Source organism: Sinohyriopsis cumingii, unplaced genomic scaffold (genome assembly GCF_028554795.1).
Source record: "Sinohyriopsis cumingii isolate HCF-2022 unplaced genomic scaffold, ASM2855479v2 utg001825l, whole genome shotgun sequence".
Lineage (NCBI taxonomy): Eukaryota > Metazoa > Mollusca > Bivalvia > Unionida > Unionidae > Sinohyriopsis > Sinohyriopsis cumingii.
The window spans coordinates 48867-120955 of NW_028316064.1; the positions used below are offsets into that span (position 1 = coordinate 48867).

General features: G+C 34.1%; 2 protein-coding genes, 1 long non-coding RNA gene and 1 pseudogene across 8 annotated transcripts; 2 read left to right on the forward strand and 2 right to left on the reverse strand.

Moving 5' to 3' along the window:
• Positions 1-2707: 2707 nt before the first annotated feature.
• LOC149771473 (uncharacterized) lies at positions 2708-9145 on the forward strand. 2 transcript variants are annotated; one of them, XR_016418271.1, is made up of 5 exons: positions 2708-2890; positions 4448-4538; positions 6248-6446; positions 8290-8328; positions 9025-9145. It is a non-coding gene; the product is annotated as an uncharacterized LOC149771473 (long non-coding RNA). The 2 variants fall into 2 exon arrangements; XR_016418272.1 differs by lacking the exon at positions 4448-4538.
• Positions 9080-13353, forward strand: LOC149771474 (uncharacterized; annotated as a pseudogene).
• A 70-nt stretch (positions 13354-13423) lies between these two features.
• LOC149771475 (uncharacterized) lies at positions 13424-16762 on the reverse strand. Its single transcript, XM_089948395.1, has 3 exons — positions 16714-16762; positions 13633-13992; positions 13424-13500 (listed from the first exon to the last, which is right to left on the reverse strand). The coding sequence occupies exons 1-3, from the start codon at positions 16760-16762 to the stop codon at positions 13424-13426; spliced, it is 486 nt and encodes a 161-aa protein (XP_089804521.1).
• Positions 16763-34379: 17617 nt separating this feature from the next.
• Positions 34380-47936, reverse strand: LOC149771476 (uncharacterized). Of its 5 annotated transcripts, none has more exons than XM_089948385.1 (7): positions 47872-47932; positions 46921-47065; positions 41835-41904; positions 40142-40375; positions 39445-39626; positions 36862-38177; positions 34380-35280 (listed from the first exon to the last, which is right to left on the reverse strand). In XM_089948385.1, exons 3-6 carry the CDS (start codon positions 41884-41886, stop codon positions 36879-36881), a joined length of 1767 nt encoding a protein of 588 aa, XP_089804511.1. In that variant the 5' UTR covers positions 41887-41904; positions 46921-47065; positions 47872-47932; the 3' UTR covers positions 34380-35280; positions 36862-36878. The 5 variants fall into 5 exon arrangements, with proteins under 5 accessions (XP_089804511.1, XP_089804510.1, XP_089804508.1 ...); XM_089948384.1 differs by having other exon boundaries at positions 34380-34919; positions 40142-40594; XM_089948382.1 differs by having other exon boundaries at positions 40142-40594.
• Positions 47937-72089: the final 24153 nt, after the last annotated feature.

A 72089-nucleotide genomic window follows, 5' to 3' on the forward strand; every position in this document is an offset into this window, starting at 1 on the left:
AACTGTAAACGACCCAAATGGATGGGATCCGACAGTCTTTCTACTTTCCACATTGGATGCAGAATGGTATAAGCATTTTGGAAGCCAGCAGCAGCCTGTGCATCTCCATCTGTTGTTGCATGTCTGATGAGAATCTCTTGCAGAACAAATTTTTGTCCCATTTCTCTTGCCATTTCATACTCTGAATGTGGTGCAACTGGTGACAGATTTGCTGTGCAGTCAACATGGCCTCCTGGACATTTCACATCAAAACCTTTTCCCTTCAGCCATGCTCCAGTCCAACACAGCTTGTTTTCTATTGTAGTTCCCACAATGTATCGCTTCTCTGTAACAGTTTCGCAGGCAATTCCAACAGCTTGTGATGAACTTTGACCAGGTTTCTTTTCATGTCCAAAGCTAATGGCATTGTATCTCGCATCAAAAGCAACATTTATTTGCTCAGGATGCTGAACACCACGCATAACATTAACTTGTCTGACTAGTTTCAGCTTCTCTGTCATGTCCATTTCATTCATCTCCACAGTTGCTTTGCCTACAAGGTTGGAGGCCCTTTGCATAGATGTTCTGCTAGGTGGCGGAATGTCAGTGGCTGCAAGCAAGTATCTAGCCCTGGTGTTGCCCATTGGTGTATCTTGTAATCCAGCTTGAAACATCATATTTACAGCAGCAGGATTTGGCCCAGGTTTATTTGTTTTTATCTCATCATACAACTTATACTCTGGTGACTTAAAGCTGCAGTTTTTACACATCATAGTATGCTTCCAAGCAAGTCCCCATTTTATTTCATTAGCAATTTGGAACTCTGGTCTACCACATATGTTGACTTGATTGCCATGGCGATGAATGATATCATTCCACATTTCAACATTTTTTTTCATACAGATCATACGTGTCCCATCATGCTCATTCAAATTTGTCTCTTTCAGGTCCAGTTTTGCTTTGGATGATGGTTGTAGAATGTTTGCAGTCCCAGGTGTGCCATTACAGTCTGGTGCCTGAACTGACTTGAGACCCCCATTTGTCGGCTTTGTCACTGCTGTGACAGAGAACTTGTCTGCATCCATTCTTCTTGTCACTGGAACAGATGCAGCACTGGAACTTGGTAGAGTATTATCAGTCAGATATGTGACTCCTTTGTTATGTGGAATATATCCAGGTTTAAAAAAAGTTGTCTTCCTCTTCTTGTACCCTTTCATGGTTTCAGTTACGATAACTGCATGTAAAATACAAGAATCATCCTCTCTCTCTCACTTATATAGTTAGGAGAAGGCATGCTAGCTTGGTTTCAGAGAACTTCACCAACTCTTCAATACTACTGGAAGCCTGACATCGGAAGACTCCTCCCCTTCATGGGTGAAAATGATGTCATGTACTTGGTTAGACCTAGCTTGCGTATTTAGATGCTACCAGATTTCAGGTGTTACCTTTCACTGACAAGCTTTGGTTTAATTGCTTCACACCTGATAAGGAAAACCATTGATGTTTATGACAAAGGATTGGAGAGACTTTGCCATAGAACAAAATTTGTCAACTTCAGGTTTTAAAATTTCATTAAAATTTAAGTTAAATTTAAATTTTCATATCAAAATATGTATGATTTTTTAAAATTGAATTTTCTAAGAAAGTTAAACAGTCTAGTTTAATTTCTAGTAATTTCCAGATTGGTGTTAGAACTAAAAACTAATTACAGTTTATTTGAAGTGTTTATCTTGATTAGCAAAATCACAATTAAACTTTAAGTTTTGTGCATTTTTGAAATTCGGCCATTTGGAATTGAGTTGTGTCTGTGTTACAGTGGTGTCAGCTAAAAGCCTGTATCTGTCCTATTCATGGATGAAAGTCCTTAAAACTTTGCAGCAGCATTTAAGAGACATTGATTTGATCATGGATGAAGTTTTATCCATGGAGGTGAAATTGTCTAACCCTGTCAGGAATCAGTTCACAATTAATACTTCCAGTTCAGTACCCACGAATGTAGTTCTAGTCTATTTTTAGAACATTTTTTCCTCTCTCATTTTGGTGGTGATAGAAGAGTTTTATTTATGCATTTTTGGTAGGGATTTAAAGGTAACTGTTTATTCTTCATAATATGAGCTCAGGGTGTTGTTGTATGTGTGTATTTCGGCGACAGTGCACAGTGAGTAATAAGGCCTTGGTGATGCTCCGGAAGTGAAATCTGTGTTCTGTTTACATGGTGATGTGTTGACAGTTCAGCATCTAAAAAAAGAGCAGGTCAACCTTTGACGAGAACTTCACCGTGAAGTCATCTTTGAAGGTAGTTTAGATTAGCATATGATTTGTATTGATTGTCACACAGTGGAAAGGTCAGTACTGAGAAACCAATGTAGATAACATATAGTAAAATTAATTGTGTCCTATGTCCAGTTGTCATCCAAGCCGTTTTTGAGATACTCTAGTTGCCTTGAACCCACGTGTCTACTGCTATGGGAGGCTAGCTCTTCTTCCTAGCCAACTATTGGTATTTCACTATCAACATACTGCAGAGCAACTATGGAAGGTGTACATGCCTGACATCAGTTTCAAGAACAACACAAGCCCAAAACACCTAGTTCACAAATTTATCCATATCTATAAATAGTAAACAATAATAGCTGAAAAAATCACACCATAGCCTTAAGTTAAGAAATTTGCCAGGAGACAATTTACGAAACTGGACCCTGCCACCTAAGTCAGGCGAACGCCTACGCCATGTTGTCACGTGATCAAAACAAATGGCCTCTCATGGAGAGAGATCTGTAATCTAACCGTGGCACATTTATTGCTTTAATATTCTTTTTGTTAGTGACACAATGCGAACTTTACTAATACTTTCGATTTGAACAATAGCAGTCGTTATCGTGTATTCAAGCTTAACCAGCAAATCGGCTACGTAGGTATTTTTACAAATATTTATACAATTAGGCGAAGACGAAGTATACGGATACACACAACGATATTTTGTTAATATTGCACGTTTCACACTAAGTCATCACAAAAATTCATTTTCCAATCGATTGCCTGATAAATTTTACGTCGAAATTGATATTAGGTTATGTACGACAGCTTTAATTTTTCCAAAGATTAAGACGAAAATATCTTCCTCATTTTACCAGGGATGAGGGTAACGATTGTTTTGCAAATATTGCGCATTTGACACTGCGTCATCCAGAATATTCTAGTTACAATGAATTCCTTGACCAGTGTTATATAAATATGTATATATCGTTTTCCATTACAGCCCAAATTATGTCAAACATTAGGATCGATATAACAACCCTCTTCTACGAAGGGGCGAAGGTGACGACCTTATGTCAAATGTTGCACATTTCAACTGCATCATGTACGGGATTTCATTTGCTAACGATTACATGCTAATTATTACGTCGGAATTGGTATAAGGTGATAGATGACATCCTTAATTGGCCAAAGGTTAATATCAAATCCCTTTAATAAGGGGGGGGGGGGCAAATGCATTTGCCAAAACATGAACAATTTAGACAGCATCATTTCAATGTTTAATTTGCAATAAATTCTTTGACCAATTTTACATTGATATTAATCTGTTGTTCTATGTAACAGCACAGGTTTTGCCAAAGATTAATCATGATTTAGCTAGGAGTTCCTCAAAGAGAGTAGTAATTTTGGTCGATTGATTCAGGGGCACTTTGTAAATAAAAAGGTACATGTTTTTGCAATAAAAGGACTTGATGCATCTTATTCAGTTTTGGATATCACCTTTTTAGGAAATTGAGATAAAACATCGTTTATGATTTTATGTTAGATTATATAAACATTAAAAATAAGAGGAGCCAATATAAAACAACACAGTTTAAAGGAATTGTTTAAGAATTGTGTTGAGAATCAGAGGGGAGACATTTAGAAGGGCATGGTGGGGGTAAAGGATTCCTCTGTTCATGTGTAGCTAGCACTTATTAAAACCAAAACACTAGCCTTCATTTATGAGGGTTTGCTGGAGGCTTGGATTGAGGTTGAGTATGGAATGAAACATCTCATTTTGACTGATTCATCCAAAATGTACCAAATTGGTAAAATCTTATTTACTCTGGTGTTATGTGTTTAGATGGGCATATTTTGTAAAACAAATCAAGCATTAAATTAAACTATACATACATGCCAAAGTTTATGATGAAATCTTCATGATATTAAGTTAAATAAATATCCTTTTGTTAAGGCAACTTAAATTTAATATTGTCTGTTTAATGACTGACAGTAAAACATGATATGTGAAGCATTTATCATAAAAAAGATGCTTTCAATAATACCTTTATTATATCTATATTTTTTTCACAATAGAAAATGGTTACAAAATTAATAATTAATTACTGTATCATTTGAAAATACACTGAATTGATTCTTGATACCTAGTGAGAATAAAAATAAAAAAAATGTTTCTTGAAATGTTCTAATTTGATTTTATGGAATGGAGTGTCATCCTAGTTTCCACAACTATTGTAAAAGAGAGGTCATCACCAACAGGAAAGACTCCTGTGCAGATAGAGAAGCGCAGACAATTAGAGGTATATTACACCAATTTATAGTTGCAGTTGGCAACATTCTGTTCTGATTCACTTTGCACAAATTTTGAATGTCTATCCTCATGGTTTGCATTCAAGACCTTGTTTAAGGAGATGCTCATTTTATGTTGATACTCAGTTTGCCTCAGATCTGTTACAAAAGCAAAACATATTCTCTTAAAACTATACTTGATTTATTTTGCATTTAACTCATCAGTAAGACAAGTAAATAAGTATTAATTAAAATCAATTGTTTATGATTATTTATGCATTTGAAAAGTACACATGGGAATATAAAAAGTATTTATTATTATAATGAAGTACTGTAATGAAAGATCATATAATCACTCTCTATATCTGAATTTTTACCATGCCATTATTATATGCATCAGACACAGTGTGACACTTACATTTACTGTATTGCAACACTGTATTGTATTTTATGACAAATGTGTGTTTTTACATTGAGATATAAAGACATATAAGCACACATTTCATTTGTACCGTCACCCATTCTGGACCAATATACTTAAATTGAATGTGTTCCATTAAATAGCTTCATTGAACAACCTTCATAGAATTAATTTGTCTGAAATCTGTGCCCTCATCGTTGCATTGTACTTATTAATTTTACAATGTTACAATTGCCCAAAGTAATATGCTTTGAGAGCAATGGAGATGTTGGTCAGGTTATTAGTCTGTCCATATTTTGGAATATAGGTGTAGAAAAATACTTTAATAAAATAATTTATTTACAGCATGTCGGGTAATTATGATAAATTTTGTGATTTGAAAATATTTTATTAATGGTCTTTGATTAGGAAATATAAGTTTTTATTGTCAGCTTGGTTTGGTTGTAAACTTCACACTTTGTCCAGGTCTTTTCTTTTAAAGGCCCATGACTTTCTAAATGCTAGAACTGGTGAATAGTCTTAGTTTAGTGTATCATAATGGGTGTGGCTTCATTTTCTTGAGTTGTGTTGCAAAAAGTCTGTGATTTCTTGCTAGATCATCAAGAATCCAAAAGTTGATAGGTCAGGCATTATTAGCCACATGCCATAGGAAGGCATTATTAGCCACTTGCCATAGGTCAGGCATTATTAGCCACTTGCCATAGGTCAGGCATTATTAGCCTTTTTCATTTCTTGTTGTCACTGATGTTGAAGCATAAGTGCCATAATAAGGATTGACATTTGGAGCTAATTAATTAATATTGTTGAGTAATTAAACTTTATTTGTGCATGCTAAGTCATTAAAGCCAAGGCCACACTATAACAAAATAATGGAATGTGGTCTTGGGTTCAAGTCTTGCTTGGCCAGTGTGGGTGAGGAAGCTTGCTAGTAGATTCCCATGGCTCAGTGGTTCTTCCCAGGGTTTTCCTGGGCTCTTCCTCCACCAGTTAAACTGAGAAATGGCAATATGTTCACAGCAAGAACAATAAATCAATCGCACCTAAGCAAACAATATGGCCATCTGAAAGTGTTTGTCTCCAATTTTTATGTAAATTTTGGCTCTGAAACTAGATTGATGTGTTTATTTTGAGTGAAAACATTTTGAAGAAAGTCCACTGACCTACTTAGCCTAATATTTTTGATTTGGTTGTAGCATGTATAGTCGTATAGCTTGTGGCTGTGTAATCCTTTTGTTTTTATATTGATTAGGTACAGTGTGTGTTTTAAAAGAATTTATATGAATTTTATTACATGTTCAGGAGCTTCATGCAGATCACAGCTGCCAGGGTGAAATGCTTGTTCCCTTCTGCATGTTTGACAACTGATGAAAGCACCACCACCATTAGTGACGTGTCAAACAGTTTAACAAAAAATGAAGCATCTACTCAGTATTTATCACATTTATACTTGTACAGTATCTACACAAACAGACCCAGTCTTACCAGTCTTGGACGTAAGGTATGAAACATGAGGTATAAATCTGTTTAAAAAGCATCACACGGTAATACAAATTTAGAGGTAGAGACAATGGAGAAGGTAGGTTTTTGAACAGGCATTTTAAGTTGAAATTAAATATAGATAAATATCATTGTGATATAATTCAAAATCTTTTATACTTAATGGCAGTCTGTAGATATAAAAATTGACAGGTACTGTAGTCAAAAAATCAGAAAAGACTGTTAAACTATAATCTTATTTTGTTTCAGCAGATAATATCTTACATGCATTGCTGCAGCCAATCAATTTGGAGAAATGGCTTTACATAAGCTCCTATACCTCAGTTGCAGTGTCCATTGACACAATCAAAAACCTAAACTCAATTACTTGTGGTAGCCAAAGTACCTCTAACTGAATACTCACTTATATAACTACACACAACATGTAGTCCTTCTACTTAATATTGTTCAAACAAACATGATATATGTATTATTTGATTTTTACATATATCTTTTTTATAGAAACTCACGAGAGTGGAGATATATTTATGTACGTGATAAATTCCCAACATAAAAAAATTAAGTGGAAACATTAGCTACCAAATTATCAGATACAAGAGTATCATCATTTGATGATGTAACTCTCTCTGATAGAGCAAAATTGCTGCATGCTGCTCTACATACTTCCACTGAAACAATTGCAGAGACTGTGTTAAATAGCGATTCACTCAGAAAAGCTGTAAAGATGTTATTCATTTGGGAAGGTGAACAAAAGGCATCTTCAAAATGTATAAGGGATGAAAGCAGCATCTTATATCCTAATCGTGACTTAACAACCTTTTCATGGAATGATATATGCACAGAATTTTTTTCTGAGTAACCCGATATTGGCTGAAGTATTACTAGCAGTAGCATTGCCATCAGGCAAACTTGGCTGAAGTATTACTAGCAGTAGCATTGCCAACAGGCAAACTTGGCTGAAGTATTACTAGCAGTAGCATTGCCATCAGGCAAACTTGGCTGAAGTATTACTAGCAGTAGCATTGCCATCAGGCAAACTTGGCATGATTCAGCCCATTAGGTCACTTCTGCCCAAGTTAGGACTTATATACTCAATACTTATGAGCAATACGTTTGTGGAATTATCACTTGTACGGAAGATAATAGCTATCACTATGAAAAATGAACAGACTCGTGAAAAGGTCTAAGTTATTTTCATTTGTTATGTATTGTTATAATTGCAATATTCCAGCAGTTTAACTTGTTGACATGAATGCATGGCATACTTTCTGACATTTCATGGTTCTAAACATTGTGTCCCCAAATTGTTTCAGTACTTGAACACTTTAATAGGAAGCTAGCACTCAGTATGTTATTTAGTCAAGTGATGCATCTCATAATTATTGTTTTTATTTTCAGAAGACATTATTGCTACTTGCATGTTTTATTCAGCTTTGATTCGTCTTTCTTTAAAGTCACATGATGCTTTTACTTTTAGACTAAAAACAGACATTGAATTCTCATCATTTTAAAATAATCACAGTCTAGAAGTCAGTAGTTTTGACCAGTATTGCCATTAAGTAGGGGAAGTTTTTTCCAATTGACACATTTGATTTTTATCATACATGATAAAATCTGGATAACACAATGATTGAGTTGGACACTTTTATTCACCTTATTTGTTACAAGATTGCTGCCCTCCTACCCAAATGTTTCTAACTGCATCTTGATATTTTGCATGTATATTTTCAAAATCTTGCATGTGAATTTGTTATATAGTTCTGAATGATTTTATTTTGTTTTTCAAAGTTGTTTTCATCTTTTATATGTTAATTATTTCTGGCCCTTTTCTTACCGTTTTTCAGATTTCTAAAGGAAAACACACCTAATGGAGGTCTTACAAGGTGACAAGAACAGCTTTAAAAAACTTTTATTCATCCATGTCATTAAGTTTCCAAGGAATGTACGAGCCATTTCCAGTTCTATTTACATGTTCTTTAGACTAAATAACAGGTACTAATTTGAAATATTATATGGATAAAAGATGAGTAAAATTTGAAACCCTTTTTAGCTGAATAGTAAGTGCATAAACATAATGCTTAGAAATGTAACCAGCATAACCAAGTTCCAGTAATTATCATTTAAACTTTAATGGATCAAACTATTTCATAAAGAACTTCAGTTTTCAATAAAATCGTATACAATTAATATTATATTTAAAAATACTGGTATACATTGTAAATGGCTGACATGATATGATCAAACTACAAATGTACATTGTGAATCAATATCATGATAGAACACTCATTTTCTACTAATGTTTATTTATAAGGTTTATTTTGGATGCATGGCTTGGCATTATAAGCTAATATAGCTTGTTGGCTGAGCATCTGTAGACACAGATTCAGGTCAATTTTATAAGCAGTCAACTATAACAGACAATGATATTTTATGTTTTAGTGGTCAAGTTCAGTATCTTATCTTTTACTGTCGATACAATGAGGCATATGAGACATTTTCTCTAGTATAAATAATAGAAGACATCATTATGATAATATGGTTCAAGTAGGTTTTATTGATTTCTTTCCTGTTCCCAACAGGTTGTTGATAGAGTGCAGTTTCTGGCTGTGTCCAGTAGCTATGAAGCTACCATAAGTTGAAAAATTAGGTGATTCATGTTTTAAGGAGCTTCAGTTAGCAGTCTGGGAAGGAAGAGTTTTCAGAATTGTTGGTGACAATTTAAATTTTACAACTGGGGTACAACACGAAGGGAAAATTATCATGGAGGGACAAAACATTAGTTTGCATCTGCTGCTATTGTGCAACACATGACATTTGCCAATCTACCAGACCAGCCACAGGGATCGGTTCAAGACCTAGCCTTGGATCAGCTGTCTCCTTCAGAGAAAGATCAGAGAAGGTTAAAATCCAACTAAACAACCCTGATTTTAAATGCAGCAGTGTATTATCTCCCCTTTCTGAAAAAAAATAAAGATTTTTATTGTAGTGAAATTGAAGGTGAATTTTCTGAGGAGCTTGCAAATAAATCAGTCATAGATCTACTTCTAGTTCTTCCTTACAATGAACAGCAGTATAGTGTCTGTAAGATAATGTAGTCCATACAATGAAAGGATAGATGAAATCTATGGATGCACAGATCATTCTACAGTGCATATAAGTGGTGATCAATTGACCAGGGAGAGATTTAGTGGTGCAAAAGGATTACATCAAAGTGCTTTTGATGCCACAGAGAGAGACTGAGAGATCTGTATCCAATTACTTTTGAACTCTGGTATTCAGCTATGAATTTCTTGACAATGGCTTATCAAAAGTTCTTTAATTTGGATAGTTTTGAAACTGGCTTTATGAATGGAGAGAGAATTTGTATAAGGCGGCATGATGTGAATGCTCACGTGAAGAATCATTATGATGTAGACAAAGATTTCTTTTTGTCATTTATTAAATCATACATTGTTGAGGCTCTGTGTGATTTCTTCAGACTCTGTGATCTAAACAGTACTCCAACCAAGAACATACCTCCAGACCTTATAACAGATATGTGGCTCCAGCAGACTATGGATCATTTTATTGAAATGTATGTCTTCTCAGGGCACAAGATTTACATGATTGTTGAAGAAACTGCCAAGGATTCACTAATCCCCATTCAAGTTAAAGTTAGCAATGAGGAAGTTAAAACTATATATGTTTTGAAGCAAGGAGAAACGACAGTTTTAAAGCCAATGGACACTAATCATGTGCAACAGTATGGCCATACTGTGTTACAGGTTGGTTTACTGTACATTGAGTTTTTGGATGTGACAGGGACAGGTTGCCTTAAATACATGATGTTGATGTTCAAGAGTCATAACAGCTGAAGCTTTAGAATCTTGTGCCTATTATGCAATCAGCAAGCATCTTACAGTTTGTGCACTGCATACCAAGTATGTATGGCCATTTTGTCAACATCAGGGGTAAGAAAGATATACCAGCAGATCTAGCAATGGAACACCTTGTAAAAAGGACAACAAAAAGAATGCTTAAGGGACTGGGCCCAATGAACAAAGACAAACCTTCTGTCCAGATCCAAAGCAGTAACAGTCATGGACAACATTGCTGATAATTTTGACAGTGTATCTGATGTAAAAGTGAGGGTAGGCTACTCAAACAGAGAAACTCTCATAATGATGAGTTGAAAATGATCTGCGAGAAGTGAAACCTTTTGTACCACATTCAGGCAGGTCTTTTAGTGCTCACAAAGGGACACAGGCACCAGCAGATTCAGTAAACAGACTTGAGTTTTGAGTCCTGGATTGATTATCACAAAGTTAGACTGGCATTTGAATCTGGAAAGTAACATTAAACTTCTAAAAACAGTCAGTAAACCTCCATCATGGAATTTTACAGAACCATCATCTATCACAACACTTTTGAATATCAGCCCATTTTAAATTAAACCTCAGTAGAATAAATGATAGGGTTGTCTGCCTTTATTCTCAGTAAATGACATAAATATGTGATAAATTGTGCATATTAAATGCTTAGTCATCTTACGATGATGCGAACATGTATAAATCAATTTTGTTAAAATTTGTGCAATAGTTATTGCCAACTGCTCTGATGGCCTAAGTGGTTACAGCATCCACCTCAGATGCAGAAGGTCATAGGTTCGAATCACAGACAAGTCATACAAAGACTTATAAAAATGGTCCCAGTAGCTGCCTCGCTTGGTGCTCAGCGTTAAGAAGTTAGTGTTAGGACTGGTGGGCTTGGTGTCAGTATAATGGACACGATAAATGTCTGTGGCATTTTGTCCCTGTGCTAGACATCACTATAAACTTACACACTGCAGACATCCTATTGGTATGACTGAACATTTTTTAAATGCTATGTTTAAAATCCATTCACACACACACAGTTATCGCCCCTTTTTTGTAATTACACCTGCAGGCATGCACTAGTACCACACTTGCTAATCATTGACAATCAGTAACATCAGAATAATCCCCCCCCCATGCATGTGTGAGATTTGGTGGCTTGTTTAAGTAAGCAATTTGTACGACATTTCTCTAGCTGTATTTCCAACTTTGGCAAAGGCAAGACATAGGCATCACAGATTTGTTCAATAGTGATTGTGTCTTCAAAAGGTAAGTTTAGGGCTTATCTTTTTTTCTCCTGCGATACTATTCCCAAATTCGGAAGCTATTAATGTCATATTTTGTCTGCACACAACCATAGTCTCCTTTTGCTCCTGATGCAAGTTTATGGTAATTTGAGAATGATGAATAATTTGTTATTATAGTCAGATCCCTAATTCAAGGTGATGGGGTGCGAGGCAATGTTCTTATTTTTCAATTATACTTTCACCTACACACATGCCCACCTTTATTTTGTCCTGTCGGCAAGGTTATAGTCAATAGAAAATTAAAATGGATTTGAATAAAAAAGGGTGACAGGACATACATTTGCTTGTGTGTATGATTTGCATTTTTAACCTAGCTTTAACAATTTTTCAGCATATTGCTACGATGTCCTTAGTGCATCATTTGATAGTGATTTCTAGCACAATGACACCATTATGCAGACATGTAGCATCATGTTCCACCCAGTATCATTATCCTGATACCAGGCAACCAGTACTAACACTTCTTAATGATGAGTGCCTAGTGAGACAGCTGTTAGTACCATGTTTATAAGTCTTTGGTATGACTCAGCCGGGGCTTGAACCCGTGACCTACTACATACAAGGTAGATGCTCTAACTGCTAGGCTACCAGAGCGATTGACATCTACTTACATCTACTTGCTTCATCTGAATAACGTTTGATTTCCTAAAGGTAACAAGTATTGCATTCAGTGAATCAGCAATGTACCTATAAATATTGTAATACTGAACAATTTAATGTATGTCCATAGGTATAATATCAAATGTTTCAGTTATGCGTTGAAGTAAGTAATCATTCAGGTGAAGTGCAATTTGTCCAGTTATATCAGCTTTCACATATTCCTTTAAAGCCATATGCACAAGGTATCTATTTGATTTTGTCCTGCAATCTGTTTCATACTTAATGCACTTCCAAATGCATCACTTTGACAAAGGTCACATCATATAAATTCAGCTGCCTCATATGGACAGTCAAAATAATTATTCAAAAATTGGCGTCTGCAGCCAGTTTCAAGTGTTAAATATCCTTTCATATCCTTCTCAAGAAGTTTTGAAGACAAGTCATTGTTTTTGAAAAAAATTATGGCTTCAGCTTTTAAGGCCATCCTTTCTGCTCAACCAACCTCTTGAACATACTTTGAAGTGAAATGAAAATATATATTCTTTATTCTACAAAGAGTCCATGGCTCTATCCTAGAATACAAGTATACAAATAAAACATTCTAAACAATGTATGGCTTTATATGTGATGTACCATGCATTATAAGCAGACTTTGCAAGCATATATATATATATATATATATATATATATATATATATATATATATATATATATATATATATATATATATATAATGAAACACATGAAAACCTAGTATAGGATTCATGCTTGAAAGACAAGTAATTTCCCATATCCTAAAGACAAGTTCAGGATATGGTGGAAGTCATTATAGCAATGAGTTTTCCTGCTTCATTTTCTTTATTAAAATTTATTGGGAAAAAATGTCCATTTTTATTAGACTTGATGAGAAGAGAAATATTTATACATATATGTATTTGAAATAAATATTGCATTCCTTCCAAGACTGCTAAAATCAACTAATTGAACTGGTAAATTAATTGAGGAAGAAGTTCATTTTCTATCACTGTTTTGTGCACAGACCTTTTCTTAAGGACCAACAGACTCCCAACTGTTAAATCTGAGGCAGTAGAAATATGCAGGTATGAAATTGTACATATTTTCAGATCTAATATACATATAACAAAGATAGATTTTATGGTGTGCATTATTATACCTTCCACTGAAAATGGGGATCCAGCATGCATCACTCTTTGCACCTACCTAAGGTCTGCCCCCATTCCAAGTGCAGTTGTTGCAAAAATGATTCTTATGTGATTGTTTTCACTTGAAAGACAGGCATGATATATTCATTTACTATGCTATATTTTGGAGAGTGGTATTGCACAACATTGCAATTTTCTTCCTTTGTTTTCTCCATTGATCAGTTGATCACCTAGAAGTAGCTTAGCGTGCTCAATAGCTTTACCACACCATACAAGTTTTGTGTTGACTATTGTGACAGGAAAGCATGACCCATTCTCCTTTGTTCTAATAAGGTCATCAAACAGTGATTTGAAAACACAGTCATAAGGTGAAGTTGGTGTTGTGTCACTTGAATATGGTCGTCGTCTTCTTAGCAGCAAACTGATGTTTTTTCTTAGAAGAGGTGTACAGTTAATTATGCTGCATCTGGAAAGTTTCAACTCTTTCTTGATAGAGTTGATGCTGCCTTTATTAATATTTGCTGTCATAGCATACATTGTACAAACTGGGAAAAGAGCCTGAAGATTTTTAATCTTCTTGTATGCAGGTCTAAATTCATCCTGCCACTGCAGAATGCATTGGCCTTGTCAGTAATCAAGCATACCTGTTGCTTTGTCCATTCAACCTCAAGTAGACATTCAAGAACATTTTTACCTTTTGGGTGTCCGACCATATATGAAAATTCACCTATGCATAAGGTACTGTGATCTTAAAACTGTTCAGTGACACATATCATATGCCCATCAAGTGTGGCACAAAGCTGATTAAGAGGTTCCAGTACTACAACTTTGCACTGTAGGTAGAAAGGATTCAGTTAAAAAATCAAAGTTTTTCCATATCCTGTGGGTAATACAACAACTAAGTCTTTGGATTCTATCAGGTTGTACAAAGCATCTATTTGTCTGGGCCTGAGCCCAGTAATTGGTGTCTGTGAAGCAAGACTTGTCTGGTTATATTTCATGACAGCTTGTTTGAGATTATACATCCGATCTAAGTGAGCCATCTACAAATAGGATGAAAATGAGAAAGCTTTGATAATTTAACACTGGCAAACAACCACTTTTATAAAGGTTGCTATATATCAATAAGTGTGCATGTCATTAAAATATTGTGATTTTTAATGTTAATAAAAACTACCTCAATTTATTTGAAGCAGGTTTGTTTTTGATGTTGTTTTTAATGTGTGTGTGTGTGGGCATATGTGTGTTGGAATATACCATTACTATCTGAATGATAAAGGATATTCAAGACCATACAAAGTGTTTTGTGTCATACAATTTAGTTGAAATCGGTTGATGTTGGAAAAATTTCTTTGAAAATGTTCATTCTTACTACATAACCCCATGTTTAGTTTTTCTTTCTATAGCACATCTTAAGTTGAAACCCTCTATGCTTCAAAAGGACTGCACATACAAGTATCTCATACATATACTTGATGAATACTTCACTGATTATCACTTATCCGAGTTTGAGTCATTTTCTGCTGATGCATATTAAATGTTGATGTTCTAGGGTTTAACACCATTTTTCAGCACATGATAGGCTATACATGGCGGCCAGTATAACTGGTGGAGGAAGAACCCTGGAAAACCCAGGGAAGAACCACCGACCCACGATAAGCTACTGGCAGGCTTTCCCATGTACCTACGCTAGCTGAGCCTTGGACTCGAACCCACGCAGACAGAGGTGAGATGGCAGTGATCTGGAACGGTGAGTGCTTTAGACCACTCGGCCACTCGGGGCCCCTCATATTAAATAATTATTATGAAAACTACATGCATCATGATAGGCTGGCATGTGTTTTCAGTACTAATACTGCACAAAGTGTATGTTGAATGTGTGTTTAAGTTGATGTTCATTATAACACAAGTATAATTGATACTACATATTGAACTCTTTTGAATCAGTTGATATGAATGTTACATAACTTATTTCTTATTAATGAACTCAATTGAGATTACATATACACACGCAAACCAATCATAAGACATCCTACCACTTTCATTATTTTTTTCTTATGTGTACACATGGGCATAAATTGAAATATGTATCACATTTGCATAGAACTATATGTATTCAGTTATCAGAACATGACAATGACAGATGACGAAAAGAAACTAAGAAACTCCAAGTTACTGCTGTCCATATTTAATCATACAAGGCTCAATGATTTCTTTAATGTACATGTCGGTGTATTTTATTTGTTTTTATTTATTAATCCTTGGGGGCCCAAAGTGGCCGAGTGGTCTAAAGTGCTCTATGTTATGGATCACTGCCATCTCACCTCTGTCTGCTTGGGTTCGAGTCTAGGATTTGGCCAATGTGGGTATGTGAGAAAGCTTCTCGTGGGTCGGTTGTTCTCCTGGGGTTTTCCCGGGTTCTTCCTCCACCATTAATACTGGCTGCCATGCATAACAACAACAAAAATCCTCTATCCTTCTTACTCAACATAATCATCAATGCATGCCTCAATCAATAATTTCTATTTCATTAATGCAAGCAGTAAGCCAGACATGATTCTATACGGATTAGTGGGGTGTATAGGACATATAATTATACCTGAATTATTCCATATCACAATTTCAACTTAATCATGCAGTCTGGAAAGTCACCATGCACAATGCAATGCCCTTGTTGATGGAACGAGGTTCCACAATCAGGTGATCAACATTCACACACAAACTATTGTTGCATAAATGGGATGCATCGAGCTCCTTTGGAATGTTCAGATTTCTCAAGTTTACCATTAAGGACAGTCTGTAGACCTGCTTTTTCTTCCATCTGTTTGACTCAGGGTCCCTCTATGACAACAGGCCATATAACCTATTGGATGTTACTTTTCCTGTCCATAGTATACAATTACTATTATGTCCTGGCTCTGCATTTTAAGATATTTTTGTTAAGAGGTTTTGGGGAAAAGATCCTCCATTGCAACTTGTACATGGTGTAGGAATACATTGCTTCTAAAAATAATGAGTGTCATCTCCAACATATACAGTTAATGTTAATTCTGGGGGAAAAAATAATTTTTAAATTAAAAATAAATTCATAAAATTTTGTTAAATTAAATTTTTAAAATATTGATTATATTGTTTTATGTTTATAACCAATATACACAAGATGTGAAAATGTTGTGTGTCTATCATTAATAATAAACATTTTATGCCAGTTTAAAGTTTGATCAATAGTGCCCTGACAGGACAGATTACAAATAATTTTCCTATATAGTATCTACAATTGTTTATCAATGAAGAACATTCCACTGTGTGGCAGTCAATACAAATCATATTTAAATCTAAAATACCTTCAAAGATGACTTCACAGTGACTTTCTTGTCCTAGGTACACCGGCATTTCTTTGAGAGGCTGGACTGTCAACAAAGCAACATACAATGGAACACAGATTTCACATCTGCATCATCACCAAGACCTTGTTACTCATTGTACACTGTGGCTGAAATACACAGAGACAACTACACCATAAGCTCATATTCTGAAGAATAAACAATTACCTTTATATCCATACTAAGAATGTCTAAATCTGACGTTTGTGTCACCACCAAAATGAGTGGAAAAAATGCTCTAAACATAGACTAGGACTATATTTGTGGGTACTGAACTGGAAGTACTAATTGTGACCTGATTCCAACTGCATATCCAAGGAAAACAATTAGAGCTAAGTTTAGAGTTAAGCCTACTACTTTCAACGGCGCTACTTGAAGGAAAGTGGAGTCATTAGGATATATGTGAGATGAAGTTCATTTATATTTCAATCATGTTTTGTAGTTTTCTTTTTTTATATTTAATAACTATGATATACATCAAAGAAAATGTTTCTCCTTCGATGATAACTCTGAGTCTTATTTCAGTCATTGGGAATAATATGTTAAAATTTCTTTCTGTGTCGCTACTAAAAAAACGTTGAGTCACTCAAATATATGTGAGATTCAGTTAATTGATTATTTTAATCATGTTATGTACTGTTAATTTTTTGTGTTTATGATAGACATCTTTGAAAATGTTTCTACTGAGATATTAATTATTATCATTGCCTCTGATACAAGTCATACATGTCATGTAGGCTTTAAGTAATGAATAACAGAATTTGATTTCATGTGCCTTTATATGGAGATTATTCAATTTATTTGGATCATCATACATCCATATACCTTTGAAAGGTCATTATTTACACACGCTGAGAAATACACAAAGCAAACATTAGTGTTAAAGGATGTGGATAGTTATAACTGGCGGCCAGTATAACTGGTGAAGAAGAACCCTGCAAAACCCTGGAAAGAATCACGGACCAACGAGAAGCTAATGGCAATCTTTCTCACGTAACCACGTTAGCTGAGCCTGAGACTCGAACCCACACAGACTGAGTTGAGGTGGCAGTGATTTGGAACAGTGAGTATTTTAGACTACTCAGCCACTCAGGGAAAGTGAGAACTACCATCTTATATGGAATCAGGTCACAATACTTCCAGTTCAGTACCCACGAATGTAGTTCTAGTCTATTTTTAGAACATTTTTCCCTTTCTCATTTTGGTGGTGATAGAAGTGTTTTATTTATGCTTTTCTTGTAGGGATATAAACGTAATTGTTTATTCTTGAGAATATGACCTCAGGGTGTTGTTGTCTGTGTGTATTTTGGCGACAGTGCACTGTGTGAGTGAGTAATAAGGCATTGGTGATGATTCGGAAGTGAAATCTGTGTTCTGTTTAGATGTTGCTCTGTTGACAGTCCAACATCTCAAAAAAGAGCAGGTCAACCTTTGACGAGAACTTCAACGTGAAGTCATCTTTGAAGGTATTTTAGATTAACATATGATTTGTATAGATTGTCACACAGTGGAAAGGTCAGTACTGAGAAACAAATGTAGAGAACATATTGTAAAAGTAATTGTGTTCTATGTCCTGTCAGGGCAGCATTGATTCAGCTTTAAATTACTATAAATATTCAGCGAAAATCTCATTAAATTCTGTGATAGCACATAATAGTGTTTGTAGAATATGGACAGGAAATATAACATCCAATGGATTATACAGCCTATTGTCATATAAGGATCCCATGACAAACACATGGAAAACAAAACATGTTCACAGACTGGCACTGATGGTGAAGTTAAGACGTCTGACTATACCAAAGGAGCTAGATGCATCCCATTTATGCCATAATAGTTTGTGTGTGAATGTGGATCATCTGATTCTAGAGCGTCATTTCGTTAACAATCATAGGCAGTATTGCAAAGGTTATGGTCATTGCATTGGCCATGGTGACTATCCAGACCGCATGATAAAGTTGAAATTGTAATATGGAATGAATTCAGATATCCTGATATATCCTTTACACCCACCCACATCCATATCAATTTATGTCTGGCATGGAAGGATAGATGGATGGATGTGTTGAGTACCAAGGAGAAAGGAAAGAGTATGGTCTTTATTTTAGTAGACCATGCTGGTATGACTGCTTTCTTAAATACATTGCTCCCTCCCTTCCTTCATTCCTTCATTCCTTCATTCATTCATTCAGCTTGTCTAGTAAGTTATGTCTTGTCATGTCATGTTATTTTAATTTTGAAAAAATCTTTTAATCTTTATTTATTTTGCCTTTTAATTTCTTTATTTGTGTCTTCATATTCAGCGAAAACTGTTTCGACCTTTCCATAGGTCTTGTCAGGTGGTAGTATGTAACACAACTGCACATAACATGCATTGTGTTACCAATGGATTTCCCCACTACAGTTTTCCCTTCTGTACAATGTGTTCTTCATGGTGTCTTTGAGCACTTTCATTTTGCACATGGAATTAAGATAACTTTTTCTGTCTGCATTGTCCATTGGCTCCTTCTAAACCTTTTCATAGGAGAGATCACCCTTGGTGTCTAGCAGTCCTTTGCAGTAGTCAGACTTCCTATTGCACTGCTGTGCCCTGTACCTCAGATTTGCCTGTATCATATTTCCTCATCTTGCTAGAATATGTTTCCTGGTTTGTGGATGCTTTTGATATAGCTGATGGTAAGTGCAGTCTTTATCCATTGTCTCCAGTGATCTCCGAGTCCTTGTTGAAAGTTTACCTTCCAAGTGTGTCACTTTTCTTTTCAGTGATGATCACAGGCTGTTATTGAGTCTATGTATTGTTGAATGCACTCTTGCCTCAAAGTCTCTGGAATGGTTCACATTTTTAGGTAATGAAACACTGATTGATCTGTTCACCACCTCACATTGCTGTGTGTTTGTGTTCAGTCACAGTCTTTCTACAACATCACAGGAGAGTTTCATTTTCAGAACTTCTAGCAGGATATTCTTATAATTTTCTGTCATGTTGAGATGAGTCACTTCATGAGGGCCCATGTATGCTGATCGGATCCACCAGCTGTTAGTACTTCCTCCCCCACAGACCTTTGAATAATTCCGGCATTTTGAGCAGTCCCCTGAATAACAGCACAGAGTGTCATCCAGTACTAGGGGACGTTGACATATAATTTTTGTAACATCACCAATAATGTCCTCCATCATTTGCTTGAAGATTAAACCGCAACATGCTTTAATGCATTGGCTGACAATTGTCTGTTTGAGCCTTTTTCCTTCTCTTGTTCTTATTCTTGGAAACATGGTTTCACTAAATATTTCAGAATTACACCGTTTGAACTGTAAATGACCCAAATGGACGGGATCCGACAGACTTTCTACTTTCCACATTGGAAGCAGAATGTCATAAGCATTTTGGAAGCCAGCAGCAGCCTGTGCATTTCCATCTGTTGTTGTATGTCTAATAAGAATCTCTTGCAGCACAAACTTGTTTCACATTTCTCTTGCCATTTCATACTCTGAATGTGGTGCAACTGGTGACCGATTTACTGTGCAGTCAACATGGCCTCCTGGACATTGCACATCAAAACCTTTCCCCTTCAGCCATGCTCCAGTCCAACACAGCTTGTTTTCTACTGTAGTCCCCACACAGTATTGCTTCTACGTAACAGTTTCGCAGGCAATTCTAACAGCTTGTGATGAACTTTGACCAGGTTTCGTTTCATGTCCAAAGCTAATGGCATTGTATCTTGCATCAAAAGCAATATTTATTTGCTCAGTATGCTGAACACCACGCATGACATTAACCTGACTAGTTTCAGCTTGTCTGTCATGTCCATTTCATTGAGCTCCACAGTTGCTTTGCCTACAAGGTTGGAGGCCCTTTGCATAGATGTTCTGCTAGGTGGCGGAATGTCAGTGGCTGCAAGCAAGTATCTAGCCCTGGTGTTGCCCATTGGCGTATCTTGTAGTCCAGCTTGAAACATCATATTTACAGCAGCAGGATTTGGCCCAGATTTATTTGTTTTTATCTCCTCATACAACTTATACTTTGGTGACTTAAAACTGCAGTTTTTACACATCATAGTATGCTTCCAAGCAAGTCCCCATGAACTGTGAGATCTTATCATGAATATAAACATAATTCAACTGGTGCAACCAAATAATTTATGCAGATAAAATTCCTGACAACACCAATTGTTTGAAAACTTATTTGGTTTCTGACGCTAAACATCGGAATATACGACGAGGAGTATGTGCAGTAACCTTTTCAGCATTTTTGTAACACATGCACATATGTATGATTTCATTGCAGTGGTGACTTTAGACTGAAAGATCAGGATATTATTTTTTATCTGCTAAGATAGAGAGTCTCTTAGCAATGATTTAATAGAACATCCTGATGATGAGGCTAAAATATTAAAATGATTTTTTTATTTAACTCAGATTCTAACGATAAATCATCATTTTGGATTGCCGTCTCGTTTAGGATTAATAAAGATGAAGGGCTATGTATGCACCATCAGTTGTAAAAATCATTCGGGACTGGTTCCACGATGATCGAATTTAACCGTTATATCCACTCCGGTTACATTTATCAAGACATGTGTCAAATCATCGTTGACCCAATTGAAACGAGAAATGTCATGACAATTTTTCAACAAAAAGAGCATTTGCTCGGGTAACAGTTATTGAAAGAAAACTATAAAGATGGTTTAACACATAAGGCGAGGGTACAACTAATTTAATTCTACATTGCCATAATGTTAGGCACCAATCTGGTAATGTTTTCGCCGCGTAAATATCGGTCGACAAGAGGCACAAAACCATCATCAATGTATGCATCTCCTGTCGGCAGGCCCGACGTCCCACTAACATTTTTGTTGCAAAATCGTTATCATGTGGTTCTTCAGGTATATGTAATGATAATCATAGACACAAATGCCAAAAATGGTAACTACCCCTCCCGACCGACGCTGATTCATTCGAAAAGAATTTCATCTGTTGTAAATAATGATGTTGATACTTTAAATGTGAAATATTCGTAAACAATTGTTCCCAGGTTGTGCATAAGTTCTACTGGGGACAAATATCAAAGACGTCGGTGTTCATTTATCAACATTGATATTCTACCCTCATGGACTTTGAGTTCCGGTGAAGATAAACATCAGTAATCCGGATTAGCATACCTTTGCGATGTGACGTTCAGACTTATAACATAAATCTTAATAAGGATGGGTAACACGTAGACAAGTTGCTAAATGTAAGAGGTCAGTTGCTTTCATATGTTTCCAAGTTTAATATTCATCTAACCTATCTCGATGAAGCTAATACGCGTTGACCAGATAAAGAAACGTTTCACAACACCGCCACAGCAGGGTATTCAGACACTGGAGCTGTATGCTTTATAGCATATGAACGTTTGCCAAGTCTTCTTATCTTTAGCAAAGATATATCAAGGAAAACATAATTCAAAACGTTTGTAGACTATAATGAACCATCCATAAAAATAGATTGGAAACTGCAAAAGTACCCTTTGAGAAAGCATTTAAATTCAACAACTCAGCGCTTTTTTCAGTACAGAAAACAAAGAAGATGCATAAAACGTCCAGATGTTCTGGAAAATGGGGAAAAATAACGTTTCAATGTTTTCGTTACTGTACTTGGTAAAGCAGAAGGCCACAAAATCTTCTTCTCACCCCAGAGGTATGTCAAACACAACCACAGCTTGAAGCTATAGTTCAAAAGCTGCACGCACGGATTCATAACTGTTTACGCGTAATTAGTACAATCAAGCAAGAGAAACATGTCATTCAGCATGAAACAGACAAGTGGAAAACATACTGTTTTAGTATTAAGTTGTAGAAACTCATCAAGGTCAAGTACTCTATGGAACTTTATGTTTGCCATGTAAATGTTTCTGCTATCTTTCATGTTCCGTTCTAAATAACGGTGGAAAATGTGACTATACGGTTGTGAACGACGGTGGGTTTTGCATCTTCGGACAGAAGATATTAATACTCAAAACCACTTTGTACTTTTCTCACGAAACGTTGAAACAACATCAGAAGAATAACAACAATGGCACAAGACATCGCTGGAGACGACGAAATAAAGTCTTATGATATTTTGCAAAAACATGCACTCTTGGTATAATCGCGTTGGCAACTTAGGTTTTCAATCTTCATATATGTACGAGATTTCATCCATGAATAAAGACTGAAAACCATAAAATAGAGTCATATTGGCCAAGTAGAATACTCATCAAAGGGAAAAATGTGAAGTATAGATAGCAGTAGCGATTCGAGATGTGTCAGACATTTTAGAAGCAGGGATAATTCAGGAAGGACATGCGTGATCATGAACGCAAACCCTGGATTTATAAGGAAGTTGAGGAAGTGATAAAACTGAAGATTATTAAACATAAGCAAAGGATAATCATTTACAGAAGCAAACACTTTATTTATACGTTCAATCCAATGTAGATAAGATATATGTTATGCACACATTTAGCAATATAATTCACATCAAGCTCAACACAATGTTTCGTAGCTAAAGTGGGCACACCTGACTTTACAAATTTCTTTTTAATAGGATGAATGGACATTAAAACTCAGCACAGTCTGTGATATATGTTTGTAAACAATTACCTGCACTTGGTTTTTTCCTATTGTGCATGGCATAGTTATATAGTGGAAAGCTCCCTATTAATAATGGTGAATCAAATAGGATTATCAATGCTGTTTTGTTTGAAGATGTATACACTGCAAATTCTACCTACCAAGTCCAGATGATAAATAAGAAACCGTGCACAGTGAATTCTCACAATAGTACCTTTTCATCAAATGGAATTTACCTTAATATATAGTCCATTCATACTTCTGAACGACAGGCCATGCATGATGCCATATTAAGAATTTTAAATGTACTCTATATGAATCCTTTTTACTGATCAATTATATAATTCTACATAATGAATAAAAGCTATTTCATCATTTGTATAATCTCCATCAGTATTATTATTTGAGGTAATCAGACTAATATGTAAATAAAAGCATGGGATTATGCAATTTAGCAAATACACGTCGCCCTGTGGGACAGTCAGCATTGGAGGGCGTAACATCACCAACCTCCGCTTTGCAGACGACATTGATGGGCTGGCAGGCAGTGAAGACGAGCTAGCCACCTTAGTGAAGAACCTGGATAAAACATCTTCCAGATTTGACATGGAGATAAGCGCTGAGAAGACAAAACTGATGACAAATAGTGGCAAACAAATCTCAGCCAAGATTAAAGTCAGAGGACATGAACTGGAAACAGTGAGCCAGTTCAAATACCTTGGTTCCATAATCACTGAAGAGGAATCATGAGCAGAAATTTTGTCAAGAGCAGCACAAACAATGGCAGCTTTGTCAAAGCTAAGACCCATCTGGAGAGACAAGAATATCTGTCTGAAAACTAAAATCAGACTATTGCGAGCTCTAGTCATCTCAGTCTTTTTGTACTCATGTGAGGCATGGACCCTGACAGCAGAATTACAACGAAGAATCCAGTCACTTGAAATGAGATGCTACAGAACCATCCTTGGCATCTCTTACATGGACCACATCACAAATGAAGAAGTGCGTTAACGCCATCAGGCGCGAAGTAGGCCCATATGAGGACCTCCTCACCACCTTCAAAAAGAGAAAGCTGAAATGGTATGGCCATATCACTAGAGCCAACAGTCTATCCACAACAGTCCTGCAGGGCAGCGTCCAGGGTGGCAGAAGGAGAGGTAGACAGAGAAAAAAGTGGACTGACAACATCACAGAATGGACCAGGAAAAGTTTTGCGGAGACACAGGCATTGGCACATGAGCGAGACAAGTGGAGGGAACTGGTCAGATGTTCAGCAGCACAGTGCCTCAACAACCACAATAGGTCATGAGACTGATGATGATGATGATGAAATACATGTCGAGTAAGATTTTCGGCTATTTCGCTCTTACGTTAGGCAACAATCTTATATTTTGTAGGATTTTTTTCCAAACTATTGGTCTAAAACATTCTACTGCGTTTCCCTTATATTTTGTCTTTACCCGTTTCATGTTTTCTCTATGAAAGTTTATTATATTGTTTTATCCTATTTCTCAGCAGTCACGATGACCAAAAGAGTGTCTGCTTACCACCGAGCACAAGAAGGTGAACTTACAAAATAGGGTGGAGCAAGCAGAGCATTCTACGACTCACATTCAGTGTTTAAAGAATTGTCATTCTCCTTCTTCTTCAAAACATTAATTTTAATTATTTTCTAATGATGCTTTAAATTCCCGAGTCAAATGGACGTTACCTAAGTAATTCAAGAAATAGAGAGATATTCTGTGTGATAGGTGTGTTGACTTTTAGTCCGCATTTTCACTAATACTTATGAACAAATCTTGATCTGAGGAAGTGAAAGAACGTTATATTTCACTATCAAATCCTTGAAAATAAAAAACTTTAACAAATTCGATTATTGAAAAAGAATATCTCTACATAATAACAAGCAAGAGATGAAATGCCAAAAATAAAAAAATGAGGACTTTGAGCTTGAAGTTTGATTTTACTTCGAGCTAATAAAAAAAGGATTTTTAAACGTACATTTTTTTTACTGTTCGTGATAAGATCATAATTACAAATCGTTTATTGAAGTATATGTAATAATAGCAGTGGCACTTGTATGTGCCAAATCAATCTGAAAAATTCATCAATTATCTTTCTGAACTTATTTCAACAAATGCCAACATCGACTGACATTATGCAACACTAATATTTTCAGTTCATTTTAATCTCAATATTAAACATGCATTTTTTATCATCTTACATTAGGGACCTAGTTTAGAATCTTTTAGGAACTGGATGTACACAAATTATTCTGTGTTCTGTGTATGACTATTTTCGTGGTGTATAATTTTTCGTGATATGCTTTGGTGCTACAGGCAACGAATTTGAAGACTAAATGAGCAGGTATCGCATTGTGGAACTAATCGAAACGTTTCCCTAATTCACGAACTCAAGTTCTGACAAATGTCTTTTTTTCTAGAGACCAAAAAACTTAACGAAGAATATTAGTAAGGTTACACAATAATAGAGTTTAATTAGTCGTTTTGAATGAGATAATATGGACTCTGATTTCGAGACGAATAGGTAATGATTTATTTTTCTAGACAAATAAATATGAGTTAAAACATAAAGCTAGACATCTAAGTGGACTAGCTCGTCACCTCAGACAATCAATGTAAATTATTACTTTTATTATTGCTTATAAAGATCCTTTTTTTTTATCTAATGCTAATGCTAATACCGCTTTAACTTCCCGAGTCCAGTAGACGTTTCATAAAGAAATTGAGAAATGGACACATATGCTGTATGATATAAGTTGACAAATCGACGTTTGAAAAGACCCTTTATTAGACAAACGCAGACCACATAGCCATTTTTCAGTGCACATGCCAACAATTATACCCATTAACGACAAAAACGCAGTGATAGATAAACAAGTCGATGAAACATTAATTGCAATTTTAAGGCAACATTTTACCATTGATGCATACTATATAAACAAATAAGCCACATACAGGCTTGCTTTATTCCGAATCGGTTCCAGCAGACCATTTAAAGATATAATATCATTATTCTATCAATACTTAACTTTAAAATTAACGTCAGCAACTCAACGACGATGATACACCCGTCCCATGACCTTACTCTACTAAACAACCTTGACTATTGAACTGACTATTGTATTATCAATGGTGACCCTGAGTAGCATGTGTCTGTAAGTGTTAAAGTCAAGGATGAAAATGATCAATGATAAAAATACTGGTCACTGACATATGTTTGTTTGTAGTGACCTCAACCTTGAAATAGAGGACACGACATACTATTTGACAAAATGTTGATTTAAGACATAAACAAAGCTAAAGTTTTCTTACATTATCTGCATCGGTTCGAATGGCATATTCAAATAGGGATCGAGATCAGTTAATTTTGCTTTTATTTGTCTTGGTATGTACAACGAGTACGTACGGACGAATGTACATACAAATGCATGCATGCATTTATCTATGTATGTATTTATGTATGTATCTATGTATGTCTGTATGTACGTATGTCCATAATAAGAAGAAAAGGGATATGTAAATAACTTCTCACTAATACATTTTCGAAACGTGCCATTTCAAATATTATATATATATATATATATATATATATATATATATATATATACACACACACCAACGAAATTTCTGAGTGTGTTTGACAAGAAGCCATCAAACCAATTTTAATAACAGTATTTTCAAATTGAAAAACAGAAAAAGGTAAACGTGTATTATGTTTCATGTGATCATTAAAACATGTTGCAGTTTATCCAGCAGTGAGATTCCTTTTCTAGGAAGGTTAAGAAGAGCACATGTTCCTTCTATCATTTGTCATGTTTTGGGTTTGTTTTGACTTTCATTTTGCATTATCATACAATCATGTTTATGTGTGTTGTATGTTTGTAACAGTGAATATCATACGTGTTTCACTATTTTAGTGTATATTATGACAAGGCTCAAATTAAACAAAAATTGTGGGGGATCGAGATCTAAACTAGAGATACAACGCAAACTATTATACGCTCCACCTAACTTACGACAGGATGCCTCTTTTCCTTGTATTTCTTGTTGTGGAATAAGATTGTTGTATACATTCAATACTTCACATAAAAATGGCTACCATACCTGATGGTTGGGCCCCGAGTTGTGGAGTGGTCTAAAGCGCTCTCCGTTACGGATCACTGCCAGCTCCCCTCTGTCTGCGTGGGTTCGAGTCTAGGATTCGGCCAATACGGGTATGTGAGAAAACTTACCAATAGCTTCTCGTGGGTCGTTGGTTCTTCCCGGGGTTTTCCCGGGTTCTTCCTCCACCATTAATACTGGCCGCCATGCATAACCTATCGTGTGCTGAAAAATGGCGTTAAACCCCATAACAACCAGTACTTGATGGTAGACTGACATCTCTTGTACAAACTTGAGGGTTCTTCATGCGAGTGTAGTTTTCTCAAAATTGGTCCAAACGATGATCGGTGATTGTTTAAAATAGTTTGGCAGTCTTATGTTTTCATCAATAACTACAATTATTCGATTGTGGATTGACATCATTGTATTAAGCTGAAATCCCTTTAATCTAATGTGGTTCCTGTCATATTGGGTCAAATTGAGTTGAGAGATGTTTGAAGAAGTGTTCTGTATATCTTATTCTAGAGTCTGTAACGGTGGTCATATTTAATAGCCGAACATCATCATTTGCACCAACACAATTGCTCTTTATGTTATCGTGGTTTAAGAAGACTTCGATGTGTGCTTCACATTGATTCAATGTCATTGATATTAGTCGTGTTCATCTTTGTGTCTGGATTACCTTACTCAGAGAACAGCAAAATATGATTTACTAACAAATATAATATCAAATAATCAAATAAATATAATTATCTTAAATCATTCTTGAAAAAAAGACCTCCAAATAACCAATCATTTTCATTGGCGTTGTGTCATAACTGTATATTTTATGTTTATAAAGGATAAAAATGTATTTCATATCGACTTTACTAAATTCGTGTTGCAAATAATAGTAGTACAGATTACATTTTATTTATTGGTTTTTGAGTAGATTTCTATAAATTGTTTTAATAGCAACAGTAGTTTCCGAAACATGACACAGATCTTGTCAATATTCAAGTAACTCTCTAAACTATGACTGTGATTTTGAAACAAAGTTGCTCTGAACTCTTTTAAAACCGATTAGTGCTTATCAAATGTGAATGGGAAAAATTTGAATTAGTGCTTATAAAATGTGTATGGGACAAATTTGAATTAGTGCTTATAAAATGTGTATGGGACAAATTTGAATTAGTGCTTATAAAATGTGTATGAGACAAATTTGAATTAGTGCTTATAAAATGTGTATGGGACAAATTTGGATTAGTGCTTATAAAATGTGTATGAGACAAATTTGGATTAGTGCTTATAAAATGTGTATGGGACAAATTTGGATTAGTGCTTATAAAATGTGTATGGCACAAATTTGAATTAGTGCTTATAAAATGTGTATGGCACAAATTTGAATTAGTGCTTATAAAATGTGTATGGCACAAATTTGGATTAGTGCTTATAAAATGTGTATGGGACAAATTTGAATTAGTGTTTATAAAATGTGTATGGGACAAATTTGAATTAGTGCTTATAAAATGTGTATGCATTTTTTTGAATTAGTGCTTATAAAATGTGTATGGCACAAATTTGAATTAGTGCTTATAAAATGTGTATGGGACAAATTTGAATTAGTGCTTATAAAATGTGTATGGGACAAATTTGGATTAGTGCTTATAAAATGTGTATGGGACAAATTTGGATTAGTGCTTATAAAATGTGTATGAGACAAATTTGGATTAGTGCTTATAAAATGTGTATGGGACAAATTTGGATTAGTGCTTATAAAATGTGTATGGCACAAATTTGAATTAGTGCTTATAAAATGTGTATGGCACAAATTTGAATTAGTGCTTATAAAATGTGTATGGCACAAATTTGAATTAGTGCTTATAAAATGTGTATGGGACAAATTTGAATTAGTGTTTATAAAATGTGTATGGGACAAATTTGAATTAGTGCTTATAAAATGTGTATGGGACAAATTTGAATTAGTGCTTATAAAATGTGTATGCACAAATTTGAATTAGTGCTTATAAAATGTGTATGGGACAAATTTGAATTAGTGCTTATAAAATGTGTATGGGACAAATTTGAATTAGTGCTTATAAAATTTGTATGAGACATGACAGTTGTATTTGCAATGTATGTGCATCTCTGGCACATAATAACAACATTTGTAATCATGTAATGGTATATAACACGTGGATGGATAGGTAAGGTAATTCTTTCTACGTGTGTATAAACACGTCTCAATCATTAAAGACAAACTTAATGCAAATAATACTGAAGTAACTATAAATAATTTGTAATAAATAAATGATCAAAGCAAATGCTACGCTTGGCTGCATTTACGTGACGTGCATATATTAAATCATCGATTTCATATGAATCCTGATCTAATCCTCCGCTTTAAGAGAGATAAAATGTTAGAGCGATCCAGTCGTATAGAACATAATTATTTATAATTTATTCAGCAATAAAGTATTGCACTCCTTATGACACCTTTTCTGGAGTGAATTTATTACATTCCAATGTAATGAAAGTATTTTTGACAAGATTCATCAAGATGGCAATATCCCTCTTCCGATCCCCCACTTATGTAAAAGACTCACATTAGAAGTACGTTGTGATGTAGTACTCTCCATTAAACTACATATAAAATATTATCTGGCAATTAACCTGAATACACAGGTATCGCATTTTATGAAAATAGAAAATATATTGAATGAGTACAAATCTAAGTAATACAAGATACTTCAAAAACAATGTCTGCTATATGTACCAGGTTTGATTGAAATATATTGCAGGATATGATAGTGAAAGAAGGTGCTCATGGGTAGAAAGACAGACAGACTGACCTGGCGATAATAATACCCATCTGCTAGTGTTCAATACTGAAAATACAACATATGTTAAGATGCTTCTTCGACTTCTCCCAAATTTGCAAAATGTCTGCTACAATGTCATGTCAAAGACTAATGTAGTATGGAAAGTTCAAATTTAAAAAAGAAATGAGAGCCATCATGAGTTCTGTTCCAGAACTGAACTTATGAACGGTGGATATATAATGAATGAAGAAAGCATAAAGCATACATCGAAATGGAGAATTCCAAAAAAGCAAATACCACAACTATGTCATTAGTCTAAGATATGTAACAATTTCGATGGAGATAACGTTAAATGACTTTAAAGTTTTCATGTAAATAAAAGATTAAATACTGGATAAAAGTATATACAAAATGTAAAAACATCAACGCTGTGAAAATTGATTAATTTTGATATATAAAGGGACCACTGGTCACATAGCGAAACATGAGTGCCAATTTTGATATAGATATCTTAAGTGGTTTTAGAATTTAATATCGAAAACAAAAGTCTGGATAATATATGTTTGGATGAACATTCAGATGGATGCAAACATTATTAATCCTACATAATTGCAATTAAGTAAGCGGTAAGTAATCAAACTAGTCACAACGTTGTAAGTATTCCTTTAAAGTAAGGTTTCATCATATTGATGGATACGTTTTGTGATCCTCTATTGTTAAAATCCAGGCATATCATTCAATGTTCCTTAAGCGACATCATTAGTGTTTGTCGAGTCAGATAACACTTTGGTAAAGTATATTCGTTTGAGTATAGTTTCACAGGCAGGCTTTGACAGCTAAATAACACTGTTTGATTTGATTTTTTGCTTTTCTTATTAGATTTTTATTCAATGTGTATTTTTATGTCGTATGCAGCTGATACCAAATATATTTCTTAAATGATCTTTCTTTAAAAGTCACTCAGTTTTTACTTTATCATAAATACAATTTCATTGCTTTGTTTGTTCGTATGTTAAGGTATAATTTGACCTTTATTTAATAAAATTCGTCAGCGTTATTAAACCTTTCCATTAACGTTGACGATGATCCCACTCAACTTTGAAAACGACAGTTAGCCATTCCTTTATATAAAAGGCAAGAAAGACGAGAAATTCTTGTAAAATTTAATGTAATGTCGTATAAATGTAAACGATCCAAGAGAAAGAATATAAAACGTTAATATGCCAGCTTTTAATTCCCTGTAAAACAATTACCAGTCAAAATAAGTTAAGAAACATTCGAGGCTTCTAACGAATAAAAGAGCCGCCACTCCTGTCCGAATATGTTTAGATACTTTCATCAGGAAATTAGTTTTTGTTTGAAGGATTTCATGGACTGGAACTAAATTTGGAATTAAACATTTTAGAAAGATTATGCTTTTGTTTAATTTGTTTTTTCAAAAAAAAGTTGAGATATTGCACATTTTGAAGTTGACGGTGTCTTAAATATATGTGTAATTATGTCTTATATGAGACAATATTTATACATAACACTTTCTTAAATTGTATTTTCCTCTTTGCATGCACAGTGCAATCGTAAATCGATTTCACTGAAATCTACCTGGAGAAGGGAATTCTCACTTATACGTCGAATTCGTTCCTCGATCTCATAATTTATATGAATCGAAGCCCTATTACCACCCGAATCCAGCCCTTCCTGAAGACGAAATTAGTCTTTCTGTCTATAATATATAGACAAAAGGCAATAACGCATGCTTATTACGTGCTGCCTACAGGTTGAGCCAGTTGAAGTCTTTGCTTGCGAACTAACAAAAATGGCTCATTTCGCCCCGCCCCAACCAAGTGGATATTTGTGCAATTTTTATGATATCCATTGAGGAATTTATTATATTTCAATTCATTAAGTGTTCAGACCAACTAGGCAATACGATCTGGAGTCATATATGCTGTGCTAGTGTCTGCATAGTGGATTATTAACAAGCGGCGTGAATATAATGTGTCTTTCACGTTACTCTTCTTAGAGTTTTTTCAGTGAGATGGTAGAAAAACACTATTGTCTATGTCGTGTTTAAAGAATATGAGTTAAGTGTGATTCTTAAGGAACGATTGGAAATTTTCTTTGGTGAAAATTTGGTATGCGTGTTTTGAGCTAATGTAAAGTTGGGTTTGGAATTAGTCTGAGTTTCATCTCACCATTCCCAGCAGTGTATGGCAATTTAGACAGCTATGTTCGATTAAAATTCTGAGCACACCCGCTCTCAGAATCAATATTCCAAAACTACGTCGTAGCGGCTATGAATGAAATAATAAATAGTCCACTAATCCCTATATTCCAGGTAGGTTTTGATACAATGTCGTTTCATTTAGCTATCCCCTGTTAAAAAACAGACCCTAAGTCTCTATCAAAGTGGCTTCCTGCAAATCCATTTTTCCATAGGGAATGAAATCAGGGCATCTACCCACATATATCTCATAAGATCTAAAATAGAGTGGAAAATGTCCATTTAAACATGAACTAGGTTCTCGATAACATTCCTGGGACGCGTACATGATTGACAGGCATATATTTAATGATATCCATAATTAGTCAAAGTATTCTGCCTGGCTCCAGTCTCACTAACGTTCTCAAAATTTTCCCAAATACCTTTTTAAACCTTTTTAAACCATACACCTTCCTCATCTATGCTTCCGACTTTTGAATGGTCTTCATCGTCAGTAATTATATATTTCAGAAACAGTTCATAATTTATTATAAATTATTTGGTGTATCTATTACAGAATTTTACCATGTTTCCTTTTATAATGTTCTTATAACGAAGGTTTAAAGTTTTAAACATACTGTATCGTTTTTGTTTTGATAGATGTTTCTTTTAAATTTTGCATATTTATTAAAATAATACTCTTTGTGAGGTCCGTAAATGTTGTATCCAAGATGCACCACTGTCATTACAGAGTGAGGGCATTATTGTCTTTACATTTTCCAGAATGTATCCGCCACAATTTACTTCAGTAAAAGTGATTATTGATCTTGAATTAATACTATATTATATTTTCCACCAAGACTGACAAGGGTTAGTATAAAAACACTTTGTTTCAGGACGCTACTTTATTATCAGAGATCCTTCCTGTCACATATATAAATAAAAATCCTCTAACAACTGATATTACTTACCCTGCTCTACAAGCAAGTTAATTTGTCATATATGTTAAGCAATCAACTGTTTTAAGCATAATCGTTTTTAGACGTTCTTCCAACCAAACCTTTGTACAAATAAATCTTTAAACAAGCAGTCTTAAAGGATATTTCACCCGCTTTGAGTGTAATCAACTTGATAAATATTTGACAGTTATTGATTGAAACAAATAACCACGATTTCAAGTTAGAGTTTCATTATGCATTAAGCATGTAATCATTAAACAAGTGAACAAAAAACTCCCACATTGAATTATACAGAGGACGACAAATATTAATCTATGAACCCGAAAGCAGTGAAACGTGTGTGCAGGTACATTAATCAAAATATTTCAAGTACTGTAGAGCAAACATACATCAACAATTGTAGAATATTTCAGCTTCGTTTATCTGTTTTTGAAATGGTATGGAATAAATCTTGCCTTAAGATGGATTGACTATTAAAAAAATGATCCACTACAGGTTGCTTAGAGTTCCGATTAACCCTGCCTAAGGTTTTGTTTCGTGTGCGTTTCCTGCTATTTTTGGGGGATGGGCGGGTAAAGGTGGTCATAATGTTGGTTTCTGGATGGGTGGGCAATTTGTTTTTATATTATTTATATTCAGCAACATGTAACAAAGATTGCTCGGAATTAGAAGCTGCAAACCTAACTTAACAGAGCGTTACTGAATGTCGCTGAATATATTTTAGATTTGAACATTTCGAACGTTCCGTTAACAACTTAAAATATCTATTTCTGAACAAATTAAAAAAAAAAACATGCTCTAACCTTAGAACTATTCGCACGTATGCATTAATTTATAATGCGCATCTACCATGATTACCGGGGATATCAATTCCATTTAGTAACTTTGCTTTTAGACAAATAAACCCATAATCTGGGATACACATCTACATTCCCTTTGAAACAGAAATTAAATTACCTTTTCAATATGTATATTCATCATATGCATACAAGGAGCTGTGTGGATTTTGTTGGAGTCAGCAAATTAATGCCTTAACAATCGAACTGGGTCCTACTGCTTAGTAACTGGAAGGCAATACCTATCAAGACGCAATATTCAAGCTGAAATTTGTTTTTGAGTCGTGACCAGAAAAGTGTCAGCCTTGGTTGTTTTCGTTGTTTTTATCGTTTACGTCTTTGATGTGGGTTTCGGTGGTGTGGTAACCTTAGTTTTGCTGGCAAACATTAGTTCCATATTCAGTCATCATCTAAATCAATCTCACCAAAGAATATTATGCAATACTTATAATCCAAAGCGCCAAACATGTCCTCTGTAAACTTCCTTATGGGGTCTTTGTATTATAATAATGAATTTGCATGCAAAATAATTACGACCGTCCTTTCAAACAAAATGACGGTTGTAATCCTGAGGAAACGTTGTCACCATGATGTTTAAATTTAGACACAAATAAATGTTGTTTGCCCTTTTCTCCGAGTCTTGTTTTTGCCCCATCCCTAAAATGGACAAATATAATAAAAACGAGTTTAGTTTAATATGGCGCTGACTATTATCTGGTCTGTCAGTCATTCATGTAAAAGAAAAACAAAGAAACAACACAACAAAACAAAACGTGTTTCATACACAAATGGTAAATTACCCTGTTTAACACAGTAAGTTAAGTTATGGCAGGTATCACAAAGCTCAGTAAATATACTCTGCTGATGAAGAAGTTTCAAGCGTTTGGTGTTCTTGATCTCCTTGGACCACTCGCTGTCAGATCAATGTGAAAGTCGTAAAGGTTTGTAGTGTGTGGATAGCCTGCTTGGTAGCGTACGACGTATGAAACTTTGGTATTTTTTACTCCATAATTATAACCTGAAAATATCGAGTTTGTAAAATGTAATACAGCAAATATTGATTGTTGTCTTACACCCCCTCCACCCCCTGATTATGATTTCTAGTGCTGAACATATGATTTAATAGTTAGGGAGATAGGTTTCTATATATATATATATATATATATATATATATATATATATATATATATATATATGTAAATATTTTTTATATATGAATGTACGTGTGTATGTATGCATGCATGCATGCATGTATGTATGTATGTATGTATGTATGTATGTATGTAAGCATGTATGTGGATGCAGATGTATATATTTTGTATTTAAAATATTACAACATAAGCATATTTAACATGTATAATATTTGTCTCTGACACCTAGATTTATGTCAACAATGTTTTCAAATCTTTGATTGGGATATAATTATAATAAAAGCTATTCTACCATTTGTGTCAAAGTTTATAACATGGGAATTTCACAATGATTATAGTCAATTATGCTATATTTTTTAAATGGCATTCGTTTTTTAGAACAACCGAATGTACGGAATCGAGAGCTGAAAGGCAAAACAATCTTTTCTGTCCTTTAAATCACGGTTTGTTTATAAAGTTTGCTTAATATATATGTAAAATATCTGCTACTGCACTTCATGCTTGACGAGATCTTGATTTGCTCATGAGGCGGAAGCGCATTCGAATAATCGAACTTTGCATTAGCTGCAAATTGTCCACAGGAATGGAACGTGTAAACTGTATCGTTCAGTTCTTGATAAAATGTGATGCCTTGAAGATATAAGATGAAAACATCTCTTAAAAAATTTTGCGGGTCGAACAATTGCAAATTAATTCTGATATATAGTCCGACATATTTCTGCCTCCGCGTAAGAAGCAGATCCGCTCGGGTAAGTAAAGCTATTGAACAACGATTAGACTCTATGAAAAGGAACAATATTAAGGATCAGTTATATGCATAAGTTCAAACGATTAATGCTCCTGTTGGAATAATTAAATATAGATGACTGGAGGTTGAATTAGCAGTTGAATGGGGAAACTACATTCTCACTTTATAAGTATATACCAGTTCACATGATTAATTGCTTTCATTTGTATATTAGCTTTAATTACTTTATTTACGATTAGAACCGCATATCAGAACAACGATACAATACATGTTATTCATTTGCTAGAAATATACATTAAATATAAATACATATTCTTTGAAAGCACTGATATCCCACTCTTATTCATTCCCATTAGTGCGCAGATTGCTGTAAGTTAACTATTTCATAAAAGTAATACACAGTTATGATATTGTAATTCATTTTAAACAAGTAGAACATATTCGCCTGATATACCGAAAGGCATTGTCCGAAATTTCATTTTTGTTAAATATTATTTATACTTTGCCAAATGTTGAAATATAATGCCAAGCCGTTGTGCAGTTCTCACGGTATGGTTAACACAATGCATTTTATATTACACATTTTGATGGGTGTTCGATTAGTAAAACCGTTTCATGCCGAATCTTCCCCCATTGTGGTTTGAACCTATGCCAAACAATGAAGTACTTATATATGTAATACTGATTATCGATTGCTCACCCTTCATAATCTTCAGATTATTGAAGCAGTAATTCAACTTCTTCATCAGTCCATGGCTTATATTCTTGATTAGGTATGTTCGTCAATAGCTCTGCCCGCTTCTTAAATGTCTCCAACATCTCAACTCGCTTTTGCCATCCATATTTGGCTTCTCTTTTCTCCCCGTCGATTAGTAGTTCAATGTATTCTACTTGGGTCAGAGGATTCTGTTTTAAGGCTTTCTCTTGTAATTCAAGGATGCAATCTCGTACACGCTTGATCAATGCAAAAACATTCCTGCCAACCTGATCAAACTTTGCCTTCACCGTCTGCAAATAAATAGAATGCTCTCTTTCTTTGTCTTGAGCGATGTCATACTTTCTCTTCAAATCTTCAGATGTTCGTTTAATCTTTTGTGGGTAGAATTCAAAGCGATGTTGGTTATTAACATGTTGTGACCATATACAGTTCCTGGGACAGTTGGTACAGTAGCCAGATTTATTCATAGCTGCACACTCTTTCTTTCCGTCATCATTTGGAATGCCACATGGATAATGACATGTTCTGTTACATGTCAAACAATTTGTTACATATTCTCCCACGGTTAGGGTTATTTTCCTCTGATGAATTTCCTCAACTTCATACTCAAACTCTTTGTTGGCTATGATGTCTGCCTTGTGTTGTTCAACAACTCTTTTCTCCTGCTTAATTGTATTAATCGCATTTAAACCTTCCATAATCTGTGGCTGCAATCCTTCAATTGTAGCTTCAAGCTGTTTGCGTGTCTGTAATACATCTGCTGTGAGCTGAAGACTTCTGGTTTCGGTTTTCCCAAGCTCAGTAAAGAAGATGTTGAAACTTTCTCTTCCCATGTCCCAGAACATCTGTCCAAATCTTGCTTCTTCTGAGTAATTTGTACTGGCAAAGAGCGCCGAATTATTGAATTTGAATGTTCTCTGAAATGGTACTTCAGCAGCTTCTAATGCCTGTTTTACTGGCGGTTCATTACCATCAGCAAAGGTTACCAGTACAAATATGTTCTTTGATATATCCTTCCCAAATAAAGAAAGCACTGAGTCGAATATGTACTTTTGATGCGGTGTAAGTCTTGCCAATGGTGCTTGTGTCACAAAACACACTGCGTCCAACGCATAAATTCCCTTTGGAGGAGGAGATGTGAAGAAGAGTCTTATTTGTTCGACGATAGCTTGGTCTCTTTCAAATCCTCTAGTATCCCCAAATCCTGGAGTGTCTATGATGTTTAAGGTGTACTTGAGTCGGCTTCCTGGTCTGCTGTGAATGGTGTAGCATGTAATCCACTCAGTTTGGGACTCGCTCTGAACGCACACACATATATATAAATGGTGAAATAAACAACCATTAAGGTAGTCTCATGTGTCAAAAGTAAATGATGATTTGAATTTCATATCAACTCCTTACAATTATTTTTCCTATGTATTTCGCGATAAGTTTGTATTTCCAATCTGATACGAAAGAGCGAGTGACAACGCTTGTTAAGGACGACTGCAAACAAGTCCCTAATCTAGTATCCACTTAATAAAATGGCCAAATACTAACTAGTTACCAAAACTCTGTATGCCAAATAAATAACAACATGTACAAGTACTGGGCCAAATTAAGGACAATTTTTTATGAGATTACTTAAAACTATATATAATTTGGGAGTTCATACAGACCTAGATTAACAAAGAATATCTGAAAATATAACTGTCTTTTGATCAGACATGCCAGTTTACATCTTATGGCAATGGGATCGTTTGGAGCACAAGTGGTGATAGCTATCCTGATCATACTTTGCTACTGGTACTTTTTTCTCAGTGCATATATAAAATATATTGTCGAAATACACGCATGCGTTTACAAATATCAAACCATGTTTTGAGTTCGTAGAGATATTTTCCATTTTTAAAAACTGAAGATCAGTAGATTTAGACAATATACATGCTATAAATGAATATAAACAAATCGTGTTCTCTTCGTTTAAGAAATTGTCAAGTTGGTCTTCACATCTGACGGTTTTGCACCACTTGACATCGGCATGGTGCAAAAAGCACGCATATCTTATGGATTAATATAAAATCAGAAATATAAATTTAGGAATAAAAGTACAACATTATAGTATGTCACTGAGGTGAACATTAGTTTATTTGAGGCGGGCAAATATGAAGTCAGAAAATAAGAATTTTAGAATCAAATTACAAGCCTTAAAATCTAATTATAAGAGTTTATGCTTTGTTTCATTACCTGTAGGTTGTCTTGTTTTCCCAGAATCGGACTCCATACTGTTTTTCTAAGGGACAAGGAAGGTATAAAGCGGATTGCTCTTATTCAATATCCAACTATAGGACACATTGTTCTTCCATATGGCAGACGGTAAGTGCACTACCAATGGTTTTTTTTTAAAAGTAGCATTATTATAGTGATAGTAATACGTATATAAACGAGATCTGAAACGGGCAGAATGGATCAAGGATTACATTTCAACTGAAAATCAGATCGTACAAATAATACATATAATATTTTGCGATTTTGATTAGCCCTGAATTAGTTTTCGATCAAGATAAGCAAGTTTTAGTGAATCACCTGATCGTTTTTCTTCTTTTCCTCCGCGTCTTTGAGGTCGATGATAGTAAATCGCCAGTCATCCTTCCATTCAACATCCAAGACATAATTCACAATCCCATCTATTAGGGTACTTTTTCCAGACCCAGTCGCACCCACGACCATTATTGTCTTCTCATTAAGGTTACATTTGGGTGCAGCTCCTACACAGTAATATATGTAATATACTCAACTTAACGTTGTATTCATGCATTGTGAAGATTGTCTTATACGATAGGCGATGAATACAGACAAACAAAATATGTATATATCAACTAGCTACTTACTATATAAATAACTGGTAGATCTCTGGAGTGCAAAGGTTCCAAATTATCATTTTTTTATAGGCAAATTCTGAATTATGTAGCACGTATTAGTGTTTTCTTTTCATATTTCCGACATTATCTATCCATATGTACATACATACATGTATCCATTATTATCTGAATGATATTGACCACTTATAGATTTATTTACTCGGCACATATATCTCTAAGATCTAGTAAATGTTTATTCCTCCATATTTCAGAAACAACTTCCAATTGAATATTAAGAATCTAATATATTTTGTGTGGAAAAATGAACTTATAGGATTTGTTCCCAATTGTTTGCCCCTAAATACACAAAACCGGATCTTGCATTAAGTATTGTTGAAATAAAGCAGTTTAAAAAGCCTTACCGAAAATACACCTCCTTGTTTTGGCTTTGGAATTTACAGATTTTTTATCATCTTTCAATATAAGCTTGTACGTTGCTGGATGATTATCCTTAACTTTCAGAGCTTCATGTAGAATAGCTTTTGATATAGATTGCTTGGTCATGATTTCTTTGTTGGTTTCACTGAATGGTCCCTCCTCATCGTCGTCAAATATTGCACGCACTTTGAATTCATAGCGTGTATTGCTCCTCATACCTTCAACACGAAAAGAACTCGAATTATCTGGCGTTGTTACAGATAACCATCGCTTGTCATCTATGATTTTGTACTTTAATTCGTAGTAATGGATGCTATTTTCGGAACACTCTGGCTTAATCCACACTAAAGTGATCGAATTCGAGAAACATTCAATCATCTGGGGGATCCCTGGTTGTTTTTGATAAGTGTCATCGGTTTTTAATTTCTTCTTCGGCTCTGAAAAAATGTTCATTCACTTAAATCGGAAAGGACTAGAGTGAAAATGACACTTTTTATTCCAGGCTTCATGACTCAGTCTGTTGTACTTTTTAATTGCATGAAAATCGCAGTTAGGCTGAGATAGATATAGAGATACAGTGTGTATATGTGTGTATGTAATATTGATGAGCCGGTGTGAATGTTTGCATGTAAAGATGGATCGACAGATATAAGCAAGCATGGATACGTGCGGGTATATATATATATATATATATATATATATATATATATATATATATATATATATATATATATATATATATATATATATGAGATTAATTGAATTATTTGCCATTCTTGTCTTTTGATTCGTTAGAGATCAATGATAGCATAAGGTTATATAACTTCATTTTTAGCAAATGCAAATGTATTATCGTAATGAGGAAAGATGGTTCATATTTCAGAAAGATATAAACTTGATGTTTGATAAGTCATGTCTAATGTGAGACGGAGAGATGTTATTGCTTTCTGAAAACATAAACGAAATTTTAAAGAATAAATGTTGAGTAGAAGTGTTCAGGATCATCACTAACGTCACGGTACGTTTTATCTCTTAAATATGGCGTGTGAAAATTATGGATAGAAGAAGATACAAAGTAAAAGCGTTTCTTTCAATAATTTTGAAGTCATGTTCATTTGATTGATATTTATTAACTGAAGCGATGTTTTTTTTCCCATGATAGTGATAAAAGAAATATATCTGGAATTGCAAATAATTATGTCAATTTTGTACCCGATATTTTGATATTATTATTATTTCATGATACCCTATATTGACATATACAGTTTTGATGTGGTAACGCTTACAAGATTTTTAAAACATTAGACTGCCCACAACTATACTAAAATAAACCTTATCAAATAAGATATCTAAAGATGTTTGTTCGTGTTTCATTTAATATAATATATTTATGTTTAGTAGTGTATATTTAATAGCTGCTGCCAAAGGCAGTTTATATTCTCTTTCTCTTTAATAATTAGCCCTGTATTTAAACTAATTTTCCTAAGTAAATGTGCACTAGTGCGCTATATATGGATAATAAGACATAATTTTATATCATCACATTACAGTCAAAAGTACGATTCGGTCGGACAAAGCAAAACAAATAAAGGTCACGTATTGGCTTAAGAGTGGAGCCTGATATATCTTATTATAAACGATGGTAATTTTAAAATGCTAATATTTCAAAATACTTACGAGTAGAGCGCTTATCTTCCCGATATCCAGTTAATCTATAAATAGTGTCCATCTACAGAATCTTCAGAGACTGAAATGATCGTATTAAATTTATGCAAAATTATGAGATAAAGTTAAGCATACAACAATACATTTTGTTCGGTACAAAAGGCAAATTAAAGCGGCAAACATTATCTAATAATATAAAAATAGCCAGTGAAGCAATTTTAACCGATTTTAAATTGATCCTTAAACTTATAATCGTCTGACTGGTAATTGTAGTATTGCACTTGAATCGTCAGAAATAAAGTATTGTAAGAAACTAAAACATTTGGGACTTACGATAGATATGACTTTATTGCAGGAAGTTTACTCTTCCCCAGTGCAACAAAAGATGATGATGTACCGCTTATTACTTTGCAATTCATAAATAATTCATTGTAAAGAATTAAAAATGCTTTAAATAAACGACAGTGTTCATGGCCTGTAGCATGGGATATTGAGTGAACAAAATACTCATCAAACCAACTCAGAGGACAGCAGTGATTGTATCCACATGATATATTTCAAGTAATTATTAGATCAATGTATTTCCCTTACTTTCAGTTACCCGCATAAACAATATTACCGGTAATCTATGTATGTATGTATGTATGTTTGTATGTATGTATGTATGTATGTATGTATGTATGTATGTATGTAGTTATGTGTGTTCGTATATATGTATGTACTTATGTATGTATGTATGTACTTACGTACGTACGTAAGTATGTATGTATGGATGGATGGATGGATGTATCCATATATGCATGTATGCATGTATGTATGCATGCATGCATGTACGCATGCATGTATGTATGTTTATGCATGTCTGTATGTAAGTAAATGTATGCATGTATTTTTATGTATGTATGTATGTATGTATTTATGTATGTAAATATGTATGTATTTATGTATGTATTTATATATGCATGTATGTATAAGTGACTCTACTCTCTAGCATTTTAGGGTAATATATGTATGTATGTATGCATGTATGTATGTATGTATCTGTGTATGTATGTATGTATCTATTTCTGTGTGTTCGTATGTATGTATGTATGTATGTCATGTATGTTAAAGTGACTCTACTCTCTAGCATTTTAGGGTATAATATTTGTACATTATCCTTATTAGACAAGTATGTATGTTGAAAGGTAACGAAAATTCTAGTTTCCTTTATTATGTTTTAGGCGTTGACTTGCTGTTAGTAAATCAATGTTATGTCTTGATTGCATTTTGAAGTACCTAACTGTTTTCAACCAAATGTATTAACAGGACATTATGACAACTTAAATATGGCCATATTTATGGTGACTTCTGTTTCCATATCTTCGGCTTTGTAGATGTGTAGCTTTTGTATGTTTCAACCTATTAAACTTTGGAGGTATTTAAATATTGTATATTGTCAGCACTCCTATAATGCCATCATAAAAATGATCGGTTTTAGAGGTTATTTGAACTTGATGCTTTTAATAAGCTGTCAACATATTAGAACTAGACCTAGATATATACTTGTCAGAGAAACATGATTGATATTTCATTGACATCTATTATGCAGTTCATTTATCGTTATTATGACTTGTTTATCTCGACTGGGGTCTATATTTATCAGGAAACAATATCTTTTGTCGAATGCGAACCATTATGTTTAATGAAACCTATTACGTATTCTATGCATTCTTTAGCTAACTTGTTTGACGTCAATGGAATATACAGTTGTGAAAAAACCTTGATCTGTAGTTTAGTACGCTCTGATATGTAGTCAGTTTAGTTTGAACTGGTTGCTCTTCACTGGGATATATTATAAACCCGTTGTTACATATACATTTTTACATTTATCCCTTAGTCACGCATTAATTGTCCACCTTTCATATGTACACGTGCTACTCTAAGCTGTGTAACGTAATAAATGTATTTCGTTTAAAGCTTGTGTCAGTAAAATGTAACTGTAAATGCAGTTGTGAATTACATGCAATGTATTAATGTCTTAACAAGCTGTCTAATGATAGTCTGAATGTTACGAAATCTGATGAAAACAATTGGTCATATGTTATAGTACGTACAGGAACTTTCAATAGTTTATTCACCCAAACAAGAGAAAACAGATTTTTTTCTCTCAAAAGATTGTAGAAATCAGATCTGTCGTGAGCAAAGTGATATCATCTGTGGCCATTTAACATCGTAAAAGAAAAATTAAATAGCACACGTCTGATACCTTAGTGTCTTTACTGACATAATACCCAAGCTATATATCATTATGAAGAATCTCCTGTTGAACGGCTAAGTTTATACATTCTAGTTTGCCAAACCTCTTTTTTGAGAACATTTTAGAGGCTATATTAAAAAATTATTGTCGGTGATAACTAATTAGATTTTCTCCAAAATAAGTTGATGTCATCACACACACCCACACACGGACATATTAACACATATTTGTTTAATGTCGAATTATAGTATGCGTGATATTTTTTAAAACAATTAGTTTTTGAATTTAAGACTAAAGACTATTATTAAATTACCATGCATACAAGTGATGTGGGATGACTTGTGTAGAACTGGTTGCATTATTGATTGTTTCCGAAATATGTCCTTGGTTTAAAAAAATGAATCTATTAGGATTATTTGTACTTCAAAGATGCGGAATACGTATCCTGTTTGTTTGCATTTTTGTCCACTAGAGATTGTAACAGAGTTTATAATTTAAGATAATGAGTGTATCGATTTATTATTTAGCACCCCTGTTCGAAATTCAGAGGTGTCCAAAATAGTACAGGGTTATAATTAAAGTTTTCTTCGCTTTTTAAAATTCTAAGCTAAAATTAAATTTGACATGATTATGGCAATTTTAGACTAAACTCTATCTTGCAGGATACGACAATGACATTAATAAAATAAAGCATAGTTCGATCAAATAGTTACGTGCTCAAGCAAAGAGACATATTTCCCTATATATAAAATATGATGAAGATTTTTTATTTAGTTTCAATACATTATTCCTTAGTATAAAAAATATAAAAAAATGTATCAGTGAAGATCACGAGCGGCATTTGTGTTTTTAATACTTTTATCTTTGATTGTTGTATGGTCATTCATGTTATTCATGTCATTAATGTCAGACAATTTACAATTAAAACGTATTTCTTGATTATAAAAATATTAAATGCTTTTTAACCCCTAGAAAATATGTGTATATGACATATTGGGATGACACATATTTTGACTCTTTGTCTATCCCTGCTATTCAATATAGAAATGAAACTCTCCTGCATTAATTATGTTTATATAGTTCTATTTTAGTCTAATAAACGACTCTCGAGTGTGTTCCTGCACAGGTTCTAAAGCTTTGTCTACACAATTAGAGATGTTGTAATACATGAAATGGATGTGGGGTTGGATATCGGTAGTGTTGTACACTTTGCAAATTAGAGTAGAAGTTTAGACCTGTTTAGCTATGATCAAACCTCAAAATGACCTTCTTCCTGCAAGCTAACACTACACGTGAAAAATTACAGGTGGATCTTTAATGTATAGCAGTTCTCTGTCAAGTGTTAATGAATGCGTATTTCGCTTTTCAAGTACAAATTTATTGATTTTTAAACTGTCGCATTACTTTGTTGTATGGAATGAATATCAACCTGGGCTTGATAACACTATTTGTGGTATAATATTCACACTTGTTTTATTGTATTTAATCGATCAGACTCTGAGTCCTTGTAATCTTCCAGATTAAACCTAAATCAAAATGGCTTGGTGTTTTTCTGATAAGATATAGACAACAGTGAAGCAGCAATGACTAGTCCCCTTGTTTACCAAAATTATTAAACAACAACCCAAATAATACTCACAAAACAACAAACTCAGATATTATATGTGGCTAAAGCTATCGTACTTGAAATATAGCAGATTAATATAGGTAAATATACGAACAATTTACGTTAAATATATTCCTTTTTTTTATCTTCATGTTTTGTTTAACTTTGTACCAGACAAATAATCAGAATAAATAATGTCACTTCAAGCTGTGTGAATAGTTTATGGATATACAGAATCAGTGAGAAATACATGGAAAAGATGAAAAATGTGCATGTCTTCGTTGAGATGTTCTTAACACACTGTTTCCATGGCAACAACATGTGATTACAAAACTTATATCAAAAATATAATCAAACCACCTCCTACATCTAATACACATCAAACGGCCATTATTCAATATTATCTTTTATTACAGAAATATCACTTTTATCACATGGAAGATTTTGTTTTAAAAGTTTATTTCATTTAATGTGGAACTAATTTTCAAAATGCTTAATGCCATCCTCTAATACTTGTATCAATTACTGTGCACCGAGTCAACATCGATAAGCTTGATAATTCTTTCAAGAAATGTATTTATTTCTAAAGTAGGCTATGCTATTATTGATGTCATAATTGTTGAGTTCGCTCTGGCACAGGTCACCGAAACAAATTTATATCCGCTTTCCCAACAGTAAACTGAGGATATAAAAGCATCCTAGTACATGTGTAACGAACCAGCTCTGATCCAAGAACCACCAGAATAGCATGGGGAAAACGCTCTTGTCATTGTAATGCCTATTTGGTACCATTATACGTGCCAACTTTGTCACAGGGTTTTTAAAATAAATTATGTGACAGATTTGGAACATATAAGCTCCAGTTTTTATTACTGTTAATCGTTAGCATATGATAAGCTAAGTCGATTGGGTTTCCAATGCACAATTACACATATTTGTACCTACAAATATGTAAAGATCGATTCATATCGTACTTTAGATAACGAGACAACATCAAATGTAAATCATTAATATTAAAATATGTATCATCATGAGCAGTACTCAGCTATTAATGTTCAAGTATCATAATTATGTGCTGAGTGGTGGATATAACATTCCAAAAGAACAATATTGTAGTTGTCATATTTAAAATGTTATTCGAACAATTTTCGTGTACCTTAATAAAGATTCAACTGCGATAGTTTGGAAAGTGTAACAACATCAGCTATGTAAACGTCAAATTGTAAAAGAATAAGTACGGAAACTTCAATTACCGACATTGCAGGACTGGGAGGTCTATACAAAGGAGAAAGATTATCAGTTGAAAGAATATAAAATCCTGAAACAATTCGAGATGTTATCATACATCTAAAAATGCCATGTGTGTCATTGCTGAAGCCACTGGATATGTTGGCGGCACTTTTAAGAATAAAGAAAACACAATTAATTTAACAAAACACAATGCAATAATCTCTCTATACAATAGAAAAGTTACACTTAGGACCGAGTGAGATAGATGGCTAGAGCGTTTATTCTTCTGGACTCTAAAGAATATCACATTCCATGACATACCAAACATAAAACACGTACGAAATAAACATATATTAATGTTAATTCTTGTCATCATTATTAACCATACCAGGACGTTTAAAAGATACAAACATGTCATTAAATTGAAAACAATAAAAATATATTAAAGATACAAAAACTATTTGAACACAAACAAATAATTAATTTTCAAATATCAGCTTAATTTGTGGTCCTGCTAATCGTCGATTCTCACCTGCATCTGGCCATTCACCATATATATACTATGTCACAAAACTGACTAACTATCGTACAGATTTTTTACATACATTTATGTTCTTTCGTACGTGTAAATTCCTGTCAGCTGTAATGACCATATTGATTAGCCTTAAACATGTTTTCTGTTTGATATAAAATAGGTCAAGGTAGAATTGTTAAAATCCGTTCTGCTTCCCTTTTATTAGAAACATTCTTAAAATGATTACTAAGCGTCTTTCAACATGTAATATATTTTGTTCAAAAAGTGTTAAATTAGGAAATAAAACTTGCTAAGTTATCTCTCTCTCTCTCTCTCATTCTTATCATTATTACTATCCATTCCAGATTGTTCAAAAACATATAAAGGTTTAACTGATTATCACAAACATATAATAGTATTTATCAGGAGAAAAAAATAAACGCCGTGAAAAATTACTTACTTTGATCTTCAAATGCAGCCTTTCTTGCGACCCTGCCTATAACTCAGATTCGCTTGCAAATGGGCAGGCACATGTTATATATATATATATATATATATATATATATATATATATATATATATATATATATATATATATATATATATACTCATTACCTTAATTGATTCCTGGTAAATCGTAATAAATTGCCATATATGGCTCAGTTTCTTTTCTCGATCCAATTCCTGGTAATTGGCAGTGACTTGCCAAATATCCTTAACTTTCTTTTCTCGTGTTATTTTCTTTTAATTCGTAGTGTGATTTGCCATATATAGTATATTTGATTGCTCGTGTAAAGGTTTTACTTTCAATTTGAGTTCAACTATATCAGCTTATTATTACTTGCTTCAAGATGAAATATTTTTTTCATTGTGAAACGTATTAAGCATGTTCTTTCTTAAAATCTTCAGAGATTGTCAAAGACGAATTTGATAAATATGGCTACAGGTATGACGATGTGTAGGCAGTTAATTATTGATAAAAACTCTGTCCTGCTTTCCAGTAAGGTGTCAAAATGTGAGAACTGCAGGTAAAGACAATAGAATTGCAGTGCTATAAATATCAATTTTCTTTTCTTTAAATGATTTTGTTAATGAAAGTGAAAGCAGTGAAATAATCAACCCAGAATGGAGTCTGACCTTGCCAAAACTTAAGTATATCCATTTTTTTTTAAATCGCACCTACCTAATGCATATTCGGTCGGTTTCTATACAGGTTCGATCCAGCTGAGACGTACGATTCATTGTGGTCTCACTCGATTACAACAATCCACTGTTTTAAAATCTCTTTGTAATATAAACCTTAAGGTACCGCTGTGCCGCAAAATACCAAACAAGTCCATTCGTCCAACTACCCAATAAAGATAGCAAAAGATAAATATACATAACTGCCTGACCTTTCCATTTTGCATTGTGACAAAATCTTTCAATACAGCCATTATGATGAAGCCAATATTTTTGCTTGGTGAAGTACTGCCATTAAAAAGGAGGTTTTGATGTACGAACTATGGAGATAATTAACTTTCGATATATTTAATGTGTGTGGTACTAATACATTGAGTTAACACTCCTTCGTAACGTAAACCTTAGGGTGCCACAGTGCCATGAAGTACCAACCAAAACTAAGTCAATCCTTACCCGTACCCGACAAAGAAAGCAAAAATAAATAGAACTATCTGACCAGTTCTGTAATTGCTTCGAAGATGAAATTTCTATAACTTTAATATGCATACATTTTAGATATGTTCACATCGTAAGTATATAAATCATAAGTGAAACAAAATGTCTGTAATTCATCTTTAGAAATCAAATCAGATTAATGTTGAAACATAAGATATGGGACGTGTTTAGTCTTCTGTGTGTTCTATCTTTTGAAAACATTTGCACATATCACCAAGAAGTAACCAAGTCTTTACATTGTGAATCAGACTAATGTCTGCCTTACAATTCAATAATGTCCCATAGGTTATTGTGAAGAGGTAGGTAATCAATGATGATTAATGCAACATTAGATTAATACTCTCTCTTTCTCTCTCCCTCTCTCTTTATGTCTTTAACAAATAGAGTGCCGTTGTGGATTTGGTTCTTTTTCAAAACTGTTAGGATTCTATTCTTAATATAGGATCAGATTAGGATGGATACCTCGATGTGTCCCAGTGCAATGAAATTTGATCTTGTTTTCGCGACACGAGATACGCTTGAAGAGGGTGCTATGCCGTACAATACCAAATCACGCCAAACTAATCCAGCCCGCCCGTAAAAGCAAATATAAAGATACGAACTATTTGCCTTGCTCATATCGCAATGTGTTGATATCGGTCTATAAAACCATTATATTCAAGTTAATGTATCTTCTTGACCCAGTACTACGATTTAAAAAAAAACTACTAATTTACCTTGATGATGAAATTTTAATGCTAGATCTATTCACACGAAAAACATAAAAAATCATTATCTATAACATTACATTTGTAAATCATATAAATCTAAGCAGTTTTTTTGCTGAAAAAATATGGAATGGAATCTAAAATATTTTGCTTTCTTTATATGTGTTCTCTGTTTTGAAAATTTTAAATTATATCATGTCTTTTAGACTATTTTAGAGGGTAGATGTAATTTAGGATAAGTAGTGTAACATGGGTTTGTATCTCTGTCTCTCTGTCTTTCTGTCTGTCTTTCTGTCTCTGCACTCAACCATTTCAAATGAAAGCTTTTAGAAAAAAGAATACAATGGAGACAGTTTCCTGGTTTCTTTTATTCTGTTTGCTGTTTTCGTTTGTTTCTTCTGTTCCCCGTCTTATGAAATTCCAGTACTGCATATTCGCACCAATAATATCCGCTGGAAATTATTAAATGTAATTTACTCATAAGAGAGATACATTTTCAATTTCCAAAATAGAATTTTGCAATGATATTTCTTGCACATAAGCACCTAGAGGGAAGTGTATATTTTCGAGTGGCTTTTCTTTTGCAAAAGTGTAATGATTTATAACCTTTGCACGAAAAAAAAACTTATTCGCTTTGAGAATAGTGTTTATTTTAGTGTAATATAACAGGGTTATTATAGAATGGCTAAGGCTGTGCCAAAAAAAAAAAAACAAAAAAAAACAGCGAGCAGCGGTGGTTTAGGCCCCTGATGAAATGTCTGTGAACTCAATTTCCAACTTATGGTCAGCCTAGATATGCTACCTTGACATTGTCTACGGAAGGGTACGTTGATTTATTTGCCGTGGCAAAATATATCATGAACGTGCCGCTCTGCCATAACACAACGTGCCAAACCAAATCAATCACCCCCAAAAACAATCTCGGGAAAAATGAAAAAATATATAAATAAGAACTATCTACCCTGTTCATGTTGCACTGTGACGAAAAAACTCAATAAACGATTGTGATAAAGGGAGTGTCTCTGTTTGGTCTAGCACTGCAATTGTAAAGAAAATATAGATTAATGGCTGCGTTCAAAATGAAGTGTCTGTCCTATAATATGGAATACTTCAAAATCTATTTAAATCATACAAATGCAAACTCTTAACCTCAGTCAGAATGGATGTAAATATTATCTAGAAGTGAAAGTAGGTTTAACCATATGAAACTGGACATATAATGTTTTGTTTACTTTTTTGTGACTTTGTCCTCTCATCTAAAACTATTTTAGGCATATCGCCAAGACTTTATATTGTCTTTGTATTGTTACCTTAAAGGAGGGCGCCTTTGAATTTCAGTCAAATCCCATTTTGAACAGGTTAGGTAATCGGGGATGTATAGTGTAACCTCAGTTTATTACAATATCTCAATCTTTACCCCACCCCCTTGTCTTGTATGGCAGTCCCTCTCTCTCTACTTACAACCGATTTAAAACAATATGTTTAGACGTTCTCCCAATAAATACGGCTGGAAGATATGTAACTGAATTTTCCACTGCTATTGACATATATTTTAATTATCAAAAGCGAGATATCATATGTGTATCTTGCATATAAACAACTAACAGCAAAAGCATATAATTTTGAGTATTTTTCTTTAACAAATAAAGGTAATGATTTATGTTTGGCACTATGACAGCTCGTGCTTGCTTTCATAATAGTATTGTTTGGTGGATTGGTCTCATGATCAATTCCGGACATTGTTTAAGCCCCGAATGACAACAGTTTTGTGTTAGACGAAGGAACTTTGTACAATATAAACTTGAAGGTGCCGCTATACCGTAAAATATCAACCTAAACCAAAGTAATACCCCCACCCCACACTCCCCAAAAATCAAAATTGACAAAAGAACAGTCTGCACTGTTCATATTGCGTTGTTACTACTACATTCAATAAAGCCATTGCTATAAATGGGATGTCTCTTCTTGGTCTGGTACCTCCATTGTAAAGAAGTTATTAATTTATTAATTCTGTTAACAATGAAGTTTATGTTTTAAAAATATATTACTGTAACATGTATTTACATGATAAACATATAAATCCTTACCTCAAACAAGATGTGTGCATATTATATATAGGTATTAAAGTAGTGTGTTGTTGACGTATCTGAGACGGGACATGGAAAGTTTGTTTGTTCATGAAAGTTTGTTTCCTCTCTGTTGAAAACACTGTGGACATATCGCCAATAAATTATATGGCTTTATATTCGATCATGCTCTGAGGAAAAGTTTAGAGGGTAAGAGTAGTTGAGAATGAGTAGTGTAAAATGAGCTCATTTATATTGTTTCTCTTTTGAAATGAGTTCAAATGAACGCCTACGGAGAAAATATCATGAAGAAACAAGCATGACGTTGTTTTTTTTCTACTATCTAGATCACACTAGTGCACATTTTCTCAGACAATATTAACTGGAAATTTTAGACTATACATTTTTACATGGGCAAAAAAACGTTTTGCTATCATGCATCTTGCACAAGCACACCTAGGAAGTGTATTATGTTCGAATGTATTTTTCGTCACAAAAGGGGCCGTAACATAATAACCGGGAGGAATTTCCGGACTCATAACAGAACACTTTTGACGATGATAAAATGTTTAATAATGAACGACTTGAAATAGCAATTAATTATGAATACTATGTGCGTATATATGATCCAAATATTGGATTAATTAACATAAGAACGCACAGACTTAATCATGAAAAATATAAATAAATTACTTTACATGATACAAAGTCAAGGGGTGAATGGTTCACAGTGATTTCACAATGAAAAAATGGATCTAGTTTACTCAGCTAGTAAACAATGTAGATTTTACGAATGTAGTAAAATTAATTCACTCAGATAGTGGGATTATGCAAACGAAAATGGACAGACATACAAATCATCTTTACAGTCCCGAAATATACAATGGGTTTTACGAACCCCAAATTTAGCCCACGGGTAAAAGATTATATGTAAGGAGATACACTCCGTCATCAGCACACTTTATTTCAGCTCTACGGCTGCTACAGTTCAGCTTCACAGCTGCTACAGTTCATTACTGTGGTTGGTTTTATAGCTTGCGACACGTCGACCCCGATAAATCCGATAACTTTGAATGCTCGAGTCACTCTTGGTGTCTCTAGACACTCTAGACAATCTAACCACTCTGTACACTCCAGACAGCTGAAAATATATCCAATACAGTGTACTATACATGGCACAGGCATATAAGTTAAAACGTAATGACGTTATACACGGTAAGTTATACAGATTACATTAATGGCACAATAATTACAAAACAACAGGTTCAGAAATAAACCTAACACTTCTCGATAAGAATCCTACTGTACTAAACATTTCTTAAACATGGCGCCTCTATATTACTAATATAAATCCCTTGCTAAGTCGCAAACGAGAATATAAATATCTGCATTATACTGCGTGAGCCATACCTACATAGCAAGCATAGAACAATAAACGTGGTAGTACAATAGTTATAACTTATATACAAGAAAGCAATAAACTTACATACATCTACAGCTGAAGATGTGAAAGTCGTTCAAGTAGATCGCTGACTGAGAGGAATATACGTACTGTACAGAATTTACCTACCGTGTGGTATTTATACACAGATATAGTCTGTGCAGTGGAGGCATTCGGTTCTTCCCATCGACAGCAATTCGCACGTGTGGCATAGGATGAACCGAACTCTCTATTTCGAAATACAACACAATATACATAAATTCCACTCGGGTATCGTTGTACACAAAAAACGAAACCCGAGTACTGTAATTAATAACTAAAATAATTAATACAATTCCGTGACACGGGTAATGAATTATAACTTGCGCACTATGAAAAAGCTGATATACTTTCGGAAAAGTATTTATTTTCTGTACTTGAAGAACATTTTTCTTAAAAGTTAACGTCTTCGTCATGACTTGGGTTTTTATGCGATTGACCTAGGTCGGATGCCGAGATGTGTCCTTTAGCAACGAACTTTGGTCTAATTTCCGCGGCGTGGGATACGCTTGAAGGTGTCGCTATGCCGTAAAATATCAATTCAAGCCAAACCAATCTCCAAAGCCAAAAAATAATAAGAACCATTTGCTCTGTTCATAGAGCAATGTAATAATTGCAGTCTTTAAAATGTTTGTATTAAAGTCAATATCTCTTCTTGGTCCAGTTCCGTTATTGTTAAAAATAATATTTGTTTACGACTAGCTTGCTAATCAGGTTTCCATATTTTTACTATGTATAACGGTAGGATATATTCATATGATAAACGTACAAATCCTTAGCTCAGACAACGTGTTTGCTAATTGTGTAATGGGATCTCACAATTTTGCTATAACCTTGATCATTGCACTGGATCAAAATCTGCTTATTAACATAAAAAGAACAATATAAACTGTCCAGAAGTTATATTATATTAGATAAGACCCAGTGATATAAGTGAATTTTTATCGGTTCACTAAAAAGTGAAATAGTTTGAACCACAATCATATCTTATCATCAAAGGAATATTATTTTTAATTGGTTAGGTACTCTACTGATCCATCTTAAATAATAACATGCTTGAAAAACGTACAATATAGACAAATATATTGTTAAATACATAGATCCATGCAAGTTAAATTGCTTGGTGTTGGCTTTCAATTAAACAACATCATGTTTGGCATTGAAAGTCTATAACTTTTCTCATACACAAGCTGATTCACTAACACCAAACTTATACAATACTCCAGACGTTTTTCTTTTCAATATGCGTGGAGTGCAGCATAAAGGTTGAAAACAAATTTTAAAATCAAAATCAAACTATCCTAGGTTTCAAAAATGAGACTGTATGGTCAAAACATCGAAAATGGCTAACGATGCGTAAATCACGTGGTAGTCTCATATCGGCAGTCTCCCTTCGTTCAAATATACTGAATGACTGGTCCATTGTCCCTAAAACACAATGCTCATACATGGATCATTGATATAGGGAGTATGCTAACCTCACAAACAATATTGTCTTTTAGGTTTTGCGAGTGAAACAAAACAGAGAAGATGGATATTATACTTTGTTTTTACAAAAGGCTGGATCGGCAACTGTATTCCATGCGATTTAGATGTATATCAATCCGTTTATTGTTATACTATTTTATATTATAAAGCACTAAATCAATGCTTTGGTTCCATCAATAAATGGTTTATTTATTTTTAATGACGAAAAGATGCAATAAAGAAATCAACTGTGTATTAATTACAACATTGCCAGATAAATACATGTAGCTTATTTGGGCAATGCATTAAAATACAGGTCATTAAAAAAAAATGTCCAGCATCTTATTCGACTATATTACTTTCATCAAAAGCTAGCAATATAATACGTGCATTTTGGTAATGTTATTTTAGTCTAGATGGCATGTGAATTTGTGTTTGGAGACAAGGAGGACATGGGCTTCGAATCTTACTTGAGGACAAAGTTACAATTTCTTAGCATGTTGAATACTTTTTTTGTATCCTTATATAGCACCAGGGACTTTCCACTCTGTCTATTAAAAATTTGCAATTCTCTGTCTTAACTTTCTCATGCCTTGACTTTTTCCAACGAAATTAGGTATGCCTATCATCAAAGCACTCATCTATCCTTTGAACAACACGTGTGTAAGTACGTGCAAGGAATATGAATGCCGTTAAACGAAATCTCAGTAGCGGAAAAACAAACATGCTTTGAAATTAATGATAATATTCTTTCTGATACCATTGCATCTTACCGTCAACGAACCGGATAATACTCTCCAATTTGGGTCGTGCTGAATGCCAAAGCTGTAAAGGTCAATTTTCTTTAATTCATTGCTGATCTTTCAAGGTTATGCTAGTTACGGTTCTACTAAACCGTTAGGATTTGTTGGCCCTATAAAAAGGACGTCTGGCATTATGATTTGTTTTTTTCCCTTGAGTATGTGAACAAATGTCCGTTCCAAAGATTTCTACTCAGGTCATCCGATATGTTTAATGTAAAACTATTTGGTTAATTTCATCGTAATATCCTCCTAAATGTAGCATCTGGTACGGCCATCGCCCTGGGAAAAATCTCTGTGAAAAGAGTGCGAGATAAAACATAACTGGCAAGTTTTATTTAAGTTGGACTAGCGTTTATAGAGCAATAAAACAGTTTCTCTCTCGTTATTCTATTAAGGACATTATTATCTGCTCATTTTCTCCGTTAACTTTACATTGTCAGAATCGTACAGTTTTTTACGATAATGCACTCACGTGCACTTAATATTGCACTTATGTGCTCAATACGTGTGCCCAATAGTGTATTAGGAACTACTTTGTAAATAAATCATGTACATTCACGTAGTAGATGCTTTACGTTTTGCTTGATTAAATTTGTTTCTGAATGAACTAAAGTAGTGTTTTCGTGGATTGCAACATACCAACTGCTTCGCCATATTCAGCGATAACTATTTTGATACAATGTTTCGGATTTAGGCTAGCTATAGACGCAAGACAGGTCATACAATTGTTGGGTCCCTGCAACAAAAAAAAAAAAAACAAAAAACAACACGCACGTGACAAGGCATAAACTGTCTCCGTTAGCTGGTAAAAAAAATTCAAAAATGTACTTTCAGTTTTACATACAGAATTTCTTCAAAATGTACTTTCTTAGTTCTGCAAATTCAAATTATATGAGCCATATCATGGGTTCTCGTGCGTGATTACACATTTCCAAATTGTATTGTCCAAGTACAATTACATCCTTATTACTGCACTCAAAATGAAATAGACATCATATATTTCACACATTATGATTCCAAACTTTCAATGACAGAACAGAAACACGCTTGCATAAGTCAACACGCTGCTCCCTCGCTGCTGAAATCAGATGTATATCACTTGGAATTGACAAATCATATAGTTTAGCAGAATCGACACCAGCACCAAATTATATTCATTCCAGACTAAATTTTAAATTTGCTGCAATGCGCATTCATTCACAATATGAATCTAATTTTAATTTTAAATAGACCAACAGGCCATTTTCATTCGAATGTGCTGTCTAACGCGCGACTAAGTTAATATTTATTTCTGAATAAGGTGTGAAGATTGAAATCGTACTTAAAGCCAAGATTTGGATAATTATACAATTTTACATGACAAACAGGCTAGAGCAGCCATCCAATACCTGAGAATGGAACTGGAACGAATTCATCCCTGGGGAAATTCCAATAATTACGTAAAGATGTATAGCTGGAGGCTAACATCTCCCTTGAAACAATGTATAATTGATTCGTTTCATGTATTTGAGTATATTTTTATCAGTACAGCTGATGCAAATATCTCATCCAGGTATAGGACCAAGCATTCAGCTACTGTTTTGATCGTATAGTTTTCAGAGTATCCAAGGGGAAAAGGATATTGGAAACTGCATGCTCGGCGTTTGAGGTACAATAATTTTAGTGATTTTGTCATCATTTATAACTGATTCTGTAAACGAATATTACATAGGGGAAAATTAAGAGGACTCTATGTTTCCCGTTACTGTAATAATCAAAAGTTCGTTGCAATTTTAAAATTATAGTTAGATCCGAACCTGTAAATTATTATACCAGGAGTGCAAAATAAACGGGAAGAATTCAAGACATTTGAACAGGAAATATTATAATTTATATAGATGGGGTAACTCTAAGAAAGATTGGAAAAAGTAAGCTTAATTAGAGGAATCTAGGAAAGATACATAGCAGGGGTTATATTGAGGTCTAAAGATAGATGGTACAAGTCGGTAGAAAAAGCACGACATATATTTTAAATCTTGAAATAGAATGTATGTCAATAAAACAATCAAGGAAATTAATTTAGATAATGGGACATATATATCAGACCAAATATACAACTTAGAAGCCCCAAAACATTATTATATGGAATTGCATACAATTCGAAGGTTTCAGCTTCATGTTAAAACTATTCAATAAACAACAAAATATTTTTAATCAAAATATTAAACTTAGCTAAAAGGAAAAATAATCACGAGGGGGTCTACTTACAATTAAAGAATACAGCATGTCTTTAATAGGAAGAAAAATGAAACAAGTTCTGGATCAGATAGTTTATTGCAGATTTATATAATTTCCTTTGGAAGACCTCTGAGGATTTCTAAGCAGATCAGTAATGTACGGATACTCTATAGGAAAACTTCCATATCTTCAGATTCAAGAATTCATCACATGTCTACCAGATGAAGACAAAGAAACTATTTTAAATAAACCAGTTCTTTCACCAATAATCAGTGATTCTCAAAGTGGATTTATGAAAGCTAGAAATGCGAGGTAGTCTTATGATTACATGGATCAGCTAGGGAATGATATATATATATATATATATATATATATATATATATATATATATATATAACCGCTCCAGTGGCCTAGTAATTACAGCGTCCGCCTCGGATGCGGGAGGTCGTGGGTTCGATCCCCGGCCTAGTCATACAAAAGACTTAAAAAATGGCACTAACAGCTGCCTCGCTTGGCGCTCAGCATTAAGAGGTTAGTGTTAGGTCTGGTCGGCCCGGTGTCAGGATAATGTGACTGGGTGGGACATCATGCTACATGTCTGCGGCATGGTGCCATAGTGCTAGACATCACTATAAACTGCCACATTGCAGACATCGTAGCGATATGACTGAAACATTGTTATTTTTTACGTTAAAAATCAAAAATCACACACACACACACACACACACACACACACAAACACACACACACATATATATATATATATATATATATATATATATATATATATATATATATATATATATATATATAAACTTTGGAGAGTCTTTGACTCATTGAACTGGAGCTTTGTTTACAAGCATTACATTTGGTGATTCTGTTTGTAAATGGGTTAGGCTGTTTGGCAAGAACAGTAAATATTGCGTTATTAACAACGTAAATATGACATCACTTTCTAGACTTAAAAGTTATATCATCAAGGAGATCCTCTTGCGCCTTATTTGTTTATAATCGGTGTTGAAATGTTAGCGATTAATGTATAAAATTGTAGATGTGTGGAGACTGACATTTCATGTCAGTGCATAAAGTAGGAGAATTAGACGTGATATACTAGCAACTCCGGAGAATGAAGGAGGATTAAATATACATTTCTTTGTATTCGTTATGTACATTAACATAAAATGGATTAAAATATTAAATGACAATGAAGATAGGGCGTGGCAGAATCTAATGATTTAACTATATTCAATTATATGAAAGTTATTTGAAATTTAGGTGCGAAGACATTATAACAATTTGGTAAGTTTATTAAAAACAGGTTTTCGAGAGATGGACATTTGGCAGTGTTGAACTGGAAAGAGGAACATAATGGTTGGAAATGCTTAATTGTACGGTGACCATGATATGCTTATCCCAGACGCAGTGGTCAAGTATTACAAGGATAATAACAAACCGGTTTTGCACATGGTCGGTATGGAAGCTGTACAGTTTGGACGCAAGCAACCACGGACACAGTTGCCAGAGATTATTTACTGACAATCGTTTCTTATAACTTTGATTTGAATTATATCAGCCATTCCGTAAAATGGGTTTTTTGAAAGCCGTGTGTTCAGCAGAGAATCCAATCAAGATAAAGTCTGACAGAGAATACTCTTTAAAACGTTTATTCTAGTACCAAATTAAAAATGTTTTGAAAAATGACAAAATATGGCTGTATTAAATGGCTTACTACAGCAGTCACGAGGTTTACAAAATCCACCTCAAACACGATTCCACTGGAGGAAGTCTTAAGAAACATGTTCTGCACAGGTTTATTTCAGTTGGATACGATTCGAACAAAAAAGGGTGGCTATTGGTTTTACACCTGGTGTTTTGGAATCCACACCGTTTCTAATAGGCCTTCAAAAAAGATGTCCCATGGAAAACTGATTACAAATCAGATTCAACTGACTCTTTGTACATATAAAGAAAGTTAAAGTAGCTTTTCCGTAAGGTTGCTGTAGATGAAACACTTTTGGTAGAGATGAAAACGAAATGCAGCTTGATGGAGGACTCATTAAGAAATATATTTACAAACTATTGTTTAATAGGCTCAGCCGATGTGTAGACGAAAGTCTGTATTTTTGCTTTCAGTTAATATCGTTAATATCGAAACTACTTCTTGTCATAGGCCCTACAAACCCGATACAATTTTGGTTCAAGAATTCCTAACCAGGCAGGGATGGCTGAATGAATATGTTCGCACGCTATGCAATAAGCTTAATTGGTTATGGTATTTAGTGATAAATTGTATATAAAGAACTATGCGTCGGTGGAATAAATGTATAGATAAAATAATACAACATGTCCATGTGTGTGCGTTGAACGTTCATGCGTTTTCACAGTTTCTTGGGATAAGTGGTTAGCTTTTATGAATCGACGTAGTTTTGAGTGAATTTAAGTTGTACTGGTTATAGAGTCTTTATATTCAAGGCAAATAACTTATGTTCTTAAATTGCTTTGATTTCAATATTATTTTGTCCCATGAAAAAATAACTCATTTGACACGTTTTGCTATTATTCATGTTTACGTCGATTCTCTATTAAACAAGGACAAAACCCAGCCTGATGTGAGACTGTAACTGAGCCAATAGTTTCGGCAAACTGCAACTAAGATTCGCTGTTGCTAATTGCTGTTAAAACAACAATTATACATTGTTTAACCATCACTCGGCCCAGGGCAGAACTTCTGGGATATTCGCACGTTATTTAGCTAAAGAAGTATTCATCGCTTTGATTAATCATGTATTTAAATCACACATACATGTATCATGTTTTGGTAATATTACCCAATATTATTAAATTCATCTTATGTATAAGGCTTTACATTTAGAGTGTACATTCCTTCGATACATTGATATATTGTGCACGTTTAATTTAAACATCCTAGCGCAAGCTGTATCTGTTTGATTCATGAATTCTCCTTGTTCTTATTTCCTGAAGGAAAATAATAGAACGTATGTAATTGAAAGATGTAAACAAACCAAGCACCAGCATCAGGACGCTCCAAGCAAATTGATGTTGATATTTTCAGTATATTTCAGTTAATTAAAGTCTTCCAGTATATTTAACATCATTCCACCCATTTAAATTTTCAAAAGCTTGGTTTCATAATGGAACCAATGCTACTTTAAAGTTTCTCAAATGTGTCCTTCATAGAAGTCACAATTACGACTTTGTACAGACGAGGTACAAGGAATTAACTTTCGGAATAGCATCGATAACAACAAACATATTTATTTGCTTCATGTCACAGTTCTGTACATCATATTGTATCTTTCAGAGTGAAAAATTCATACTAGACTACAATTTGTTTTTCATACAGGGATTACTAACTGCACTAATCTTAAATTTAAATGCTTTGTTTAAAGAAACATATAAAGAGACAGACAGTCTACTGAAATTACACATGCATGCATGCATGCATGTATGCATGTATGTATGTATGTATGTATGTCTGTCTGTCTGTGTGTAGTGCAACGATCGAGTTCGCGGACTGTTCGGGTTATTTATCCTTGGCTGGTTCGGAAAACAGTATACAGTCTTTGCTATGATATATGTGGATTGCTCTACAGGAAGTGGGTTGCTGTGTAGTAGGCGGACAATTGTGTTTTAAGGCGATTGTTGTATAGCACCAGCCACCAGTGTGGCAACTCTATTTTCGACAGATGTCTAATGCGGTTTCCCAAGCGATTATGCAATTTAATTTTGGGCAAGATATTCAAGCAATAGATGTCGTTGGAAAAACGCGAGTGCCAGCAGTTTTGCAGACCCGTCTTTTCCTGCTGGATACTCTACTTTTTAACTGTTTGCAAATATATTTGATTCGTATGCGTTATAGCATAGCAAAATATACGAGTGAAACAAATTCCAGCAACACATTTGGAAACCATCAGTGCCACGTATGCCAACATGGTACTAGTGGTTTCCAAATGCGTTGCTGGAATATATTTCGACAAACTAATTTTGTCGATACATAGCAGAGCAAGATTATCCAATTGGAAGATACAAATATTGCCTTGCGTAGATAAAAGGTTAATCAAAATGGATCGAGGGTAGGGCAGAAGCCAACATAACATTCAAATGGATTTGCAATCATTTTTGGTTTTTGTGGCATATCTATTTTTCTGGTTGTTGAAATTACTGGTTGTCCTAATTCTTTCCGTTCGTATAGTTTGGGACTCACTTTGTGTATAACCACTTTTAGAGTTTTCTTATTTAAAATATTTCATGTGTAACCATTTACAGTGAGTTCATTTTTGTGAAGCATTTCATGTTTTGCCACTTCTAAGGAGTTCATTGATGGTAAGCGTTTCATGTGTGACCATTTTCATGGTGCTCAATGATGTGAGGCATGTCATGTGTAACCACATAGAAAGAGATTACTGATGCTAAGCATGTATGTGTAACTAATCATTGAGTTTTCTGATGAAAAGCATTTTATGTAACCATGTTTATGGAGTTCTCTGTTCGGAAACATTTCATGTGTAGCCACTTCAAGGAAATCACTATTGTGAAGCATTTGCATGGGTAGCCGGTTCCACGGAGTTCGCTGATGTGAAGCATTTAATGTGTAACCGCCCATGGAGTTCATTAATTTGAAGGATGGCCTGTGAAACAACTCACTGACGTAAAGCATGTCAGGTGTGACCATTTCCATGGTGTTCACGGATCTGTAACATGGCACAATTATGAGAAACTCGTGATTTAGTTTTATCTCCACTTCAGTTTTACGCAACATGTTTGAGACGTAAATATCAACCAAAACATAAAACTGTACAGACTGATTCATATTTCGACCCCCAAGAGGAACAAGTGTGTGCAAGATAGTCCGACGTCCGTCGAAATGTCAATGGACTAATTATTGGTTATCTTTTCATATATGTTTACTTCTTATTTTTGTTTGCCATCCAGTTTATCGAATTTATGAAGTGTTTAATGATCATGTTTTTCGTATTTCAGTTCTTCTTTGGAACCTCCTAACTCCCAACACAGCTCAGGGAAGCATCAAGCTCCTCCCAGCAACACTTTCCAAAAATATGTGTACCCTAAACGTAATTTGGTCCACAAGTCTTCTAAATCTTAGTATATCATCTCTTCGCAATAGTATTCAAGTATATTAATATAATTCTTCATACGCGTCGGTCTAAGAAAAGAAAATTACACTCTTAGTGTCACATTATTACATCGGATACGATTCTACACCGAGTGCCTGACGCACGTTTGATCACGAGGTTATAATTATCCTATCTTACACTAAAGCATAACGAAGATTTATTATGTCCCTCTAAATTCTGGACGACAACTAAATTTCGTAGCAAAAATAATGTTATCAAATACGGATTTCATTTTTTAAACAGTAAAACGCTACATTTTAGCTTTACAACAACAGTGGTTGAAACGAATATGATGATGACAATACAGAGCATCCAAATTGTGTACTGTTGACTGTGCAATGATAAAAATGAGAACATGTAAAAAATGAAGTCCACTTTGTATTCTTAAGACAGACAAAAATAAAGATGAAAAGTCGATTGAACGTTTGTGCAAAATCAATTTACCATTCATAATTTAAACTGGTAAATTAATTCAAGTACAATAAGAAATAAGCACTTGCAATAAAGGCTTTTACGACTAAGAATTGAAAAAAACACCAGTGAATGCAGCTAGGTGGATTGGTGCGAAACGAAGACTTGGATGGACACTTAACTTCAAGTACTTCTCGTTCTGGTACGCGAATCTGTTGCAATGATTGCCAAATATTAGTACAACCTACTAGACTGTCTATAGCAGGAAATCGTAATTGTTCTGAAACAATCACTAACATGTTTGAGTACCGTTTTGAAATTGACCCCGCTCCCCCGATTTAACAGTTGTCATAAAGACAATAATCATACGTATAATGTGTACTTTATGAATGCTCATATACAGCTTCGTCATGAAATTTTCATGACTGAATTTGTAAGTTAAATTTGAGTGCAATTTCCAGAAAATGACGCTAAAGATAATATCCGTCTGAATACATAGAAAGGTAAATTTTCAAGTGAGTGAATCGTGACCAAGTGGTTAAGGACGATATAGGAGAGCATAGCAAAACCCCAATATAATGGCCCGATTAAATATAATCAATGCCTGCACAACGCTCTGCTTATTTATATGTTGGAAAAGGCGCCAATGAAAGGTTAACATCCACATATCACGTAGTCCGATATATAATACGACATTGACAAAAAACTGCATTTACAACAGCTAACAAACGAGTATGTTCTACATTGCGATTAATATATCATGTAGTCAGATTACCATGTAAAGAAAAACACATGGTTATGCAAACAAGTGATTGTTTGCAAGTCATTCGCATATCACATTTTGCTACTTCATTTTTACTTGCTGTCTATATATTATATAATATTATCTTAGTACATTCTAGCTTTCACAGAAATCTAATACAACTACATAAGCAATTTTTTTTTTATTCCGAAGCCTGTGGCGCAATTATAAAAACGAATTTGAATCGAATTAGGAACTCTTAAAGCACGCCAGGCTGAGACCTAACGTCAGGTATGACAAGTTTTCAGATCTATTTCATATCCCATATTTATGTGAGTAATTTAATGCAATATAATGAATCCTTTTAAAAACAACAAAAGAGATTGAAACAATCTGCATGATATGTTGGCTTCTTATTTAGATTGTAATTGTTAGAACATTTGCCTAATAATCCGCTTAGTAAATTCAAGACCAACTTCAGAGCAAATTGTATAGTAACGTTAATAGTGTAACGGTAATCTAATACATTTATATCATACGTATATGCCCTTTATTGGCTATTTGAGGTTGAAATATCAAATCAGTTTAATTTGAAATCAATAACAACACCTTGACCTCGCTTATACGAAAATGAAAGTAGCTTTTTACCGCTAATCAATACTTACTAGGAACTGACAAATGCGACGGAACTTTGCCATATACGGTAAAGTAGTACCGTTTACTATCTGGGCAAGGTCTATGTATTTATGTACAATTATAATTCCAAATTCAATTGAGTTTGAAAATAGACAAGACCAAAAGCAAGGCTAGTATTTGACTAATCCGGTTCACTCCAATTCGTAATGCAGGTAAAAATCGATAGTTTTCTTTCCAATTGTTGAAGAAAAGAAATTATATATATATATATATATATATATATATATATATATATATATATATATATATATATATATATGTATATTAAGTAGTGATTTAAGATATTTTAAGTAGTGAATTGAGATATTGCTTATTATTAATTAATAATAATTTCTTGAAACATCAATATTACTTGAATAAAATAAAAGCTTTTCTTTGCTGTGTTTATATCGGGTGTACTTTTTATTAGTGTAGGTTATTTTTTAAATATTGTTAGGATAAAAGGAAACTAATATTATCATATAATTTCAATTAAATTTAGTACAACGACCACTCCTGGTAACAGAAAGAAAACCCTTAGAACTGTTATATTAAGTCTGACGGAGATTATTACATGCACAAATTTTACACTATAAAGGCTTTATCAACCACATATATATATATATATATATATATATATATATATATATATATATATATATATATATATATATATATATATATATTGAGAGAGAGAGAGAGAGAGAGAGAGAGAGAGAGGCAATTGAGAACGGTAGCAAAACAGTATTCCCATGTTTCGGGCTAATTCAACTTTTGCACAAAAATGGAACAATCTATAATCTAAATATTAAGGAAAAAACAGATGAACTATGTCAATGTGTGACTGTCAGGTGTAACTAAGCAACAAATTAGCTAACAGGCAAAAATAGATGAAACACCAGATGAAAAACAACATCAAAATGAGAAGCTGAAATTTATATTTTGTTACAGTCAGTGCAGTTCAGTAAAGGCTTATAAAAATAAGCGTGTCATTATAAAAGAAACTACCATCATTTAACCTTGAGATAAACCTCCAAAACCTATACAGTTCCCTTCACCATTGACATATCCGATTAAGGAATGTTCAACAACGCGTTCCTTTCATTACTAGTTAACAGAGTGAAGAAAACCATAGACCCCCTGGTTAGCAATTCACTTGATTAGTGTTAGAAAAGCGGCTTTTGCTTTTTCGTATTGACACATGTCACAGTGTTATATCCAATACGCTTTTATCCTTGTAGTGCAATGAATCACACACGTGTGCATGTGAACCTTCATAATGTAGTTCGTGAAAAAGATGTGATCAACACGCGACCATAGAAGAGGATAAATTAATTGGTTATAAAAGGCAGCGACCTATAACAGTAACCGAAAACCCGTATAAATCTTTCCAATGCTTCTTTTGCTATTGATATGCTTTTGGTATTTATATATGTTTTGTTTAAATGGAATTATTCGAATTTTAGTCTGTAAATACACTGCTTCGTGGTTCCGTATCTATGCTCGAAGCCGTCAGCGTATTTTGTAAATTTTCGCTCACAGGGCATATAATTAGGAGCTGCTAATTATCATATCCTAGATTGCAACCGAGTACAGTTTACTGATGGTATTGAGACCAATTTGCGTTGCCTCGAGAAGTTCTGTTTTGACGCTTGTTTGCTAATGTAATCTCATCAAAATTAGTTTCTAAGCTCCACAAGTATGTACTATATACAGTTGGAGATTAGAAAATGCAACTAACGTTTCAGCTGGAGCAATCTGACTACAATATTAATTATAGTCGAAACGTACGTCACTATCACCTATATTTATATGGAAGAGGGGCATAATGACTAAAAGACGTGAACAAACACAAGGTAAATCGCATGTTATCAATGCTTGAATCAAGTTTTGTATTTATGACAAATACAGTTTGAAGAAAAGTATATTTAGGATTCCAGGAGGTGGTTTCTTCTCAGGTCAAAGAATATTCTCCCGCTATATATTGCAGAAGTTAAATTTATCCCCACACAGATAAAGGCCAGAATTATCCCTTTTTATATATCTAGAACCGAACTTCTGCTATGTTGCATAATTCACGTATGCACCAAATAGACAAACTTTATTTGTTCGTGTAATGTTTGTTTAAGATGATTTATAATTTATTACTGTACAAATTATAATTCCATTCCATATGTATAGTTTTGTTTATTTTTTTACGTTCCTGCACATAAATAAAACGTCACATTAATAAACAATACTGATACATGCCTGGTTTAGTTCCATAGCAAATACAGTTTCCGTTTGTATTTTAATGACGATTATAATCAATAAAGTAAATGTAAAACGACGATTGTGTAGTTTTTGATTTGTAACATCCACTTTAGTGGTGTTATCAATTGTACGATTATTATTTTAAATTTTATACTTCCTTGAAATGTATATAAACGAAACAACATTTAAAAGAATCGTTGCTTAGACGAAGGTGACAGTTGAAACTAGATATTCAGAATTAATCTTTGCAATTATTGTCCGCTTATGGGGAAATCATTTCGTCACAATTTATTGAACAACACACACAAATATTATATACATTTATACAAGTTTTTGTTTCTGCTGGAAACGTTCGTTATAATGCATATATTCTCATCAATTTTGGATTGAATGATATATTTGATGTTTTGTGGCTTGTCTTGGAATGAATATAACATAAAAGTAGCAAGTCAAAATTTATATTTAAAAAATGTCATTGTACTTCTCGTTAGAAAATGCCATACACGAAAAGTATACATTGTAAGAGATTATTTCGACTACAGAAGTAGATGAATCATATTTCCAAGTCACGTTTTACACACTATTAAAGCATGATCATTTTTCCTGAAATGCAGACTTGTTTCTCTTTGGAACAATTTCTGGATCAGACCATTACCGGCGCACATTTTGTTTCCGAAAGGCCACGTCACTTACACCGAAAAACTACATGAACAAGTTCAAGCGTGATGCACATGTATGTCATGTTCGCTCAATTGCTAGGTGAGACCTACGTTTACCACACCCACTGTTTATATATCTCGTTGCACAAGCTCGACTGAATGTGATTAATAACTTATGTAAATTACACAAGAGAGATTTCATATAGGACCTGTATTGCTTGACAGGTTGACGTGCTTAGGGGTTAAACAGTTATTGGATCAACTGCAAAACGGATTTGTAGGACGAGCATTTTATTACATTAGAGCATCATATATGCTCTTGAAATACCCTGTAGATAGCAAATTTTAATAGAAGCTGGCAGACTTTATTCAATTCACCTGAGGTACAATTAACGATAAGAGAGGATGGTAATTATTTTGCAAACCCTGAAGGTGATAATTCAAGGGTGGATAGTTATGTTTCCAATTTGTCTAAACGGTACAAATTCCCAACTAACCTAATGGTAGATTGAACTTGTACAATATACTCTATTTTGGTAAATTAATCTACATCAGACCGATCGGAATAAATGCATCTAATGTCGCACACTTTGTAGCTGTCAGCCTCTTGTTTGGCAATTCATCTCAAGATGTGTGTGTTAAAAGCACGGGATCGCGTTTTTGATGATTTTTATTAACCAAACTTAATAATATACTTATATGATATTTTCGAAGTAACTCCACAACTACAATGAGAACGAATTATTTTGTTTAGAGTATGGATAAAGACCAATAAAATGAAGATATGTGGACTAAATTACGGCAATAAAACTCTGAGTTGAATATTATCTTTCTCATGCCATAAACTTATTGTTTTCATTTTTGTTGAGCAATCCGTAAGAATTACTTGGTATATTATGAAAACTTTAACCAGCACAAGATCGTCCTAACTCTCCATATACGAACATATTATTAATAGACAGTTTAACATCTAATAACCCAAGTGAACAACTGAAATATTCTGAAAGCGAGTTCAAGGGCTTTACACAGGACTGCACTTGACACTTTCTATATCCGTTTGAGCATTACAATGGGCAGAGTCCCACCTTATTTTACCAATTTTAGCCATAAACTTGTCCTTTATACATGACATGAATGTTGTTTCAAAATCAATAGGGACGCCATAAGCGCTTTCCTTTCATCGAGTTTTTTAAGATTAAAAGTTTAATATAAAAATAGCGTCTTTTTTACTATTGTTCTTACTGTATATCAGTGACAATATAATTCAATGCTCCACGACAACGATTTGTGATAAGATATGCTAGTGGAAACATTTCCTATATAGCTAAGCATCGATATCCCTCTAGAATTATTTGAATTATTTGGATCACCTTTATGAAAAACATATTAATAAGACAAGTGCCCGAATTTGAAGAATAAACATTGATATCAACTTTTACATTATCATGAGAGATCTGAAAATATTTCACTTTTCTACGTGTTAATTTTGTTCAAGTCATGCATGTCAACCGATGCAATGGTAGAACACGTAGCTCACTTTACCAGGGCTTCTGCATTACGAACACGACTATCGGTATTGGGCAAAAATAAAAAAGATCAATAAATTGTTAATATATAGACCGATAGACAGAGAATGTGGTCGCAAATCAGCATTCAGTTTTGTATGATTCACAGTCATGTACCTCTTTGATAATACCTAGCCGTATCGTTTTTGTTGTAATAGTCACAGCAAAATCAAGGAAAGGTCACAACGGCCAAGATTAAGATACGATTTTATACTGAGGAAGACGTGACTATATGACAAAGATATTGCAGTTTACTCCGCCATATAAAGGTTTGTGACATCCAACAACCATGATCTCACAGCAGTAATACTTTTACATTGTACTAAAACGTGTTACCACTAGGTGGCTCGTCGTCGTAAATCCATTTCTTTTTTCACAAAAAAAGATAATTTGAAGCATCAACATTGTATACACACAAAGCCTAAGCCTCGTAACTTTGAATAAAATCAACAACACTTATTAGACAAGCCTTGGTATTCAACACACACATAATTTGGGGTCGCAAACTAGTCGGAAATGAAGCTCTAATTAGAATGTTATTACATTTGTCAGGCGAAGGAGACAAATAAAATAACCATCTGAGCGTATGAACAAAATATATGACAAGTGAGTCAATTATCATCAAGTGGTTTCCGACAAGATAGGGTAACCGAATGAAGAAAAATCGGACTAACGGAATAACAGATGTAATATCAAGACCATAAACATTGTTTTACGCCGATAAGCGTAATCATCTGTCGCACGATGCGCTCATGAAGTGTCAAAATAGACACGTAAAGTAAGAAGATGTATAATACCACTGTGAGAAACCTTCATGTGCTTCCTGACTGCTACAAAGTGTGCGTGAAGCTGGTGAACCGATTAAAAATTATAATCACTGAGCAAATGTGTGTAGATTCAGTTATTAATATCTTGGTGAAGTTGTTATTGTTTTCATGTCGATTAATGTTAGATGTATTTAAAATTATATGTTAACAAAATCATGTGGTTATGAAATCAATTTCTCTGTTACACTATTCGATTCTATCGAAATATTATAATATTCTAATTTAAAACATTCCAACGATAAAGATGATCGTTCCAATGCAGCTGGTACATTAATTATTCCTTGTCTTGTTGTTTCTTTCTCTTTTGTCTCTCAAATAGTACATATTGTTCAGGTCATCGATCGTACAATAACCATATGGACCTTGAGCGGAATTACAACACAAACGTAACATGTATGGGCGTATGGGCCAGCAAACAAATACAGTCGACTGCTTGTATAAAGTTTAAAGCCTCTTCAGTAATGTATCCCTTTTCATATATCAAATGTTTTATCTATTTGTAAAATATTGAAAAACTCATAACGTTATCATAATCTTGCGAGCAAGCAAATACATTTGACTCCTCACAGAGTGTTTAACAAATATTCATTCATATCAGCTTTTTCGTGTTAGTTTTCTATATTAATCAAATAATAAAAACATTCATAACATGTAAGTATATACATAATAGGTATCCAAACTGAAGGAAGCAATTGGAAAATCACATCAGTGGTACTGTCATTTTGCAGCTAATATTCCATAAACACAAACTAACACTTTAAAAGCATAGTAGTCCATTACAAGTATTGAACAAAAGCAGTGACATTATTTTCCAGTTTTAAATATATAGCAGGAACTTGAGGTACCAAGGCTATATACGTCGCCGCTAATTTGCCAATTCATCGGCTAGGAAACATATGTATAATGCATTCAGGACTCAGCTACGGAATTTGACTAACTATTGAGAATCGTTAAACAATATAGTTTTACATAGCATATTATGCCCCGATAAAAAGTACAATTGGCAGAATTATTTATGTATTAATCTTATTTTCAGTGTAAGCTGAAAAGTAATGGAGCATATGAATGTGACACTTACACGAGGCACATGACGAGCCTTTTTGCAGTTTGATATGCAGTGGTCTATCTCCTTCCACGTATATGATTCAGTCATGCCATGTATCATGTCATCAGCACCGAATAAAAGCGTTTTAACTTGTAGAAAGTTCTGACTAAATTGTTTTGAACTTATTGTTTAAGACGCTTATATTTCGAATCCATGAACACGAGCAATGTTTTCCTATTATGCTATGTTACTATTAACGGTTTATATTTTATGTGTGAATAATCACAATACACAACAGACATAAACGGGGCCACGAGTGCCCGAGTGGTCTAAAGCGCTCACCATTACGGATCACTGCCATCTCACCTCTGTCTGCATTGGTTCGAGTCTCGGGCTTGTGAGAAAGCTTGCCAGTAGCTTCTCGTGAGTCGGTGGTTCTTCCGGGGTTCTTCGTCCACCATTTATACTGGCTGACATGTACAGTCTATCGTGTGCTGAAAAGTGTCTTTAAACCCTATTACAACAACAAGAGAACATAAACGGTAAACAATGAATGGGATCAAGTAAGAAATATGCTCAGTACATCTTGCCGGCCAATACGTTTGAGCATACAATTAGAAGAGAATTTGCTAGCTACAAGTGAATAAGGGATATATTTCATCTCATGGGTGCGCACCTGAAGTATTTTCACCCTCTCGATGAAATATATATGCCCTATTCTCCCGTTTCGAGTAAATATTGTATATTTGTGTCACTGTTAACTGAAATTTGTTTGGTTCATAGCGAGACACATATTTTGTGAGTTAACGATAATGAAATTTCAGTACTACTGAGCCGTCTTGGGATTATTTGGAATCGAAAGATTTTACGGAAGATAATTTGTCACGGAATAAGGCAAGAAATGACTTGGTTTTGCCCTAGAACGATT

Bases quoted from the DNA above. Each gene is read 5' to 3' on its own strand.
- LOC149771476 (XM_089948383.1), bottom strand. From the start codon at position 41,886: ATGGACACTATTTATAGATTAACTGGATATCGGGAAGATAAGCGCTCT. The intron at 40,595-41,834 runs GTAAGTATTTTG...ACATTTTTTCAG, and splicing joins GGAAGATAAGCGCTCTACTC to AGCCGAAGAAGAAATTAAAA. The intron at 38,178-39,444 runs GTGATTCACTAA...GTGTGCGTTCAG, and splicing joins AAAAGAAGAAAAACGATCAG to AGCGAGTCCCAAACTGAGTG.
- LOC149771475 (XM_089948395.1), bottom strand. From the start codon at position 16,762: ATGCCGGTGTACCTAGGACAAGAAAGTCACTGTGAAGTCATCTTTGAA. The intron at 13,993-16,713 runs GTATTTTAGATT...ATTACTGACAAG, and splicing joins CTGTGAAGTCATCTTTGAAG to GCCAATGCATTCTGCAGTGG. The intron at 13,501-13,632 runs GTAAAGCTATTG...TATATCATGCCT, and splicing joins CACAAAACTTGTATGGTGTG to GTCTTTCAAGTGAAAACAAT.